General features: G+C 45.9%; 1 long non-coding RNA gene across 1 annotated transcript; it reads left to right on the plus strand.

Moving 5' to 3' along the window:
* The first annotated feature begins 599 nt into the window (after window positions 1-599).
* LOC119390390 (uncharacterized) lies at window positions 600-32,003 on the plus strand. The gene is made up of 6 exons (XR_005183299.1): window positions 600-697; window positions 763-868; window positions 12,889-12,998; window positions 14,932-15,081; window positions 28,713-28,762; window positions 31,685-32,003. It is a non-coding gene; the product is annotated as an uncharacterized LOC119390390 (long non-coding RNA).
* The last annotated feature ends 40,086 nt before the right edge of the window (window positions 32,004-72,089 follow it).

Below are 72,089 nucleotides of genomic sequence, written 5' to 3' on the forward strand. Positions count from 1 at the left end.
AATAGGCCAGCGGAGAGGCACGAACACGCCGCGCCTTTCACGAAGCAGTGCAAAAACAGCCTGGAACGAAGTGACGCGGTTTTCGGTGTGGATTCGGCAGGTGTGCTTAGTGGTCGGCGGCCCCCGTTCGCGTAGCTCCACCTACGCGGAAATACGTCAACCCGCACAAAATTTCGCCACGCTCGCTCGCCGCGTTGAGTCACCTCTCCATCCTACACCACGCCCTGCAGTTCGAGCCTGAATGCAATGCTCAAAATCGATTTAGTCGTTTGCTCTGTATCGAGGATCAAACAGCCATGTAATGATCTGTTTTTGAACACACAAAATGTTTCCAAGAAACCTCGAACTGTTTGATAGTTAGCCCTTTAGTTTTAATTATCGTATCAGCAGCTCACTTGAACTTTGTATTGTACAGTCTGCTAAAATGCGGACTCTGAAGAGGCCTCCGGGTCATTGCCTCTCGTGACAAGTTGAAGTGGTGGACAATGAACGTCTCCTTTCTTTCAATAACTGAATACACTAATAAAAACTAAATTATTAAATAGGAAGGTACCTGGCTACAGCTAGCACGCACGTTGTCGGCAAAATTATTATTTCGTTACTAGAAGCCAGGCATCCAAGCGCGCAAAAACGGCGCTGATTACATGATTACTCAACTATATTAGTCCTGCGAGGAAATTCACGTAGCTCTACTGAGGTCGGTAAGATACATTGTGTTGTGTCCGCAATTCCTCCGTATACACTGAACTTTTCACTTTTCAGAATGAAAGCAGTATTTTTAAACTTATGATAATTGTGAAGATACAAGTGTCTGACGCAAGCGGCTTTTCTCAAGAGGTTGACGTAGCTGATCAACGTCTGATTGCATGTAGTATGAGGGGCTTTGATTTTGCTTTATTTTATTCCCAAGGGCTGCAAGGCGTGCAGACGCGCCAAAGCGGTGCTAGAGACTTAATCACTAAAATATATTAGCCATAACAATCAATTCCAGGAAAAAATCATTATCTCTTGCAACTAAGCCACTGAGCTTTGCGTGTGCAACGATCTGCAGCAAAGGCCCCTCAAAGGCTACTTTGTACACAAGAATTTTTAATGCCTCATTTGTTTTGATCTTTGTAGTTGACCTCCTATCTTTCACATAAAGACTTGCTGCTTTATGAGGTTTCATGTCCCAAAGCTATTCAGGGTATGAGAGCGCCGTAGTTCATGGCTCAGGGTAATTTCGAACACCTGGGGTTCTATAGCGTGGTACATGGACATCTAGCATTTTGCCGCACTCAAAATTCTGACGCCGTGACCGGGATCGAAACCGCGTCGTTCGGGCGAGTAGCCAAGCAGCCTAACTTCAGGGCCGCCGCAGCGGCTTGTCCTAATGATAATCGAGTTTCAGGGAAAGAGAGCAGGCAAATAAACACAATCGAGGTTAATCCCTGCATGGAGGCTATTTCAAGCAATCAGACGGCAGGCTTGAAAACTCTAAGCATAAACGCTTCTTGAAGTCACGTAAATTATGCGTAGGCACTGCACTCGGTATAAAATGAGATACAAAACCGCGAAGGGATTGTTAAGCGGAGAAGCGCCGTTGCAGCACGGAAATATTCACTGAGGCTACCATGAGACGATGAATTGCGGCGTTCGTCGCCGATGCGACCACATCGGTGGCGTCTAGTATCACCGGCTAGTACTTCCAGCGCAGAGCAACGGTGAGTAAACGCCCCAACAAATAGCGCATCGAGCGAGCCCCAGAACGCGTATCGTACGAGTCGTGTTTGCCGTTACAGTTTTCCGAAATTGAGATTATTTCTGATCTAAAATTGCTCCAAATGGGCTTTTCAATTTGTTCTAGAGAGGGCTTTCAATACACCATCACAATATCTTTCAACAAAGCCTTCATAGAAAGCATTTCATTTTACATTTGTTTTGTGCCGCCAATGGAACATATTTATACGGTTTAGATTCGTTCAGATTCTGCAAACAGCGATGCTTAGAGGACAGGACACTCTTTTTGACCACGATACCGTAGGCACCCGGGACGTCTGCAATTTCGCTTGCGAATTCTTTTTGTTTAATTCATTTCATTTCTGCTTAGCAATTATACGGCATCAGAGGATGGTCACCCAGGTCTGCCTCATCGTGTTGGCAAATGAAAATTTTATGTAGGGAAAGATACGCTTACCAGACTACCTAAGTTAGAGTAGAGGCCCACGAAAAAATGTGAAGTGCACATAGTAAAAACCGGCCGCCATGCATCGCGTGCGCATTCCAGCGGCAAGCGCAACATTGCCTGCTTCCAGTTGCTCTTCTCTTGCGATCTAACACAGTTCTATCGAACTCGGGTAAAACGAATTATCCTTTAGATCGAAACTATTTTCCAACGCGACAATTGTTTTAACGTCAATGCTTAGAAAATCGCACGGCTACATGTAATAAATATACCAGAATACTTCGCACATCGAACAACGGGCCGCGCGAAACGCCGGCGCGAAATTGGCTTTCGCTCACAATTATTGGCTCTTTCTCGCGAAATAGGGTCTTTCACTGCTGTGTTTCGGAAAGGCCGCGGTGTGACTAGAAGGGTGCCGGCCGGAGCGAGTAGAAAACTCCAGCTGTCCGCCATGTGTTTTCTTCCATGATCGTCCGTCGCCCATCGTGCGTGTTCGGGAGCGGTCGCCGTTCGCTTTCTCCGCATTCCTACGCTGCCCTTGCTAACGCGATGGCTGGCAAAACGGCAGATTCTACGGTTCACTGAAAAAACATCCATAATGAACTCAATTGCACCTGGAGACAAGGTAGTCGGCACTGCGTACCGCATCTAGAGAGCACGCTGAGTATGATACTCAGGAACAAATAATGCTGACGTCAGGGCGAAGGCGGACAGGAGGCTTCGAGCGCCCGACAAGAGCGCGGCTGTGTATGTAGATGACGGGAAGCTGTTTACCTCAACACCGTTCTTTAGCATATAACCCGTACCTGTATATTACCCCCCGTCCCAAATTAATAACCGCAAAAAAAATTAAGTTGGAGTGTATTGTATTGCATTGTCGCGAAACAGTGCCGTGAAGCCAACTTGCATACAGAATTCTGAAGGAAAAAATTGTAGCGCAAAGCAACACACGGACAGAGAGAGAGGACGGGACTGGCGCTAACTTCCAACTGTGTTTATTCAAGAAACGTACGTACATATATAAGGAACACAAGAACAGCAAGGGCATGACACTCGCGATAATCAGGCACAAAGCTAAGGGGGGATCATATCTATAAGCATTGTCAGCAGGAAACCACTTTTTTGGCGAACATAGCATAACAAGAAAGCTCCATGACTTTGGCGGATGCGCGCATGTTCAACAGATTGCAATTCTGAAACCGCTAGATAAAGGAAAAAGGACCAAACCATAAGCAAGAAAACTTGGAGATTGTTCATAAGATTCGTTTTTTACATGGCGATAACAACGGTTCTACATGAACAGCAACTATGGAAGCAATGCGTCATACGTAAAAGCGATGCTTCAGTATACATCATAACGACGAATTGCGGGCGTAACCATTCAGAAAAAAACCAATGAACAAAAAACAAACAAGCAAAACATTTTTTTTCTCTAACGGAAGCGCGTGTGCTTCTGCAAGAAGAATTGTAATGAAAACGACAACAAAACTTAAAGCTCCAATAGGGTGCGTCAAAAAATCAACAAGAAATAACGGCAACAAGACTTAAACGTGCAAAAGGGCGTCAATAAAACAGCAAAAATGAAAGTGAGATAACCCAAATGAGGTGAAAGTTAAACATGCCCTTCCAAGAAGGTCACTTCATTACTCATGTGTGTTATTGAAGGCGTGCTAATGCAGTTGTCACCGGTCTTTAAAATAGAGTAGGCTTCAACTATCTCCCTTTCTGTCCTATCTAGTGCCCTCTTAGGAAACTTGTGCGCGCAAACTCAGGTGTGCACCCGCATCTTTTGCAATGCTCGGCCAAATGCCCTCCCGATTTGTTCTTAACAGACAGCGCGTGCTCTCTGGCCCTCTCATTGAAACATTGACCTGTTTGTCCTATGTATAACTTTATCGCAGCTGAGGGGGATCTTATATACGACATTGGTATCACTTCGGTGAAAATAGTGTCATGGTTCTTTTCACATTTTTGCTTTTTCTTTTTGACATCATGGAGCATACCTTCGAGAGCTTGCATGGAGCCGTGAACACGACATTGACACTGTACTTTGAGAGTGCTTTTTTCAAGTTGTGCGAGATACGGTGTACGTACGGTATAGCTATCGTGGGTTGTCGCTACGCTCATTAGAGTCATTGTTTCCAGGACCTTTAAGCTTCTTCAGAAGGGAATCGCAAACACTTCAGACTAGCAAAGCAGGGAACTTTGAAGCGTTAAGGCGGACAATTTGCAGTTGAAAACTAGCATACATTTAATGTTGGCAGGATTTTTTCTAGAGAAGCCTTCAGGCCAGTCATGGCGATACCTCTCTTAACAAGTTTTGAGTGGGCACTGTCAAAGGGCAACAGACTTTTCTTAGTTCTGGGATTATACATCGAGCAAATGTGCTTGTCCATGAAGGACAGCTTTAAATCAAGGAACTGAATGCTGTTGTCCTCTTCCATTTCCCTAGTGAACCGAAGCCCTTCACCTGCGTTGTCAAATGCCTGCTGTATGTCTGAAACAACTAGATCCCGAACAGCGCTACCTTCGCAATTTAAGATGACCAGTAGTCATCCACATATCTGTAGGCCTTAGTGACGTTAAATTTTTCTAGTTCTGGAGCCAAGCACGTGTCAACAGCTGATAAGAAGATGTCACATAACACAGGAGCCACGGACGAGCCTATGCAAATGCCCGATTTTTGTACATAGTATCTCTCATTAAAGCTAATGGCCGTTGAGTCTAGGTAGAACTCAAGTAAGGTGATAAAGTTATCACAGCTTACCCCCGTGGCATTCCGGAACATGACTTCGCCATTTTCGTTGATTAAATCCCGCACAGCACGACACAAGCCTCCGTGAGGAATGGAATAAAAATGCTCTTCGACGTCCATTGAAAACGCATGCGTGCCAGTCACTGTTCCATAAAGTAGGTCCTTGGCTATTTCTTGAGAGCTTCGCACTAGGAAAGGGTCTGTGATCTTGAGAGAATTTAGGTGCTTCTGTAGATAGCGTCCGATGAGGCCTTGCCAGGATCCTTTCTCTGTAACAATGGTTCCGAATGGGCAATCAACCTTGTGGGTTTTTCCGGCGAAGAATGCTTCTAAGGTGTTGGTAGCTGCTCTTTCGACTTTCTTCCGAAGGTATTCCAGGTTGAAGTCCTTGAGCATTCTGACAACCTTCCTTTTTTGAAGCTTTGGTTTAAAACTGCAAGGTTTGAAGTTTTTTTCCACGGCAGCTAAGGCTTTTTCATTGAACTTTCCATTGTCCATAACGACAAAACCTACCTCTTTGTCGGCTTGGAGTATGGCTAGGTTGCGCTGTCTCAGTGTGTCAACCACATACTTGTAGGGAGGTTTCTTCGGTGGCTGAGAGTCTGCTCTTGAGAGAACACAATTTACAGCATCGCTAGTAGCTCGGTCCCGTTTGACAGTGCCCATTCAAAACTTGTTAAGAGAGGTATCGCCATGACTTGCCTGAAGGCTTCTCTAGAAAAATCCTGCCAAGATCAAATGCATGCTAGTTTTCAACTGCAAATTGTCCGCCTTAACGCTTCAAAGTTCCCTGCTTTGCTAGTCTCAAGTGTTTGCGAGTCCCTTCTGAAGAAGCTTAAAGGTCCTGGAAACAATGACTAATGAGCGTGAGCGACAACCCACGATAGCTATACCTGTACGTACACCGTATCTCGCACAACTTGAAAAAAGCACTCTCAAAGTACAGTGTCAATGTCGTGTTCACGGCTCCATGCAAGCTCTCGAAGGTATGCTCCATGATGTCAAAAAGAAAAAGCAAGAAATGTGAAACGAACCATGACACTATTTTCACCGAATGTGATACCAATGTCGTATATAAGATCCCCCTCAGCTGCAATAAAGTTTACATAGGACAAACAGGTCGATGTTTCAATGAGAGGGCCAGAGAGCACGCGCTGTCTGTTAAGAACAACTCGGGAGGGCATTTGGCCGAGCATTGCAAAAGATGCGGGTGCACACCTGAGTTTGCGCGCACAAGTTTCCTAAAGAGGGCACTAGATAGCACAGAAAGGGAGATAGTTGAAGCCTACCATATTTTAAAGACCGGTGACAACTGCATTAGCACGCCTTCAATAACACTCATGAGTAATGAAGTGACCTTCTTGGAAGGGCATGTTTAACTTTCACCTCATTTGGGTTATCTCACTTTCATTTTTGCTGTTTTATTGACGCCCTTTTGCACGTTTAAGTCTTGTTGCCGTTATTTCTTGTTGATTTTTTGACGCACCCTATTGGACCTTTAAGTTTTGTTGTCGTTTTCATTACAATTCTGCTTGCAGAAGCACACGCGCTTCCGTTAGAGAAAAAAAAATGTTTTGCTTGTTTGTTTTTTGTTCATTGGTTTTTTTTCTGAATGGTTACGCCCGCAATTCGTCGTTTGTGATGTATACTGAAGCATCGCTTTTACGTATGACGCATTGCTTCATAGTTACTGTTCATGTAGAACCCTTGTTATCGCCATGTAAAAAACGAATCTTATGAACAATCTCCAAGTTTTCTTGCTTATGGTTTGGTCCTTTTTCCTTTATCTAGCGGTTTCAGAATTGCAATCTGTTGAACATGCGCGCATCCGCCAAAGTCATGGAGCTTTCTTGTTATGCTATGTTCGCCAAAAAAGTGGTTTCCTGCTGACAATGCTTATAAATATGATCCCCCCTTAGCTTTGTGCCTGATTATCGCGAGTGTCATGCCCTTGCTGTTCTTGTGTTCCTTATATATGTACGTACGCTTCTTGAATAAACACAGTTGGAAGTTAGCGCCAGTCCCGTCCTCTCTGTCTGTCCGTGTGTTGCTTAGCGCTACAATTTTTTCCTTCAGAAGTCATGAACCAACTAGCCCAACAAAACGTATTGCATACAGAAATTGGCACTGAAAATACAGCAAAATATTTTTAAAATGTAATATCAAGGTGTGCGATATATAGAACTAGTTCTCTTATTTGAGAGTTCAATATATGCGGCTTCGACTGAATAGGGTTCCCTGTTTTTCTTAAAGGGACATTAAAAGGAAATATTAAGTCGACGTTGATTGCTGAAATAGCGTTCCAGAAACCTCGTAGTGCTTGTTTCGTTCCAAGGAAATGCTTATTTTGAAAGAAAATAGCGTTTTAGTGGTCCGTACAGCGTTAGCGCACTTCAAATCACCCGCCTAAACGGTCCTTCTGACGTAGCAGTTGTCGTACCCACCGCTGCTCGCTTTTACTGCCCGGCCGCCGACGCTACGTCTTGCGCAACAGCAGTCATCAACCTTGCCAAGACGCAGCCACGGGACACTCCAAAACCGTATATAATTCACTGTAAAGGAGCATAGCTTGATCAGCAGTAGAAGTAGAGCATCAAGAGAGCGAAAATAGCGAGAGCCAAGCACACGCAGCAGTTGCGATACAGAAACTACGACCATAGGCGTGCGCAGGGTTCCCCATCCAGGGGGGGGGGGGGGGGCGAAGGTTCATCGCAGCGCCCCTCCCACTACTAAGTCAATGTACGAGGCAGATTTCGCGCCCCCCCTCCTATTAGGTGACTAGGGCGGTCAATGTATGGATCAGATTTTGCGCCCCCCTTAGGTGATTAGGGGGGGCGGCCGCCTCCCCTGCCCCCCTTGTGCGCACGTCTATGGCTACGACTGAGGCACGACCGCGTGAGCGAAGCGCAGCGCGGCGAAAACAGAACTTTTGAACCATTCGCGCCGTTTCCCATGGTAACGCCAAGAGGATTTTGCCATGAATCAAACAGAAACTAACAAGCAGCATTTCATTACGTCTTCTGATGCACGGAAGCTTCTTTTCTAATCGCAACTAGAATGTTTACTAGTGGTTAATTGTACTCGCAACTGTTGACGTCATCGGGATCACTTCCAATATTTCCCACTTGTGGCGCATATTGTGTCCTACATTTACCTTAATTTCTCGATTAGTTGAGTATTGATGTACATAATATTGACGTTTTAGACGTTCTCACACATTGAACTTTCACTCTGACATACATTTTTATTTGCGTTTAGTGTCCCTTTATTAAGCAGATCGCGAATACGTCAAAAGCTGCCAAGATATCTCAAAAATAAATCGTACCCCACTAGCGCGCCGTCTAACGTATTTCACACATACATTTTTTTTAACACGAAAGTGTTATATGGCAGGGTCCACCACGGCTCCACTGACGCATTTCCGTCCCGGATATGACGTTGTAAAATATAAAGGCTAACATATGGCGAAGAAAAAACTAGAAGAAAAAATCCCGCAGATCCTACGCACTGTGGGAATCATTGGTGCCATGGCATCTAGTTCACCATATATCGCATGTTTGCCATGCACGCGTGCATGCACAATATGTTATATACTATGCTAATGAAACGTATATTCTGGTATATGCACTGCATGACCGGTCATTTATGTTCATCACGCACTCCTGTCATGCCATACCAATTTTGGTATATCCGGTTATCTAAACGGATAGAAACCATGGCAGTGTCATAAACCATAGCAGTGTCATGTAAATCATATCGTAAATGACATGCATAATTCCCATGTTAGGACCTGTAATTTATTTTCGTCATACAGTCACATCGCACAATACCAATTTTGGTGTACATCAAACCAGCCAAATGGCCGCGAGTCCACCATGAGCGTGGCATGTAAATATTGCCATACATGACAGGCATATCATGGTTTTCATGTTACCAGCTGTCACTTATGTTCGTGATACATTCGTGTCAGGCAATACCAATTTTGGTGTATATCAAGCTAGCGATACTACCGCAATCGGAGAGCGAGCGTGGCATGTAAATCATGCCGTAAATGATATGCATATCATAATTTTCAAGTTACCACCTGTCATATATGTTTGTCATACAGTCACGTTGCGCAATACCAATCTTGGTGTATATCAAGCGAGCGAAACGGCCGCCAGCGCACCATGAGCGTGGCATGTAAATCACGTCGTACATGTCTTGCCTCACGATTTTCATGTTACCACCTCTCATTTACGTTCGTCATACAGGCGCGTCAAGCAATACCAATTTTGGCGTATATCAAGCTAGTGAAACGGCCGCTAATGCATCATAAGCGTGGCATGCAAATCATGACATGCATGTCATGGTTTTCATGTTACCACCTGTTATTCATGTTCTTGATAGTCACATCGCGCAATACCAATTTTGCTGCACATCAATCTAGCGAAACCACCGCGAGCGCACAATGAGCGTGCCATGTAAATCATGTCGTACATGACGCACATGTTATGATTTTCATGTTACCACCTCTAATTTACGTTCTTCATACAGTCGCGTCGCGCAATAATAATTTTGGTGTATATCAAGCCAGCGAAACGGCCGCGAATGCGTGGCATGTAAATCATGACATACATGACATGCATATCATGGTATTCATGTGACCATCTGTTATTCATGTTCTTCATACAGTCACATCGCGCAATACCAATTTTGGTGTATATCAACCTAGCAAAACGGCTGCGAATGCGTTTGAGCATGGCATTTAAATCATGTCGTGCATGACACGCGTGTCATGATTTTCATGTTACCACAAGTCAGTTATGTTCGTTATATCGAAATGTATCGTCATACCAGTTTTCGTATATATCCATTCATTTAAACGGCCGCGAGCGCCCCGAGATCATTTCAAATAAATCGTGCCGCACATGACATGCGTGTCATGATTTGCACGTCAGGACCTGTCCTTACTTTCGCCATGAACTCTTGTCACGTCATACCAGTTTTAGTATATATGAAATTAACTGAATGGCCGCAAGAGCCCCAAGGCCGTGGAATGTAAATCATGCTTTTCATGACATGCATGTCATGATTTTTATGTTATGACCTATCATTTATGTTCGTAATACGGTCATGTTATTCCATACCAATTTTGGTATACATCCGATTAACGAAACGGCCAGGAGCGCACAAAGTCGTAGGCGGCTAGATAGATAGAGATGGGTACGCTCAAAGTTCGCTGAGAACTTTGAGCGCAGAAGTTCGCTTATGGCGCGTTCACACTTGGCCTCGATGGGGGCGAAAGCGGCAAAACTCACCGGAAATTCACTCGCTTCGCCGCCTAAGCGGCCGGAAAACCACGCCGCGAGGCGGACGCGAAAAAATCGGTCCGAGACCGATTTTTCCGCCACGCGAAAGCGGATCGCCTTTCCGCTTCACGGGAAGCCGTACTTTGGCTGCGCTAGCTCAAATCACGTGACGTAAACAACAGACCGCAAATTCAACATGGCGGCCAAGGCGTCGGCGGTGGCTCACATCGGCGCATTTGCAAACTACCCGTCCAGCACGACAAGACTCACAGCCTCGACAAGGACGCGTTCCTCGAGAACCTGGTTTGGATTACGATTGACAAGAACACTGGAAGTAGAAAAAGGTGTAGCAGTAGCGAGTCGGCGTGCCCCAACGTGTCTCGCTTCTTGCAAAGCCGGGTGAATCCGCCGCCGCAGCCACTGCTGCCGTGTCCGCTTATGTAGTTTCTGCTGGTGTATCTCCCGAAACGGCGGTTTGAAAAGGTGAAAGCTATTTATTTTCCGTGTTTTGCATGCTCAATTTGAATTCGGTACGAAATTAAATGCTCAGGAAACGGGGAAAAGAGAATGAATTCTCGAAGTGGCGAAGGCGGCGGCGGCGGCGACAGCATGCTGGAGAGGCAGAACAAATGTGAACATTTCCGACGCGCGCGAAAACGGTTTTCCGGCCGCTCTGGCGCTTTCGCTTTCTCTTCGCTTCTCAAGTGTGAATGCGCCTTAAGAAATGCTTCGCATTTAAATGTTCCGTCACTGGGAGTCGAACTTACGACCCCTCGATCCCCAGCGCGAAACGACTCCGCCACAGACGGCACGTTCATCGTCATGCTAACGGCGTGCTATTTATATACACATTTTGCCTGTGGCGGTACTCAGAGATCGGGGTACATCGACGTGTTTTCGTTATCACTAGCGAGATAGCGCGAAGGGCACGAAAGGCGCGCTTTAAGGGTCGACCCCCCCCCCCCCCTCGCGTTGAGATGAGCGTGCGCCTCTACAGGGCGTGGTCGCTCGTGCGCGCGCGCTTACCTTGTACGTCTTTAGCTCTCAACGCAAGTTTGTGTTGAAGGTACAGAGAGCACGAAGGTCAGTTCGCTCGCGCAGCGGGCGCTTTTGCGAAAGCAGCGCGCTGCTCACAAACAAATAAGTTACAACTGTGACAGTTCGCGCTCATCCTTTGTATACTTGTGCGTTCATTTCGTACGTCCTCCTTTGAATTTGACCAGCGCGTTTTAACTGTCGAGCTGTGACAGTTCTCTGTTCGTGCTCATCCTGTGTATGTTCGTTCCGTGCGTCCTTTCTGCTTGAGCAGCGTGTTGCAAGTTTTGAGCTGTTTGTTGTTCTGCGCGTGACATTACAACTTGTTGCTATAGCATTCATTCCTTTGCCCTCGAGGCGAAACAATGCACAACAAACGCTCAACAACGTCTGGGAAAGCACGTTTTACTTTCGTGTTATACCGATTCCTATGACAGAGGAATCAGCCATGTTTGTTTCCAACGACCGTTCATATCCGCGGTTTTCATCGGCGAGTCGCGACGCTTGTTCAATTACCTTTATTTCTTTGTCACGAGCTAGCTGTGTTGATTTTGCTTATCTCGCTATTTACGCATTCCCCCGTCATCGTGTTCGTATGCACTTTATCTATGGGAAGGCGTCTCGCGATGATTAGAACGGTCCGTACGGGCAAACTGTTTCTTTATTACGAAGCTGGGCTACAAGCGGCTCGTCGACGCCACCTGCGGCGTGCAGGACTTCAGCACACCAGGCCACCGGACCTCCAGCGATGGATATACGGTCCGAACCATAGGTCCCTCCTGGACTTCATGGAGGAAACACAGCTGCACCATTTTGTGTAATGTGTATTGATGCCGCAGGGCAAACTAACGCGAATAAAAAAAAGCATTTTTTGCGAACCATAGGCACAGTGCTTGTTTCTATCTATCTATCTATCTATCTATCTATCTATCTATCTATCTATCTATCTATCTATCTATCTATCTATCTATCTATCTATCTATCTATCTATCTATCTATCTATCTACCTAGATCCGGGCGCTCTTGTCGTCGTCTCCTTGTGTATACGAAAAGAAGCGTAGCAAGGTATGCCTGTAGGACGAACATGATTAACAGGTCATCATGTAAACAACGTGGCATGTCTTTCCCGTACGTCAGGAAACCATTTCGCCCCAGAAAAGCCAACACTGGATGTCTGGCGTGCCCGCGACCAGGCCGGCGCGCTGGAGCTGCTGGTCTTGACTTGGGGCTAGCGGGTTGCGCGACGAATTCGTGTCCTCGCCGGGCCTCCAATAAAGTTATTTCGCTCACTGAATCACCCAGTGACGCGGGGCGCCTATTCGCATATCAAGACCTTAAGAACGCGGCTACGCGCTACAAGTGCTGCGCTTGTGCGTGTGTCTCACTTGTCCCTGTTTATTTCGCGCAGTTTTTCGTAGTAATGAAGTGATTCTCAGCGTATAATGATCCCAGGGACGGCAAAATTGGCTACAAGTCCAAAAGAAAAATCCTCTTAGAGCAGTGAATTCCAATTCCTGTTCAAGCCGGAATCGAACCTAGGTCTTCTGCGTGCCATTAAAGTATCCTACTACAAAGCCACCCCAGTGTTTCAAACTACTTCGGAAAAAGGCCATATACAGACGTTATTTCAATTGTACTTACAGTGCTGGCTATCCGCTGTTATAAAATGTAATAAACATTGCATGTGTACTGCTATAACCGGGCAAGCTGTTGTCGAGTGTTGCTTGACCTCGGAGGAATTTTGCAAACCCCGGTACGTATGATTCCTACATCAATTCCTACAAAGCGCGAGATTTTGCGCATGTTTTCTGCGTAGCGGCTACTTTGGCACAGAGGCACGCAAAATGCGCGGGAAATTTAACCACTCTAACATGTACAACTCCTATCAACGAATTGCGCGTAATCCTGTTAAGTTTGTAAGAGCGTTAAGCTCTTGTGCCTTCAGCTCTTAACAAAAAGGGACGTTCAATTTTGACAGCGAAGGAGGCGCCGTACCCTTCAGAGAAGCGTACAGATACTACATACGGCTGTCGTAAGGGTCCTTTTTTTGTTGAGGGATTTGAGATATCTGGTCAGTATCCGTCTATGTACCGACGCATTTTCACCAACGATACTTCTTTGCAGATTAGTTGGTTCATAGTTGCAAACTCAACTTGCTGCGCAACCAGCAGGAAAGAAGGAGGGAGACAGGAAAGAGTGCCAACTACCAACTGTTTATTGCCAGTTCACGAAGCCAATATATAGACATGACACATTGCACCATCACGATGCGCACAAGACCAAGATTCGTTTACAAACTGTACCGGGGACAGAGCTGTGAAAAAAGCACTTGATTTGTAGTAAGCGGCATAACCTTTTACCACTTAATCTGCTGGTGGCGCAGCAAGTACAGTTCACAAGCATTTCTCCTTCTTTCTATATGCGCTTTTATTTGGCAGCATCAAAATGCGCTAAAACAAAATAAGTGCCGGTCAACAAAATTGCTTCGAATATACAAAGTGCTCGAAGACAACGCTGTGAGCGATAAAGTAGTTCAGGGGAAAGTTGACGCTTGAAGTTACGTGAGGCGGTATAACGTAGGATCTCGCTGGAGCCTGAGTTCGAAAATGATCACTTGTCTTCTTCAGAACAAAGCGCCTGGCGAAGTTAGTCCTCTTGGCGAAACACTGGCTTCAACGACGTGCCCCGTTGAACACCTTCGCATTAGTGAAACAACGCATTGCTTATAATTGCTGAATCACAGTAGTTTTCTTGAGGTGACAAAGTGAGGAGCCTGACGTCAGGCAACAAGTGTATAGTTCGTAATAACTAACCGCACATTGGTGCTGTTGCTGAGCTCTACATTTGAAGATACAGTGAACTCTCAATTGAGTGAACTTCAAGGGACCCAAGGAAATAGTTCACTCAACTGAAAGTTCACTAAACTGAATATTCACTAGAGTATGGAACAGCATTGGCACTGCAGACATTAAAGTCAAAAGTGTGAAATGCAATTTATTTTGAAAAGAAATCTGTAGTTTTAATTTGAACTGGTGCCCTTAAAGCGCAAGAAGAGACAAAGCTTTCCAGAGAGTATGTTTCTGTGCACTGCCTCCGGCACATGAAGATGGCCGCATAATACCGATGATGCCGATCAGACAGACAAAAAAAGAAGGGGCGAACTGATGCGCACGTGGCTCGTTTTCTTCACCCGGACGGCCGCTTTGCCTCGGCGGCGCTGCATGCACAAGCGATGTCGCGCCGCCGCCGATGGATGGCTGATTTAGTGACGGCTCGCATCGGCTATGCCAGTGCTGCAGTGCACAAAACTTCGTTGAATTGATTTTAAAAATGAGCCTGGGTCCGCGGATCAAGTTCGTTCAACTGAAAAATTCACTATTCTGAAATTCGTTTAACTGATAGATTTTTGCATAGAATGCATAAGAAAAGCGCCGGAAACCGACGTTCGTACAAGTGAGAGTTTATATTGTACTGTCTAGTGAGTTCTTCAATCTCTAATTTTATTCTTGATAGGATTCAGAATTTTACTGCCTTGCAAAAATTGCGAAAATGTGTCATTTTTTTCCATATATAGCTTTCCTTGCCATTTATTGCTTGGCAATATTGCCGAATAATTGAGCTATTCCGCCGAGGCGTGAAACATTGTTTTCCAACAGCTTAATTTTCATTTGTTCATTCTTTTTTAGGTGACCGTACTTAATATTGGTGGGCAAACTCTTCAATAGCTAGGTCAAATCGGTTTGCCAGATAAAGATAACAGCCGATCAGGGGCATCATGGTCTCCTTCTTTATATTACTTCTGCTTCCTGCTATGTGTCATGCGGGTGCCTCAAAAGGTAAGTTTCTGTTTCAAATTAACGGAACTTCTCCTACCTTTGTCGTAGCTGTGGTTGTTTCCAATGAGGTCATGTCGCTGCGTGTACGGGGAGTGCAAGAGTATTCGTTTACCCCATGATCGAGTATGTAATTCCGTATTTTCGCTTAACACAAATATTGGTGATTCGGGATTTTTAAAACAAAAGGAAAGAAGAAGTACGTGGGTTACCTTAGCGTGTTGCGTTTTTAAAACAGGAAAAGAAAAAAAATGCCTCAAGTGCGTTTGAACTCCTACTTGACGAGCAAACAGGTCAACGCGTTGGATTCGAATGTTTTTTTAGGCTGTTATAGGCGCGACATGAACACGCACGGTGATATTTCCCTGCAATATGCCTTCCAATATGCACTGGAAGCTATCAGTTACTCCGACAGAGACTATTGTTAAACACGTCGCAAATCATGTGGGAAATACTTAGGCGAACACTATCTACTGGTAATGGGATAAAACAATTATCGTACACTAGAGTTTATACTGTTTTGGACTGGATAAAAGTTACTCATGTATGAGGTGATATTACATTAATGATATAGCATGCATGAATACATGAATGCTATAAATGGCTTGAAACAATTCCGGTGCTTTATCTCACCGTTTAAAGAAAAGATACGATTTGAGCTCGTCTTGAGCGCTTTGAACGCTTATACTTGTAGTAAAAAGGACGGACTATGGGCACCGCGCATACGTTAGGAGCCGCCACAGTCGCGCGCTGCCTCCAGCGCCAAAGCGGCCACGGCAGCAGATCTGGCGGGATAAGGGAGCAGACAACGCAGGCCGTGGCAAGCCACTGCGCCGTGTTTTGGTGCTTCGCTTGAGGCGTTTCCTTTCCCGTTTGCTTCCAAAAGACGTCAAATTGTTAGCAGCTGTCCGAGAACGTAGCGTTAGCGCGGGTGCTTCTTTTCGCCAGACCTCGTGTATCCTCAGGCGAACGCGGCAACATTAAATGCATGAGCTGGCGGAAGACAACGGAGGTGACGAGCCCGTTGAGCGAAACTGCGCGCGTATAACGCGGGCCGCCTCGCTCACTAAACAATCACAGCTTATCACCCTCGCGCTAACGCGGCAGCGAACTCAGCTTGAAACTGGCGATACCAGCAATTGCACTGTCAAGGCCACTGCATGAAAAAACGCTTTCCATCGAACGGCCATGGCGCTGCATTCACTGCGCCGACTTAACCAGTGCAGCCGAGTTCGTCGTCGTGGCTCGTGTTTTGTTGCCATGGCACTGCAAAGAGTGCAAATTATTATTACGTTTGGATTCAGAGAGCTACGTGATATAGTTTCCTCCGAGGAGCTAACCTGAAGAAGGGCAGGGACCTCCTCGAAGCGGGGCACGTTCACGGCGTCGTGGAAGAGGTGTTGCTCAGCAGATCAACAATCACGGGCAAATGCAATCCCAGAAAAAAAAAAAAAACATCTATTTACAAAACTCACTTTTGTCGTCGAACGAGTGCGATCCACCGTTCACGCCGAGTCCGTTCATATTCTCTAAATGGAAACCGGTAAAAACGCGTGCCCAGAGAATTCCTGTAGGGGTTATTGCACCCAACAACGCAGCAATTATTCCTGGATTTCGGCATTCCTACGAACAGCGGAACTGGCACAAAACGAACTGCCCGCGAAAATACCTCGCGCCGTCACAGCGGGAGCGTGGAGCGAGCAGGGGTGCAATCACGGAGCGATGTTGAATGCTATCCCCCGTATTCTTAAACGCACCTTCACTCGAGCCTTCGCCTCGACTTGACCAAGTCAAGGCGAAGCGCCCTCCTCCACCCAAGGAGCCGCTGGGTTTCAAGAACGCTCCTCGGCCTTTCCTTCGCCAAGGGACACTTTGCCAACGATCCCTTGACTCGAGTGACGTCTGATAACGAGAATATTCCTAATGTGGTTAGGAAATAGCTGTTTCTGCTCAATATTTATGTGCTTTTCTTAGTTAATCTTCTTTATCAGTCGACGTTACGGCAAAATACACGCCTTTATATCTGTAGTGTAGCTTCCGTAAGCTTGAGCCGATAGAGTAAGCGAAACCCCCGCTTGAAATCTGGCAACAGTCGCATCCCGGCTGCTGAAAGAACAGCTGATTCCGATGTGTCTGCTGCTGATCGTTTCCACGCGCTTAACTTCTTTTATGCCGCATGCGTCTGTTAATCGCTGTATATGATTACGGCAGTGTCTACTTGTGTATTGTTCGTGACCCAGCTTTCGCCATGGTGACTGACGAACTACTTGAGTGATAGCGAAAAGCAGGGCCCATCGCACGGACGATTTGTCGTTTTGTTTAGCTTCCTACTGCTGAGAGCCTTCTGTTCATTGATGCAGCTGCAGAACGGATAATGCGGGTGAGTCATTTTTACATACGATCACATTATACTGATGTGCTTGGTGAATTCGCCACCCCACTGTGTGCAGGAATTACTTATCGTAGGTAAATTTGCTCTCGATGCGGAGTGCTAGCATAGTTCATAATTACAGGAGCCTGTGCAATTGCTATTTTCTCATTTCATTTCTTGAGACATTTAACGCGACACTGGTAGTGGTTCCGCTTCGTTTATTTTACAAATGCGGTAGAGACTGCTCGCAGCTGCTACTCATAGTTATCACAGTGTCGCGTTAAGGAGTGCGTATGCTATGCATGTGGTAGAGCGTTCAAATTAGACTGTAACGCAGGTTGAGGAAAGCATTCGCTTGTGTTTTCTCCACTATCGACGGAAGCAGTGTTTTAAAGTCGTTTTTTTTTAATTGGCAGCGTATGTTGTCGGTTAACTTGGACTGATGTGTGTTTGGTTTCTTCTTAACAGCGCTTCTTGACATCAGGTATACTTTATGCAAAGTTTTAATATTCGGATGATGCATAAGTTAGCAGTTCATTACTTCCATAAACGTTTTTCTATTCGCCGTGCATTTGTCGATAAAGTGGTTGCTTGGGCGAGTTGGTACGACATACTTCACATCTGTGTCTGTGTTCTGTCTTCACATCTTCACCGTCTGTGTCCTTCTTTCTCTTGTCCGCCGTTTTTAGCGCTGTTTTTTATGTGAAGCATTTGTCGATGTACCTAACGTGACTAATTCTAATGGACGCAACGGCCATATTTTAAAATGTTTGTCCTGTCTTTTTATTTTGGAAGTGCAGGCAGCCTGTAATTAGTGCACGAGTGCCCTGTGTACTGATGTTTTGGCAATCATTTGCAGTTTGTGACCCCTGGGAATACCTGCTGAGGAGGGCGTCGGCGTCTGTGCTGTATAGGGACGCTTTGGCATTCCAGAGCATATTTTGTTATTCTGCACATCACGAGACTGAAGCCGTTTCTGCCTTTTACTGCTGTTCTGCCTTAACGACGACCGTGTGGACGCACTGAACCTGGGCGGATGTGTTGCAAAGAAGCAGAGTAAACTACTCTACTGATTCAACGAAGACGACAGCACCGAAATGGTGAAAGATTCTCAAGGGTCTTGCAGTCATCGCAGCTACTTCTGGTCACAAGAACCGTGTAAATATTTGTAAATATACGCTATCAAGTAAAATCAGCTTGCCTACCTGTTGGAACCGCGCCACCTCCCTTCCATGGAAGAGAAACAGTGCTGCATTCTATAGAACGTGTTTGATTGTTGTAGAACTGCTTTTTCTATATAATCAGAGCATATGAGGTTTTTGCGATCCTGTCTGAACACGATAGCACAGAGAAAACTCTAAATCAATTGCAAATGGTAAATGAATTTTTATTATATGTGCTTGATGAAGAATAACGTAGGTGACAAAATACAAGTGTGTAAAGCTGCAAGGTGTCCATCAATAAAGCATATGCAGCCTACATACTGTCATGAAATTCGAGCTTGTAGGACATCATAAAGAAGATACAGGTGGTAGCCACACTAGTGTGACTAATCCATGCAGTGCAGCTATTAACTGCAGCTTTTCTTCCTTTGTATACAGTCATGCAAACGCTGCAAATACTGCACATTTGTAAAGAGCGTTGGCGTATCTTCTAGTCTCAGCAGCCAGGTTCCTGCACAAAAGAAAGGGGTTATAAATAATGAACATAGTGGTACATCAAAGCTGCATTTTTCTTTACTTCTCGTTCTACACACATTCTTCAGTACTTCTCGCCTTGAAGAACAGGCATGTCTTTTGTTGACTTAATGAGCTTTCACTATTTTGATACATGTTTGGGCCAGGCACTTGTGCATCCGAACAGACGTATGGCTATCCAACGCCCATTAGCTTCATTATGGCTCAAACGTCTACAATTACACTGCGTGTGCTATTGTTTTGTGAAAATTTGCCGTCATTGCTTAATTAAAAGCAGTGTTATTAAGCTTGAAAATAAAACATTCATTCATTTCTCTGCTGTATCTTTTGTGTTTTGATACGTTTCACGCATTTTTGCATACATGCGAGTTTCATACTGCACCACCACCTGGTTAGTTTCATATAGCTAGGCTTGGACGTCCATAGATATTGTGGGCTACATAAGTACTGTATAACGAAGCTACGAATTACGTAGTTATAACTTTCAATACTAGCAACTGCACTCTCGTTGTACCCCATTATATTGTCTTTTGTTTTCCATAAACCATCCCAAATATGGATCTGATCAAACACAGGGAAAATGTGAAAAACAAAATAGAAGAACGCACCTTCACGTTGATACAGAAGATCTCCTTGCAGAGGTATGCTTCTTCGTATTTCGGTTAGGGTAGTGAAGATTTACATGAGCGAAAGCCGCTCAGGTGTGCGGTGAATGCCGGCGCATGAATAGTCAGGTACGCACCCATGAAACTAGCATGAATAATTCACCCATTAATTGGAGAAAAGTTCGCTCTTTCACTTTCCTTTCGCTATCGCGCAGTCTTTCGCACCGGGCTTGAACTGATGCGGCGTAAGGTCTTCAACGAAATACACATGAAAGCACTGGCGACCATAGTATAAGACTTGGAACACTCGCACGATGACTATCCGAAAGCATGCAGGTAATCCATTGGCTCATGCACGGAATGCAACACATCACGGCACAAGAGCGCGGTCCTCTTGACATCATGCCGGCCTCTCTCGGAGCCACAGCAGCCACAGTATACCTGAGCCGTTGCCGAACCACTCGAAGACAGCGCCATAGTAAATGCTCACCTTCACTGTCGAAAGCAAAAAGGCAGCGGCAGGGCGGCAGCTTGATCCATCGGGAAATGCAGAACAAGTGAGCGACGCACCGCATGGATGCCACGCTGACCGTGGCCTCCGAAATGACGAGCGCGCGGCCCGCTAGTCGGAGGCCACGCGCTGACGCCGAAACTTCACTCAAGGAACGATTCAAGGTAGCTCCCGCGCTACCTTGACATTCTCAAGTGAAACACTCGAGATTTCCTCAAGTCGAGGTGCGTTTCGAGTGAAGGGCGATTTGTGAATGGGAAAACGGCCCTCAAGGAGCGTCAAGTGAAGGGTCAAGTCGAGGAGCGTTTGTGAATACGGGGGCATATTCTTATCGTCCACCACCTGCGGCTGACTGATCGCGTTGATAACGCGGACGTACCGTCGCTCTCGTCCCTAGCCAAGCGCGAGAAGCACGAAAAGTGTAGTCATCGTAAAAGGTATAGTTCCTCGACTTCACCCCATTGCGAGCGCGTCAGAGCATCCCGCCAAATCTGTGCTTCTTGCCGCTAGGGACGCCGAGCGGAGTTACGTCTGCACGGAGCCTATACGAGACCGCCATGACCCGCACTTTTTTATCTTTAGTGTAGGCCTGAAGATACTTCGGGCTGCAATGATTTTCAACACTTTTTCTTGATGATACGCACGACTGTTCTTACTGGTATCTGAATCTCAGACGTCGCAAAGGTCTGCGGAAGAGATAACTACAGAGCACTTATTTGTTTTACTGCTGGCGGTCTCTTTGACAATGGCGTCCCTTCTGGTGTGAGTGGGCACATCGTGTTGTGCTTTCAAATATCGTTACTTTAATAGTTCAACATGGCACCGTTTTTCACTTTGGGCCCTCACTTCGTCCCCGTCCCTTTTTTGCGCCATATTTGTTTTTTCTTCACAAGACAATACTCGTGCATTGAACAAGAGGAGGAAACACCATTTGTTACAGTTGTCAATTTTAATGTAGCATACAAATGCTTACACATGTACTTCAATGACTCAACAAGCTATAGTTTAGTTTCGCTCGTCCCTGCAGGAATACGCAAACGAGCACTGCGTACGCTTTCTTTCGATGAAAGGGATGTCTGTGCTGTAACGTGAGTGTCGCCGTTGTGTTAGAGAATGAGTTACCCATTATACGCCAGTGTAGACAACGTGTGAGGTAAGCCTACAATATGTACACTAATAAATTACACTAGGACAATTTTGTTAGAATGCCAGGCATACAGAGAAGAAAATACTTGTTTCCAAAGTAATATATCTTTGACTACCTAAGCACCACTATATCTAGGAAAAATAATTGTGCTTACGTCTTCTCAGCCATGTCGGATTTTAACATTTATGTTCAGGTTCCTGGAGGACAAAGCTTAGGGATAAAATGTAATGTAACTTACGTTACAACCATTAGGTTGTGACATGCACATACGAAGGTCATAGATTTTCCTTTTTGTTTCTTTTTCTTTTCCTGCCCTCCTCCTTCTAGGGCCTGTCTGTCCACTATCTCCTTCCTCTATAGAGTAGCATGAAGGCGCCTTTACATACGCCAGCAGAATTTTTTAATTTTTCCTTAAAGAGCTTTTTCTCTCTCTGTACAGAAGTTCGTCGATCCGCCATGAAAAACTAGGTTCGAATCGCAGCAAATGCGTCTACTCACAGACTGCTTCGCGTGGGATTCATTCCCATTATTCGTGGCATCTTGTTACACTCAATGTAGTTGCGCAATCCTGGTATGACATAGCCGCGCCGTCTTTCAACTTTCTACGTTCCTGTAATTTAAAGCAAAAATTAACACTTCTTTCCTTCAAATCAAAAAGAAGTATTTCATGAGGTGCGTTGTCAAAACCTTTGGTCGACTTCGGGCATTGCCACCTTTGTTCCTATTGCATCGCCGCACCCTAGTATACAGCCTACCTTACGCATGCCCATGAAACTTGTCCGGTCTTTAATGTGCATGCTCAGTGCAACGATACATATTTTCTAACTGCAGTTTGCATACGTTTCTCAAGTATTCTCAGTGATGTTTCGTGATGCGTTAAACAACTGTGGTGGCGTGCCGCTACTCTACGGTGTACTATCGAGTCTTCTGATGTTGTAATCAGAATATTGTGTGACGGCGAAACAATGGTGGAAAAAAAATTAGGTAGAATGTTTCATTGTACAATTCAACTTTCAAGAAAATACAGGCACTCTTGTCCTCAAACCATGCCTCGTGGAAAATGACATATTTCTGCCATGGGGAGCTGACTCCATAATACGTAGAAAACACGAAACGATAGAGCACAAGTTTCTTGAATGATGTGATACCATGTTTCTACGGAACGTCCTGCAGCGCACCATCAAAATATACTTACCTGAGACGCCCATGCGCATTGGGTAGCTCTCTGTAGGAAGTGGTGATGAGACACCGTCTGTTCTGGTGAACTTGATTGCGCTGCATATCATGTGGACGTGCAGGACAACCATTCAACAACCAGATATGGACAACCGTGTGGCTCGCCAATATTTCAAAAGTAATTTAGATATGAAGATGCGACGGAAGGTGGCTGCGACACGTTTCGCTGAAAAAAAAAAGGTGGTAAAGGACTTCCACATTCGTTAGCTGCTTTGGCGCTTGTTTTACTCACTGAAAATTTTTGCATGTACACATCGGTCCCAATTAGGCTGTTTTTTTAATGCGATCAACGATAATATGGTAAATAGCATTTGACATTTTGTTGCTGACATGTCAAGAAGCAGGTTTATGAAGGCAACTTTATAACGGTCAAGCAAACACTGTAGCTCAGGGGAGTTTCAGCGCTGAGCGATTGCCATAGCAGAACTGTTTCAGTCCGCGGACTTGCTTGTAGACGACGCCCATTCGCTGAAGCCACTTGCGCCCAAACGATGCTGGACCCCTTTGAGGAAGCACGTACAGCGGTAATTTGTGGCACTGATTGCCGCGCTGAACATGCAGAAAAGAAACATCACATGGCTTCACAGGTTCCCCAGTATAGGTCCTGAGCGTCACGTTAGTCTTGACGGAACTGACTCAGCCATGGTAGATCCGAACCAGCTTATGAACGAGGCCTGTCCCCCCGGCGTGCCCATAGAGTTAATATACTGACTCTAGAGGAAAAGCTCCCCATAGGGCCCATGCATTGAAACCTATAACCGCATGGGTTCCGCCATGATGGAACAAAACGATCGTTGCCAGCGTTGCCAGACCCTGAGACGCTCGCTATATTTGACGGTAGTAATCAGTTTTAATCTACCAACCTAAGCCAGCCACGCCATGAGCCACGCGCTGTTCGGAGAACATCAGCTGTGTTTTGATGCGTGAAGCCGTGTGTTAGTGTACGGTTGTCTGTGCAGCTGGTCCCGTTGATAACCGTTAAAATTTCCACCTGTTTGTGCATGGTTTTTACTAGGCACTCCCTACCAAAGTTTCTCCATTCGCTGGCACGAAGGTCACTCGGCAGATTCGCAGCTCGAAGCAAAGTCCGTAGGCCGTGGTCGCGCGCTCATTCGACTTGCAATGGCGAGACACCTGTATCCACGTTCTTTTTCAGCTCATTGCTGCCGTACTTCAGCGCAGAGAGCCGCAAAGCAGAAAAATGTCGATTGACATGCAGCGGCGAATGTGAGACATCTCCCGAAAGCTTCAATCGAAACTAAAGTTACACGGCCCACAAAGCTTTATCGCCGTTAAAAAGTATTAAAAAAATCGGTTGCGACTAGTTCGTACATAACCTTCAGGGCTTGTCTCACCTCTTCTTTGCCGTCCGTCCTGGTTTGCACTGATACAGTGAAGTTTCCAGCTCGAAAGGAAAAAGGGCTGTCACATCAAGTCGAGTGGTATGCGGCGACAGCAAACGCACACAGCGGGACACTATGACAACTACAAGATACACGACGCGAACGAAGTTTCGGGGGCTTTAACATGACGCGCAAACCGGCGCAATCGGCCGCAAGCACACACTCGCGTACTCGCGAGTGTTGATATGGTGGTGCCATCTAGTTAACCAGCCTGCAAACGCTCCTTTCCGCGCGCAGTAAATTGCATAAATAGCCGTCGTATCATTTCGTAGAAGTATTCAAAATAAACACAAAACAACATCCGCAAGTTTTTAATTGTGCACATGCTTCTTTAGGATTGATATGTGATGGCAAGAATGACAGCGTTCCAAGATGTCAGCGTTCTTGTGGTTATAGGTCTCGCGGCCCAGCTTTTCGTCTAGAGTCAGTATATTAACTCTATGGGCGTGCCGTCGGCGTAACCAGTGCCCCGCGTGCCAAAAAAAAAGAAAAGAACGAAGTGTGGGCACGAGAGGAGAGCTCGCACATGGTGTGCAGAAAGGAAGGTTTGCCTGACATATGGACGTGCGGTGCAGCGCTCGCTCCACTGCGGCGCGCGCCCTAGTTTGAGTGGACACCGCTAGCGGCTCTGTAGTTCAAGACATAAAACCGTTCGGTCTCCTCTCCGGCGGCGCGCTCTCTTCTACAGCAGCTGTCATAAAGTGCGCTTCGACGGACGAAGATCGCATCGCGGCGGCGCGGGCTCGCAAAGAGGCCGCAGCGCGGCAGCGTCGTCAAGCCGATCCGGAGCGGCGGGCTCGCGAAGCCGAAGCGAAACGGGCGCGTCGTCAAGCCGACCCGGAGTTGAGAGATCGAGAAGCTGCAGCGGCATGGGCGCGTGAACAAGCCGATCTTGGCTTGTCGTACATTGGCATCGCATTCTCAAACTTCAATTTACAACCTTTGCAGCAAGAGCCATTAACTTTATAATTTACGGACCACAGGGCCGTTATACTCAAGGGGAAACGTTCCTCTGAGCTTAAAGTCATATATGACGAGTAACAACATCAGGGGGACCTCGAATGGAAGGACCATGAACAGTGATCAAAAAAATAAAAGGTTTACAGAATTTTATGTCGAGTCATGTTCCCCTGAGCCTAAAGTCATATATGACAAGCAACAACATCAAGGGAACCTCGAATGGAAGGACCATGAACAGTGATGAAGAAAATAAAAGATTTACAGAACTTCGCATACTATTCAGGGTTCCCTTTACGGGGAGATGGTGAGATTTTTACCAAGACGGTGGCTCTCGTGTCGAGCTCTATGTGGAAATGAACACCTTCTACCCTTATGCTGAGAATAATGGGCTCACTCTCTCTGCCTCTTTGTCTACGACACTTCACAGGGTAATTCTGGCGGCTGCAACACCCAAACGTGCAGCGCTGTTCGCTTTCCCTTAGGTTGCTGTTTTCCACGCCACCTGCAGGCTTTCTGGGCGTTGAACCTGAAACCGAATACCGGACTTCGAATGAGTAGCTGTAGTGTTAACGAGTGCAGCCTTCAATGTAGTAGCGCTATCAACAGCTCGTTGTAACGTGAGATGCTTGCGCTCTGATAATGTATTATTCAATGTGGACTCTCACTGAACTGGACACAAACCTGTCTTCTCGCCGAGAAACGCACCAAGCTCGGGTGTTCGCGCCAGCGCCGTAATTCTTCCACGTACTACGGTTGTGTTTCGTGTTCCTTCTGTACTCGTCGAGAAAATTTCCTCATTCGCCTATGAATGACCGTTCACGGGCTAAATGCTTGCCAAACAGCTCGCACAATTCTAAAAAGACAGGGCGTGCAAACAAGGACACAAGAAGGAAGTCAGGACACCACAAACGCCGACTAACAACTCATTTGTGGTGTCCTGACTTCCTTCTTGTGTTCTTGTTTGCACGCCCTGTCTTTTTAGAATGAATACTTACCAACTAGCTCAGCTCTCTGTTATTCTAAGCTCGCACAAGCTTTCCAGTGAAACTGAGGACGGCTTTTCCGGTTTGGTAAGACACTTGAAATGTGGATAACTCTGTCGGCCCAACATGCTTATGAACGAATCTACCTTCTTTTCATCTGGGACATTGTTGTTTTGAAAGTAAGCCTGCACGCACCCCTCGTATCTAGAGCTACCACTTTCAAGATTCAGTACCGAAGATTAAACTCTGACACATGTTAGCAGCAAGAAATCAATGTAACATGAACAGTAGTTTTTTTTTTTTTTTGTCCGCTACTCTGGGTTGGAGTCCCGTTCTCCTTCCCCTCCAAAATTTAACTTGGCTCTGCCCTGTTCAATTTTTTTCTCATTGGCATTGCCTGCTATATTATTATGGTGCAGGCCGAGGTTTTATTTTTATTTTATTTTATTTTATTTTTTTATTTTTTTTTCATACCTCACAATAAAGAAAGTCAAATCGCTTGTCGAATTCTCAAATGTTTCTGCATGTCCCAACTGAAGACTCGTGGTCGCCTTCGCCTTGGCCATGTTGTCCCCAAGGGCTGCTTCGTGGCTACGAAATCCGTCAGAGTGTAACGGTTGTTGCTATCAAGCCGGAGCTTGTTATATGCTGGCGGCATCCCATCTCCGTCGCCAGTCTATATCGTGCCTGACGAAATAACAGCTCAACGGGCGAGCGAATGCAGATGGCTTTATTTTTCCATCAACTAAACAGCGACGCGCGACCTGCCCAAGACAATATTACAGCGAAGAACTGGCGCGACAGCTTCAGTGCCAGCGCTTTTTAAGCACGACAAAAAAGAACGTGATAGCAGGAGAGCCGTGGCAGCGGCGCTGGACAAGCGGGGAGACCTTATCGCGTAGCTGCACTACATGTCAGTTACGCATTAAAAATTTACAGTCTTTACTCCTTTATTTTGCGTTGATTAGCATCTGTAAGCAGCTGGAATAACTTATCTGTCTTTCACTGTGACTTCTGGCTCAAGCGGCTCGATGATAGCTCTCGACGTTTCGAGAACAAATCATGCGAAAGTTACGATGTGGCCTTTTTCTCCTATAACGTTGGATACTACCTGATTCGCCTCGTGGACCGCTTCTCCCTACAACAGCAGTCGCAAAGTGATGACTACTTGATCCTGAAATCCAAAGTTAAGAAGCATATTAAAAGACAGGGCGTGGATTATGCACATATCTTAGCACGAAATAATGAATGCAGTGGATTAAGGAATAGAATTGAGCACCAGGATATAACCCACATAGAATAACAATAAACATACAGCGGGAGAAAACATGAAAAGTAATGATAACAAAACATCGAATATATAGAAAAAAAACTAGAAAAAAGATATTCGTGAAGGCACATAACTTGCTATGGTCGGCGAAGTCCCTGTAATATTAACGAAATCATTTTAGAACGTATTTGAAGACGTCCATGCAACAACCGTTGCTGGTGTTCAGGTAAGCACTCAAATGCTGCGGCAGCGCGATCGTTCAATGCTGCTTCATACTGTTACGATGTATACTGTTATGCAGCCTTTCCACACTAAGAAAACATGCCACATATTCTGCTCTCAAATGTTGCCGACACTTCGCGCGAGAGACGGGTTTGGCGATTTAGGCATTTATTTTACTGTCTTGTGAATCCCGAGGCTATTCATTTTATTCCTAATGCAATCGTAAAATAACATCTTGTGTTTTACTTACCAAAGCCACGTTATTGTTATGAGGCACGCCTTAGTGGAGGGCTCCGCAAATATCGACCATCTGGCTTTCTTTATCCTACACTTACGTCATGGAGTACACGGACCTCTACCATTTCGCCACCACCGAAACGCGACAGCCGCGGCGGCGAACAAACTCACCGCCTCTGCGTCAGCAGCCGAGTACCCTAACCACTGATCCACCGCGGTGGACAATTTCTCTTACCTAATAAACCAATATTGTGACGATAAGGCCACGTTTCATTAGTCTGCCTTAATACCGAATAAGACGAGCTTTCGGAACACCCTGCAATATTTCCTTGGTCTTATACGTTTCCCGTCGTTATGAGAGTGCTCCTTATAGCGCTAAGTAAATATAGGTTGGTGAATACGGCCCTAGAGGGCCGGAGTCCAATTCTTGAGGTGCATGTCTGTAGATGTCTCAAATTAAACGCGTTTGTGTAGTGCAGATGTGTGATGTGCTGTGTGTATGACCTCATTCGCGGATATACACTTTCAAATCCCACTCGGTCCTGTAGGAGCCGCTGCGAGACCGGTCGGTCGGTCCAAATCACCGAAAGCTGCAGACGAAACGCTTCGTAAATAAAAAAAGACGAGCCTAACGGTTTGCTTCAGTAGTTCTGTATGATTGCTTCAGATTGCTTCAGTAGTTCTGTATGAAGTTATCTTTTTGCCAACCAAAAGATCTACAGTGCGTCTCGTTAGAAGCTGTGCATTTGACTGGTCAGGCATCGCTCATCGCCTAGCGGCCTCTATCGAACGTTTTGCATTGTCTGATTTTGTACTGCGTCATACAATGGGCAGAATACTGCGAATACCTGCCTTACAGCATCCAACTGGTATCTAGCCATTTGTTTTAAATATGTGTGAGCTCTTTGTAGGCACCGATAATGCAAGTTTCTGAAATATTTCCATCATTGGCGGATTTGAATATTACTGATGTTCATCAAAATACTACCCAGGTTGCAAGGATGTGAAAGGTGCGTGGCACCCTGATGGGGCACCTTGTTTGGTACGTCATTATAATTTTGCTTTTTTCACAAGCTAATAATCGGCAATTCCTTTTGTCTGTATCGGGCGCGTGTGTTTTGCGCTATCATTATTACCCGTCTATTGAAAGTTACTAAGATGGTTAACATGGCGAGTTGTGGTCCTCATATTTATTTCAGGAATCACGAAGAAGGATTGATTGTTGGGCGAGTTGGTAATTCACGATGAATGCAAATAGAGCGAAAAAACGTAAGACTAGACGAAGAAGGCTACAGCACAACCGCATAAATCGAAGGTGAATCACGAAGGTGAATCACAGTGGCGCAAACTGTGAACTGCACTGACCGACTAGGTGAGCGCAAATGAGCCCCGCAGGCTCAGAGGTAATGGCGCTTAGGAGATTTCGCCGGACCCGCCAGTGACCCGTTGACTCATCAAAGCTTGTACGTTGGCGCCAGCGGCCTACTGGTGTTCTCACTTTTCAGAAGTTTTGTTAGCCCGCAGGTTTTTTGTGGCCTCCTTATTAGACATCAAAATGGTGCTCCATTTGTGCGAGAGCTCAATCTGACATTAACGACATTTTCTGAACCTGTCCCTGCACAATACTGCTACACTCGCTTGTTTTATTTAGATGTATTCGGGTTTGACCAGCAAGGACGGTTAGCAACGCTCGACACAGATCGCGCCGCAGTATTTGAGACGCTTCTCGATTGTAGCAGATCATTTTCTTAGGATTGCGCGCAGGACGCGAACAGTGCAGATTATTTCATAGCTTGCGGGACCACCAGTGATAAGGCTGGAAAGCTCGATGCGTGATGTATAAAACACGGCGCTTCCCGGCGATGATCAATTTTATCGACGGCGGACGCTCTGTTCGCCGCTATCACTGTAGAGTGTATGTTGCTGTAGTTTGACGTTCCGTCTCCCGGCCACAAGTTCGGTCAAATAGAGAGTTTCATCTGGGTCACGTCGTCTGCTGCCTTCGTCGACGTCACAACCCCATGACAATATGATGCCCTCTGCAGGACATAATATGAAGCTCACATGGTGAATTGTACACATCAAGAAGATTGCTCCTTTGGGAAAATTTTATGCAACACATCTGTTGCATCTGTGCAAAATTTTATGCAACACAGCAACCTACAAAAAAACTTTACGCTTACCCATTTCATAGACAACTCGCAAGGAAGATTTTCCGCCAATCAGCCCCTCTGTTCGCCCACCATCACAGAGTGCAATGACAATGAGTTTCTCTTTTAAATGGCAGACACTGATGAAAACGGTTACGCCCCAAGGGGAGGTGTTGGTCCGCCCCAGTCTATTGTGTGCAAGCAAGGTGGTGGTACCAAGATGGTACAAGAATTACTGTATATGTCACTCTTCGACAACAGAGTTAAGCGTTTGGTGGAACTCCATGCTCAAGAAGCACACTATTCAGATGAAGCCGTTGTTGTGCGGCACGCGAGGGCGGCTGGGATTCAGCAGACAGAAGCGATTAGCGCGTCCTTGAAGAGCAAGCAACAACTAACTTTGTGTCCGTGATCGTACAGCTCTACGGCTCGGTTGCGCACTCTCGCACCACTTCCCTTTCGCGCACACAAGGCGATACGATTTTACCGACACTCAAAGATGGGAAAGGGGGTCTGGCTGCTGCTGTGCGACCGCCACATCACTTCCTCTCCTAGTGAGTTAGCGAACGCTCACACCACGATTTAAATTGTTCACAAGTCCATACGACGGGGCGCCCTGGAGACTTGTCTACTGCGTGTCCTTGCTACATGACGTGCTTGAATATGTAGAGCCTTGGAGGGTGGTGTGGCAAATGATGGTGCATGTGAAATGGAGTCTCCATATTCAGTAAGCACTGGCTTCAGCCGATCGAGTGATACCACTTCGTGGCGACCGCACACGTCGATAAGTGAACGTCTTCTGTTGCGGCGAGCGCAGATTTGAGCTGACGATGGAAACATTCCACCATGCCGTAGCAAAAAACGTTTAATTCTGGAGAAAAGTGATGATTCGAACTGCCTTCTCCGGTCCGTTGTTATTATGGATGGTGCACGGGAACGAGCAACCCAGTAGTGCAAAAAAGAGCGGGCAACCATGTCAGCAGTGATATCCACTATAGGTAGGGCCTTCGCCCAGCGCACGTGAATCTGGCAATGCATGTCAATGAATACGCATGGTCTTGGCAAAGTGGCAGAGGTACGACAAAGTCGAGGTGTACGTGGTCGAAGCGCGCGTCTTGAGGCGCGAACTTTGCCAACAGGGTCACAGTATGTCAACTAGTTTTAGCACGCTGACCCGGTATGCATCCTCTTGCCCAGAAACGCACGTCTCGCTTCATACTTTTCCAGATGAACCTTGCTGTGAGCAACTTTTGCGTAGCTTTGATTCCAGGATGCAATAGCTTGTGAACAGAAAGAAGAAAAATACACTCCCACTAAAGGGAACAATGTGGGGATGCGAAGCAGCGTATGGGTCGACTTTACACGAACTGAATCTGCCTTTTCTTCCTCTCATAGCAGCTGTGTCGGAGCAGTATGTTCATGTTGGTAACGATACTGTACGCCATTATTAGGCGACCAGCCAACAGTGCCAACAATTGTGGAGTACTACTTCTACTCCAGCGTCCTGGTGCATGAGCAATGAGAGAACTGAGCAGCGCTCCACACTTGACGGGGCGTGGTTTTCTACTAGCTATATTCTGAAAAGGAAGCGCATCCTCTATATATGTATATATATATATATATATATATATATATATATATATAGAGAGAGAGAGAGAGAGAGAGAGAGAGAGAACTCTTTAGGGTAAAAAATTACACCTGCGAAATCACTCCCTCTTTCTCTTTTCAGATTGACATATTTAGTAACTGTCTACATTTCTTATTAAGATGTTTCTGAACTGGCGTGACATATCCACCAACTGATTTTTTTTCAGGCAGGGATACTAGAAAATCCAGTTGGCGAATATAAATGTGCCGTTGGGCAATGCTATGATGGTGGCTGTAAAATAGTGAAAATTGATGTGTGCGCAACCAGCTAACCAGCTAAGTGTTTATTCAATAAATCTATCTTGCCGAAACACTGAAAAACTGAGCCCATAGCACGCCTCTGCATGTTTATTCTTCTTACTCGCACAATTTTAGCATTTTAAATGCGTACGAACTTCGATGCCGACTCAGCAAAAAAACTGTCTGTCCCTCCATTCCGAAGTTTTTGACGAGAAATCTCTAAAAGTGAATAAATGAGTAACAGAAAAACAATTTTGTTCAGAATATTGGGTATATAACCTACGGCCACACGGCCAAAAGCCTAGTCTCTCACCAAGTAAGCTGTAAACACCTCTTACAACAGAGCTGTTATGCTTGAGGTTTGCCGTGTGTCGTAGATAGAAAGTTATCATCATGAACCGGCGTTATTAAGTTGCTAAGTTGACGCACGCTGTAAATCACGTGTGGCGCATACCCTCTTTCCACGGGCCGTGGTATGCAGGTAGGCACTACACGTAATTTAGGGAAAGTACGTACCTCTATACAGAATTATTCCACCTTGTGACCAGTGTTCCCTCCGTGGTGCTTGAGCCGCCCACGAGTCCACTTAACGGTTCCGGGAGTGCGGAAGAAGTCAGACCTACCGACACATGCTCTGAAACAATTGAGCCTACTCCTTCTGTACAAAAACTACAGTAACAACGTCCACATCTATACGGATGGCTCGACTACGCCATCCAGTTCAGGTGGTGCGGTGGTGATACCATTCCAAGGGATAACTCTGCGTCTTAAAACCTCACATGCGACGACGTCTACGGCGGCAGAACTCACGGCTCTGCGCAGCGCACTAGAATTTATTGATACTGAAAGACCAAGTAAATGGGCTGTGTTTTCTGACTCAAAACCAGCGTTACAGTGCCTGCGGTCAATTCTCCGACGAGGATGCAACGAACAGTTGACATACGAAACCGTGAAACTTCACCACCACGTAGTTCAAAAAGGCCACGATATTGACTTCCAGTGGTTACCTGGCCACTGTGGCATCAGTGGAAATGATTCCACAGATCACGCTGCTCGCGCATCACATCAGGAAGCAAACATCGTCCGAATGCCGCTTTCAAGGACAGACGCTGCAAGGCAAATTCGACAACTGGCCCGCAGTCTCACACTGATGGAGTGGAACGCACCAAGCAAAAGACATACCAGACTACATCAACTGAACCCTTCACTGCAACTCCATGCAACCTCCATCCGGCCTTCATCGACGCGAATCTTCGCTTCTCTATCGCTTTTGGTTGGGAGTTGCTTTTACGAAGGCATATACATCGTTAATCGGAACGACTGACAGCGCGGCATGCGATGTTTGCGGCACCGAAGAAAACATCGAACACTTGCTGTGCTACTGCCCTCGTTTTGCCTCGGAAAGACAAGTACTGTCCAACGCACTGCGGCGACTGGATGTTCGGCCAATTTCCCTGCAGGTGCTACTACAGCACCGTCCACATCTCTCGACGGCCCACAAGGCAGTGAAAGCACTCTTGTGTTATTTGAGAACGACGGGCTTGTGCGAACGCCTCTGACTTGTGGTGCAATCCCGCACGCTGTAGTGAATGCAGTGCATCTCTTCTCTCTCTTCCCTCCTCTCTATTTCTCGTCTTTCTATTCCCCTTCCCCTATCCCCCAGTGTAGGGCAGCCAACCGAAAGTGTTTCTGGTTAACCTCCCTGCCTTCTCCTTTTTCTGTTTCCTTCCTTCCTGTGACTTCTACATTCCTTGGTACCTTAACAGACAATATCAAACAAGCCTACACCGCATCAGACTAAATATCGTCTATACTAACTACTTCAAGAGCAAGATTGCACTGTCTGACTCGCCAATATGCATTGAATGCAGCACCCCAAAAGACCTGCAATATGGTCTGTGGGAACGCAGGCGATAGATTCAGAGAGACACTCTCTGAAGGCGGCATTGCATCTTCAACGGAACTCGAGTTCAGAACTGCGGCATATTCTCGGCCCATGGGAAAGCACCAGCTGTGCCTAACGCGGCACGAAAGCGTTGTTGGCGCTCTTGCGAGCAACGAGCCTTAAAGGGTTGGCGCCACCAAATTTGTGGCTTGCGCGTTGTTTGCTGTAAGCGTTTCCTTTTGCTCCAGAAAGCATGATACACGACCCAAGATTCATATATTCTCGCTAAATAACTTAATATCGCCTTTTTATGGGGACGACTTTCGGTTTCGGTTTCTGGGCGCCGAGCTTGGGCAGTGACGGAGCAGTGTAGGGGGCTTGGTCACATACCACACAAGGCCGTGACGCACGTAGCCAGAAAGCGATCGAAACTCGGCGAGTGAAGCAGCAACCGATGCTTTGCCCGTACGTACATTTCAGAGGTAGGGGAGGTCCGGAGGTCACTCACGTCACTACATTCGATCTGGTGTGACAGCGCTACAAGTTTCGTTGCCCCTCCTATAGAGCTACATCCATGTTGGCGCGCAGCGATGGGTCTCGATCGAGAGAATGCACACTTAAGAACACTTTGGAAGTGAATAAAAATATATTCTTAACGTGTGCTATGTCCGCCCTTCGTGTGAAGTGTCCTTGCATACAGAGGAAACCCACAACAGGCTTGTTATAGCTTCGAAATTTGATGGCACCACCCTTTTAAAGGAATTTTGTATATAGTGTAATCCATGTGTGCGTGTGTGTGGCTGTTATTAGTGCATATATCATCATCGCGTCCAACATCCTGAGTAGCATGTCAGGCGAACAATCAGGCTAACACTTCCAGCATTTTATTTTTTCCTTTCTCTCTCCGTCACTGCTCTTTCTGAGGGAAATGGTTTCATGACGAACGCGACAGGCATATCATGTTTTTCATGTCATGACCTGCTAATTGTCGAGTGCTATTATACCAATGTTTGTATATATCAAGTTAAGGAGACCACCACGAGAGCACCCAGACGTAGGCGGCTAGATAGATAGATAGATAGATAGATAGATAGATAGATAGATAGATAGATAGATAGATAGATAGATAGATAGATAGATAGATAGATAGATAGATAGATAGATAGATAGATAGATAGATAGATAGATAGATAGATAGATAGATAGATAGATAGATAGATAGATAGATAGATAGATAGAATCGAAGTGCCCTTGCTAATGAATTCTTCGCATTTAAATGTATACTCGAGCAGGCCTTGCATATGGCTCGGAATAAAACCCCGCCTTGGAGACATGCCGGAAGCAACGGTGGCTAATTAGGAAAATGAAGTCATGCGTTGATCTCTCCATTATTTTGTACCAATCATCTAATGATATAAATATCTAACAAAAATTCTTATTACGCCGTTTCAGTAACATAAAAGAAGTTTACTTTTAACAATAATTTCTGAGATGTTACGTGGCGAAACCAATATAGAATGGTCGGGAGCCCCGCCGTAGCGGGGTTCTCCGAATAATTACGGAGCACGTGGGGTTAAATAACGTCCAACTAAATCTGATTACACGGGGCTCTTGCGTGTCGCGCAAAAGTCAGTGCAGCTGTCGTGTACATTTCTGACGGATTGAAACGCAACAGTTTCTATAGTGAATCGGTCTTCGCGGACCTTGTGCCGGTGTCGTTGGCGTTCGCCATCTATGGCGTTCGTTGAAACTCACGCGTACAACCGTGGGGAGGACGTGCGACTGGAAGGCGATTGAATATAGAAAAAACTCACAGCGTACCTAAGGCATTTGCCATGGTGAAGCTCGAAGGCAAAACCGATCTTTTTCTTCTCAGTCGATGTATCGATCCTCCCTCTCCCCCTTCCGAAAGCGCTCTGTGCATAACTTGATTTTGCACTGCCTCCGTGATCGGCCGCTTTTGACCTAGCGACGATGTCCTGTGATGATGTCCTCATGTGACGCCACGTTATGTGGCGCCATGATGACGACCCAAATTATGGCAATTTGTTAATTCATGGTGATGCCATATGGTGACTTCATCCCATGAAAATATTTTCTTTTTTACCCGACGGCGGCTGTCAATGTTTGCATGTCGTGACATCGAAGGTTTTGCAGCGAAAGCTGTTGAGATCACAACAAGAGCCGTTTTTGGCGCCGTAGTTGTCCGCCGCCACCACAGCCGGTGTCCGTAACCACTATCGCTAGAAATAAGAACAAAAACGAAGAAAAAATTTCCAGGATGGAACGAGGTTCGAACCTGGGCCCTCTGCGTGGGAGCCCAGTATTCTGCCTCAGAGCCATGCCGGCGCTTGAAACTGCTTTGCAAAAAACCCTATACAGGCTTCATGTCGGCAAGGAACCACATTAACATATGTATTGCAGCGTGGTAGAAGAGTAAAATAACAACCAAGTGTCACATAACGCGAATTCTGTAACCAGGCGTCACACAACGCGAATTGCGCAACAAGTAGGTTGTTGAATGCTTACAACCCATTACAAAGGGCTCTGCCATAATTCGTCATCGTTATTAGCTACAGCATAAACAAAGTGCGCGTAAGGCCTTACAGGTGTTGAGCAGGTACCACGGTTCTGCGCAGAATGACGAAAAATTGCATAGTGGCTGCTTCGCTACTTCACAAAAATTATGATTTATAGCGTAGTGGGTTCCTCGCAAGTGCACTTCTATTGGTTGCCAAGGAAGCCAATAAGGCTCCCATGATCCATTTCCTCAGGGTCTCAATAAAGTTAATTCCCTCTCTCTATCTCTTTCTCACGTTAGCGTATGTTATAAAGAGTGGTGGGAGAGTGAAATAACGACCGGCCGTCACACAATGCGACTTACGTAACTAGGGGGTAATTTAAAGCTTCCAACTCATTACAAGGTCGTCATCAGCCGTCGCATCAAGAAACTGGAAATAATGCCTTACAGATTGTACCTCGCTTCTCCGGAGAATGACTAGTAATGTCCCGATGGGTGCTTCCCAACTTCACAAAAAATGTGGTTTGTGTCGTAGTGGGTACGTTGCTAGTGTAGTTGTATTAGTAGCCACAAGAGAGTTAATAACGGGCTCCAGAAATGCTACCATTTGAGCTTTCGGTGTGACTGTGCTGCGCTTTCCGCGCAGGCATGGCGTTTTTTCGTCTTTATTAAATTAAACAAAATAAACTTGTTTGGGGAGGCGAGTTTGCGACCCGTGTTCTCACGGTTTGAATACAAGTGTCATAACCACTGGAGTAAACACCCACGCTCGCACAGTGTGAATATATAGGAAACAAATGAATTCAAGAGGGGAGCGGCCACATGAGCCACTCACCCCTCTCCTCTGGCACCGAATCACGCGTGCGTCTGCGCATGCCATTTTTTCTCCACCGTTATCATGTTCGTTCAGCCATGGCCGCTCAATCAAAACACAGCGTATTCACCAGCCTCTTACACAGGCCTGAACGCGCTATCGCGTGCCAGTGCGTTCACACTAGGGCACAACGCGTTGGTTCATCGCGCGTCTGCAGAATCTCGTTCCCCGACGCCACCACTTGATTGCTGTAAGTGCGTAAGGGGGAGATGCCACAGCGTCTTACCTAGCCCGTTACACAGTCCCGAACGCGCTAGCGCGTGCAACCACACATGGTTCTATGGGGGAGTGGCCCCAGCGTCTTACCCATCTCCTTACACAGGCCCGAACGCGTTAGCGCGTGCCAGCACACGTGATTCCCGAGCGGATGGTCGCCAATGGAAGGACGGACACAGCCCCAAGCAAAAGCTGCTTCGCATCTAAAAACCGCTTTTTTATTCAGTGGCCGTGGTTGAGCGGCCCAGGACGCAAAGCGTTAACGACGAGACGGCGGCGACCACGCTGATGGACGTGTTGCCTGTGCCGATACGAAGTCACAAGGAGGGACATTGAGAGCAGCGAGAAAGAACTCGCCCGAAACGCCCAGCGCTAGCGACGATATGACAGCCAGGACGCCGCCGATCGTTTCGTCGGTGCCAACTCATGCTTACGAGAGACGCTTATCACACACCAGTTAGGTGGTACATAAAATACTTAATAAAAACGTTGCCGCACCTAAGGACGGAGGGGAACTGTTGGGCTCAATGAGGTATGCCGACGTGTGCACATTGGCTCCTGCATTTCAATGTTTTCACAGCAAAATAGACCAAGGATCCACGCGATGCTCGGTCTCCCTGCTACGTCGACGCTGATCGAACGCCAATCGACAATGGAATATCGGAATGCCGGCGAGAAAATGGCACTGGAAGAAATCGCCGAGGAAATTGGTTGGAGAACAGCAAGCAAACGCCTCTACGTGGCATCGCTGGATGGGTTTATGCAGGAACGGGCTGACTCGAGCAGACATGGGGCTACTCCTAAGACGTAAGAAGTCTAGAATTGGAGAGCCAATACAGTGTGTCATCAAGCTGCGTTGGGTAGGGTTCTCTTGCGCGCAAAGGAAGGCAGAAAACAAGAGAAGGCTACCTCACCCTTGGGCAATGGGACTATAAAGATCAGAGAGAGGGAAGGAAAGATCGAAAAGATCAGCAAATGCCCTGAGGCGTATGTGGCGATAGTAGTCAAAGGCGTTCACAGGCCCGTAGTCTTCAAGAACACAAAAGTGCTTTACCTTCTTTGTGAGCCGACGAGCGATGAGGACGGTGCTCCAGCAGCGTCTGCACAGACAGCAGCCAATCGTGCAATAGTCGCAACGCGTCAGAAACTATTCGTCTCTCAAAGGAAAATCGATGGCGCCGGCATAGCAGATGATCGATGTCTTCTTTTGTGCCGCAGACCTCGCATGCCGCACTGTCTGTCACTCCTATTAGCGTTGTGTTTGCCTTCATGAAGGCAACCTCAGCCAAAGACGACAAAGAAGCGAAGCTTCACGTCGACGAAGTGCGGGTCGACGTCGGAGTTCCAGAGTCGGGTTTATTTGGTGGAGTCTCATATGTCTTATGCTTGGCGTGTTCCACTCGACCAGACAAATAATATGTGCCAGGCAACGAAGCTGCCTGGCAGCGCGTCTGTCGTTGAGAGTGGAATGGGAACGTTCTGTTCTTGATGGGATGTGCGAGCCGCGTTGCCTGCGGAATCACTGCCATTGATCCCACATTGACCAGGTAGCCACTGAAAATTGACGTGGCGATGAAGCATGACAATTTCGTATGTGAGCTGTTCATGGTCCAAGAACTGACTGCATGTACTGTAAGGCCGGTTACGAGTCGGAAGACAGCCTATTTGCTCGGTCTCTGAGAAGCGATGTACTCTAGGGCACTACGCATAGCCGTAAGTTCTGCTGCTGTATGCGTAGTGACATGCGAGAGCTTGTTATTCCTCAAGCTGGTATCGCAATCGCACCACCAGAACTGGACACTGTGGTCGAGCCATCGGTGTACTTGTGCACATGTTTACTGCAGATTTCGTGCAAGAAAAGTAGGCTCAATTGTTTTGGAGCCGGGGTAGGCAAATCTGATTTCTTCTGCAGTCCTGGAAGTGTAAGACGTACCTGTGCAAGGGCCAGCCACCACGGAGTACACACGGGCTTGCTGGCGTAAACGATGCACGGTTTGCACAGACAATTGCACTAAATATCGTACGGGGCCTTTCAGCAACGAGGCTCGCCAGGTGGTAGGAAGGGTTCCTGGCACATTGCCTGAGGTAGGTACGCATCTCTTCAATGGTGATGTTTGTAGAGATCAAGCAGTCCTGAGCAGTGGAAATAGTTTCAGCCGTCGACGCGGAGTGTGGTAAACCAAGGCATATCCTGAGAGCCTGGCATTGAATGATTTGAAGCGTACGCCCGTTAGTTTTGCATGTATTCGATATGTCACAGACAACTAGGTAGTAGGCTGTACTAAATAGTGGGCTGTACTGCAGGAATCCAATAAACAATACTCTGTACAGCTGTAACATAAACTGTACAGACACTCCCCAATGTCACCTGTTCAGGTTCCTACAAGGAACCCAAACAAGTGACATCTAGCAGTTGCTGGTTTTTCACGTAGCTTACGTGTGGGGTTCAAGAGAGGTCTCTGTAGATTATGACTCCTAAGAACCTGTTGTTCGAAGGAGCAGCACAGTGAGAGTAGGGCCGAAGGCAGGCGGTGTAGGGTCAAACGCACGGGGTGCCGCACGTGGAAAGAGAGAGAGAGAGAGAAATAACTTTATTTATAAAATCCAGCGAACTTGACTTCGCTGGATTTTATAAGGCCGATGCCTAGGCCCCAACCCCGGCCTAGGCATCGGCCGCGAGCCCTTGGGCTCAGGCGGCTTCCTCGGCTCGCTGGACGGCCCAAAGTTGTTCTTCGATTGCGGAGCTGAGCAGAGCCTTCTCCCAGCGCACCCTTCGGTTCGATACTGCCTCCTCGTGGTTTCCGTGTGCTTTGTCGCCTAAGCTCGAGCACTCCCATAGTATGTGGCCCAGTGTTGCCCTTGCATCGCCCATCTTACATTTGTCTGTCAAATAGAGATCAGGGTAACAGAGACGAAAGATAACTGGGTTTGGGTAAGTGTGTGTTTGCAGCTGCCGCCACGCAACTGCCTGCTTTTTAATTAATTTGTTGTGTGGCGGTGTGTATTTGCGTCTTCCTAGCTTATAGTGCTGCGTTATTTCATTGTAGCTAGTCATACGTTCCTCCCACTCCCACTCTTCCCCGCGTGGGACCTCGGTCGAAGCGGCGTCGCCGTTCGCAACGGCTCGGTTCGTCAGCTCTCGAGCCGCCGCGTGTGCCGCCTCGTTGCCGGCCAGCGGGGTTTCTGTGTGTGCGGGCGTCCATATAACGAAAATGTCATTTTTGTTTCGGATTTTTTGCTCGTTCTTCGTTAGACTAAAATTATTCGAGGCGCGGGACATACTGCGTCGTGGCCCGCGATGCGTCTGCGTCGTCTCGCTGGCGACCCTAGACGCCTCGCAAAAATGACAGTTTTAGAATTGGGGACCCAACAATTTGGGTACCCAAAAATTTGCGAGCCGCCAGGATACATGCGCAGAACATAGCCTTTCTTGGCCTCTGGCACTACCGCTGTCTCAAGACCCAAAAATCAAAAACGAGCGTGCGTCCCTAAGGCGTCCACGGTTGCCGGTAAGACGACGCAGACGCAGAGCGGGCCGCGACGCAGTATGACCCGCGTCTCGCATTTTATTTTGCCACGTGTCGCGCCCCTTGCGTTTGACCCTACACCGCCTTCGTTTGGCGCTACTCTACAGAAATTCTACAGCCCGCTGCAAATATTTTTAACATTCGTGCTCCTTATCTGATCGAAATCATTCGGAAAATTTAGGGCAGCTTCGCACTAGCGGTGCCAAGCCTGAAGGAAGTGCGTTGCTGGGCAGTCTTTTTTGTTTCTCTTCGGTTTTCTCGTTCTTCCCTCCTCTCTTTCGTTTGGGATTGTCTTTTTTTTTCTCTATTTCTATTTATTTCTTCCTCTCTTTCTATCTATTTTTTCTATTTCTTGCTCTTTCTATTTTTCGTCCCATTTTTTCATTCTCTCTTTCTCATTCCCACTTGCTTCCTCTTTGGGTCCACAAATCCTTAGGTCCCCAATTCTAAAAGTCTCTATCTGCGAGGCGTCTAGGGTCACTAGCGAGACGACGCAGACGCAGTGCTGTCCACGACGCAGCGTGACCCGCGCCTTGAATATTTTAATTTTGCCACGCCTGGCACCCTTTGAGTTTGACCCTACACTGCCTGCGTTTGGCCCTGCTCTCACACGTTTTAGTTTACTTCAATACATGAGCGTTTGCTCAGAAATGACCACAGGTCTGAGCAATCGTCTTGCAGTGTGTCTGCAAAAATTCGAAAAACAGCTGTGGTTCCATATTTGCGTACTCTATCTCACAATCTGAAAAAAGAAATTGCTCAGCAACTTAATGTTTGTGTTGCACTTTCTGAACCTGATAACTTGTATAAGATTCTTAGGATAATAGACCCGAACCGTAAAAACGTTGCGGCATGTACAAAATTGCCTTTGTCCAGCGCACTGGGAACCGTTATCGTGCACCAAAATGTGCATAGGCCAGATGGTCAGGCGCCTCAATTCCTGATTATTTGTGCACAAGTACAATTTAGAAAAATATAAGCTAGGTAACCTAGCTCATCATTGTTCTCGCTGCAAGTGCTTTCCGTTGCACGGCAAGTATAGTGTCGTTTCTCAAAACCGGAAACAGATAACATATGAAATTATAGAGGCTGATTACATTGATAAGGTTGGTGATCAGTGCGTTTGCACACCTCTCGTAGCTCTTCATAAAGAAAAGGATTTGCTGCACCTGTTATGATTATCGGTGTCTTGTGATATGTCAGGGCTATATATTTTGCGCTTCTGCATAAATAAACCAGTTGGAAGTCAGTGCTCGTTTGTCTCTGTGTGTTGGTCCGTCTTTTTTTTTTCGCTGTTACTTTACGACCATGCAGGGGCACAAATGAACCTATGCAGTCGCTAAGTCGCAGCATACCTTGGTTGGTAAATAAATTGGAAGGGATAAGACTTACTCAAAATATATTGCCTCACAAATAAAACCCAGAGAACGAAACCGTTCTTACATTTTCATTGTTTTTTGTAATATCTCTTTCGCGCTCAGTGTTTCGCTATACAGTATATTATCCCATTGTGCGTCACAGCCACGTTTATTGTGCTTTTCTTAGTGTTGTACCACTTTTGAGATGTATAACAACGTGTTTTGACATCTACGAAACAAAACGATTTTTAACTCAACGTACTACCGTCGCCACGCATTAGAAACGTGCGAAGTATTTACCTTGGTTTCCTCAAGGTCTGTAATTGATGGCAGCGGATATACATTGCACTAATTGCAAGGGGCAGTGGCGGAGGAAGCTCTATCGAAAAAAAAATCGGGACGCGTAAGTCCCATTTAACCAATAAGGGATAATCAAGTGCCTGAACTCACTGACTCCTGATTCCTCTCTACGCTTCTTCGTGCTACACGATGGTACCTCGCTTCTTCGCAGTTTGCTACCTGCCGGCCCAGACATCGCACTTATGTTTCCAGCACACCTTCGTTCGACTGTTCTGGATCAGCTTCAGAATGTGCCAACAGCTGGACATCACGGAGTTTCGCGCACTGCCATCGTGCAGGCCATCAGTTCTACTGGCCACGCATGTAGAGGTGAAGGCATCGTTACACGGCCTCGTGCGACCTTCGTCAGCGCCGAAAATAAGCGAACCCTCCAGCCTGCTGTCCATCTGAGGCCGTTTAGATTGCTTGTTGAGAAGATAGGTGCCTAAGCAAACCATCATTGCCAATATATCAAGAAGAGATGCAATCCCCCTCCCCCCTATTTTGTTTTTGTTGCGGTGGCTATTTCTTTGTATCGATCTTGCCGTGGACACGTCTCCGGTTCATCGAGGTGCGCGACGTCATGTTCATTATTTCCTCTATTACTGCAGCTCTCTCTATACATACGTATAGGATAGTGTCCAAATAAAGTGTCAATTGAAATCAGCGCTGTGTATGTGCTTTTTTGTATACGTGAAGTAAAGATTACTTACTCTATCAGGAATTCTAACCAACTAGCCCGCCAGGGGGTTTAAGAACTACCACAGTAATACATTTTCCTGTGTTTTACATTTCTCCTATTCCCCACCACGCAATATCCCTCATACAGCGCGCACGCGGAGTGGCGCCAACCAATACGATCCCGAACAAACCACTCCGCACAACGGCGAAGATCACTGATCTTTTTTAAAACAAAAAAAAGATGGTTCATCCCTCCGTCATAGGAATCGGAATAACACGAATGTAAAGCGTGCCCTTACAGAAGTAATTGAATGTTTACTCTACACCGATATGAGTGTTTGTACAATGTATATTGATGTCTGGCAGCTATATATAGCACCATTTAACGTGGATGCACCCACTTTGATGATTGGTGGTACATCTCCATCCCGACGACTAACGTCCATATTAAATGATTAAACAAACCATTGTGGTAGCTTTAGTAGTTAACGGTGAAAGCGTAATCAGAGAACGAGGTGTGATAGCCAGAAGAGCGTCGCATATTGAACGCAGACCTTGGTCGCCATCCCGCGGCATGTTAAATTGTGATTGAACACCACGGCCGGGCTAAAGGGAAACGCAATGCGCGTCGTGCCCCCCCCCCCCCCCCCCGGTAGCCCGACCGCGATTTTTCTCGTGGCGAGCGCTCACGCGCTCGCCACGAGAAATTGGATTAGAGTGATGCTATGAGCGAGGCCGACGCTTTTACGACAAAACGCGCTTGATGCGCGTTTTGTCGAGGCACACTACGACGCTTACGACGCTTGGGCTAAGATCGCCACCTCGCGGTGTGTTAAGGCACTGACAAAATTGAAGTTCTATTGAAAACGCGCCGAATGGGACGGACGGGTAACGCGTTGCAGGTGTTAATCGCGGAGGCCGCAGTAATGACGAATTACTTTATTTTTGCGCTCCCATAGGGCAACAACAACCCGCGGACCGGGAGAGTGGTAGATATAAAAGGCGCGTTTGTAAAGGCGCCGGAGTCTGTGACCGTGGCGCAGTGGATAGCGTGCCCGGCATCTGCTGTTGCGGACCGAGCGGTCATGGGTTCGATGCCCGTTGACGGAACTTTTTTTCTTTGTCATCTGATCGTGTAACGTTCTTCTACGTCATTTCCGTGACGGAAATACGTCACTGAAGTCTTCGTGGACCTCGGCATGAAACACTTTCGTGTTAAAAATATTTTTCGTCTCTCCCGCTAACTCTTACAGCCGTCCATTGTGTGGAACAATCGGAACACTCGCTAGCTAATGAGGAAAACACGGTCGCCATCACGCTAGTTTAACGTCACCTTAAAGCGCCCCTCGCCAGGCGACATACCGGATTTTAGTTAGACACTGGCAGTTGTTGCGCGTCTAAAAAAGAGCATTATGCCGCAAGAATGTTTCCAATTGGTCCACTAGAAGCTGAGAAACGAATGTTTTGTGGCGGTGCGAATCTTTGATGCGAGTAGGCAAGTCTGGAACACTTGCCGCTCGCCCCGTGTAGCCTTCGCAAGGCAAATTCCTTTCTTGCCCTCCTGGGGACGCGGGCGGGAAAATCACATGACGCATACGCATGAACACGTCATGCGCACACGATGTCAAGAGCGCATGACGTACCCGAACCAGCCCGAGCCAATGCCTCGAGCCTCCGAGACGCGAGCGGTGTTGTGGTGGCGTTCTTTGCGCTTCGTCTCTAAAGACGGAGGCACGGAGGCGCGCACATGAAGGCTACCTATTTCTCTCCAAGTTATGCCGAATGCATCCTCGCCGATCACTTGGCTCTCAACCTATTACTGAGCACCAAAGCTGCGACATTTGTACGGACGCGAGACTATCGGTGTGCCGCATGGACATCTGGTTAAACGCAGGAGGATAAATGAGCCTAAAGAGCGCTCGAACGCGGCATAAAATTAGTTTTGTTGTAAAGGGTGGCGTCTGCACGATACGCAAAGCGCGAGAACACGTACGCATGCGAAACGGAGGTAGATTGGTCTCGAATATCGCTGCGATTCACAATGGAAATTAAAAAAGAAAATGCACACATTCCACTTGTGTGTTTTATTTCTTTCATGTTTTATTAATTTATTCAAGCAACAAATCACACAAACTACACGCAGTGTCAAATAATTATCGCACTGTCACGTGCCACTGTTGGCGACGTCAGAGCACAGTCGTCTACGTAGAGAACAGACGTCACAGCACTACCGTCTTCGTAGGGTCATTCCATCGTGTACGTCATGGAGGAAAAAATACTGTACGTCATCCCCTCATTCTCTGGGCGCGCGCCCGCGAGAAGAAGGGCAGGCAGCGTTCAGCTTGAAAGTTGACCCATTTCCGCGGCGCGTAGCGTTGAAAATTTGGCAGACGTGATCGTGAACGCCCAGTGTATGCATTGCGCTCGTCAGCTCAAAATTTTCAAACCTGGTGAGGGGCACTTTAAGAAATTTCACAAAATTGATTGACATTCTGCGACTGTCATGGCAACACGAAATCCACTACCACGCTGTCTTCTTCTGTTGACTTTATCAGTCCAGTCCCACTTACGCCTAACTCCACATGTGGATATCTACCAGACGTATGCTACAAAACAGTCCGTCATCTTTATTTTATTCTTTCTTTTGTCACCCACAGCACCTTAAAGGCATAAACCATGCAACTGCTATGCTATTTACATCATTTGGCGCCTGCTGCGATTCTACGATTCTGCCACGCTGCATAACATGCGGTAAGGAGACACGTTGCAATACATGACTGCGTCTTTTTTTTTCGTGGTACGCATATGATCTGGGTTCGATTCCTACTCAACACAAAAAATGTTACATTTATTTTATATATGTTCATCTCAAATGTCCGCTGACGCACAACGTCGATTTTTCGCACACAACCAATGACACCGACGTCGACACCACAGTTTCTGCGAAAACAGCTGTTTAACGCTATCGCAGTTAAAAATACGCTCTTCTGTCGCGGAGATCTTGCTTTGGGCGGGCGTCAATGAGCCCTAGCCCCGTACCTTACACTTTGACCATAGTCCCTCAATTGCTTTGACTGATGAGAAATGCTAGTGGAAGCTTTCCGCGTGCTTTTTCCCGACAATGCCGTGCCGCTTGACATTTAGGTTCGGCGACTAGGAATCTAAAGATATTGGTGATGGCAGAAAGTCAGCATATTTCACAGGAAGCCTTTTAGAACAAAGGATTTTGTATAAACTGAAGGTTGCCGTCACATTTTAATAAACGTGGTCGCCAATGGGGTCGTAGATATCATCCAACTTCTTTACTAAGCGTTCGAAATACGCTTAGTAAAGGCTACGCTTTGCACTAGTGATGCTCATCGAAGACGAGCGGCATTGACTGTGCTTGATAGCGAGACCATTCTTTGGTGGCTTTGTGACGTGGATGTCAAATTACTGAACTAGACAGGAGGAGAACGACAGTTCCTGAACCTGTCGCTCCATTTTCTCTCGGCTCGCATATGCACACCAGCTTGGCTTACGAGCGAAAGCTTCTGTCGCGAAGAGGACACGGAAAACTAGAAACACATGCGAAATAACAAGATGCGGAAGTTTTTAGGTATTTTTATTTCAATACAATAATAGGAAAATGACGAACACAGCCGAAGCTCTCGGAAATAAACATCACTTTTATGTGCCCAATCATGGCTCAAGAGAAATATATGTAAGCTGCGACATTCCTTTTAGCATCGCAGGCCACCCGCAACGTGTGGATGGCATTTCACACCCACAATTTTAATTGTAATTAATCCATGTTGCAATCTGCATGGACTGTCGCTATGTTGCACACAGGCAAGAGACCGCTAGGACTAAGCGGTAAATTGGAGCAGCGAGCACGTCATGCCAATAATGCCACAGACGTCTTTCCAGAAATAACAATATATTTGTCATTTTTCTCAGTGATACCAATGTAGGATTCCACTATTCAGAGCTATTTGTTAGCAAAATACATATGTTTTCCATCTTTATTTATTTATTTTTGTAATATTGACGGTGAAATAGCGAGGCAAAATGTTAGTAAAGAAATTTATTTACGGTTGGCAGCACGTCTACATTCCAAGAAAAAAAAAGTCATTTGACTCCTTTTTGAGAGTTTTGGCTTGCCACGTATATGACTCTCTTTAAAACGACACGTCCACGCTCTTTGGAGATCATTTTACTCTCTTTGGAGCGTCATGTGACCAAGACGAGAGTTAACGAGTCTCTTTAAAGAGAGTCACACACGTGGTGAGCCAGGACTCTCCGACAGGAATCACACATACTATTTATTTAGAGTGCACCCAAGCAAATAAGCAACTCTGTAAGAGCGAATATACAGTGGCGAGTAGGGCCCGCAGTTGAAGTTAGATTTCCATGTGAAATGTGTCAGCACTTCCTTGGGAGTTCACGTACATTCCAACTGCGCGAATGCATACTCCGAGTCAGTGACGGTATTCGACGAGCTTGCGTCGAAGACCGTCACTATTCGAAATATAAATGTATTGCTCGAGCCCGCAAAAGCTTAATTACTTTCACGACATTTCTAAGCCGCTGCGAAAACAACCACAAAGAGCCTTATCAAGTGCGCGTGTGAACGCATTCACTTAGTGATGTTGCCGAAAAAACTTGGTATTAATCAGGCAAGCTGCCCCGAAAAACAACAAAACCTCTGCAACGTTTGCGCAATACACTTCTTAGTATTCTAAATTTAACGTCTGTGTTTCAAGGAAGCAGAGCGAGGACAGGGGAAGGGTGTTTAAGAAATTAATACGGCGACCTAAACTGCGTATAGGAAAAAGAAATGTGACAACGGCTCCAACAAAAAAATTAAGGCAGTCTAGCATTAGTGGTGCCTAACCGCTTGTGCGAACTGCAGAGCTGAGCTGCCTTCTTTGCTTCTCTTCATTTTCTCATTTTTTCTTCCTCTCTTTCTTTTTTTGTCATCTCCGTTTTTTTATAGCTTTCTGATCTGTCTTTATTTCCATTCCTTCTTTCTATTTTTATGTATTTATTTCTCTTTCTCGTTCTCTCCGTCTTTCTTTCTCTTTCTTGTCTTTCTGTCTGTTTATTCCTCGCTTCCTCCTATCTCTTTCACTCTCTCTATTTATTTCTTTCTCTGTCTTGCTTTGATTCTTTTTTTGTTTCCTTCTATCTTTCTTTCTTTCTTTCCTCCTTTCTTTCTTTCTTTCTTTCTTTCTGTTTATGTGTTTCTTATCTTTCTTTTCCTCTGTTTCTCGCTTTGTCTTTCTTTCTATGATGTGCTTTACTCTCTCCCCTCTTTCTTTCTCACCTCGTCACTCTCACATCTATCAACCTAACCCTCCCTTTTCTTTCCTACGCCCTCGCTATACTATATTATATAAGGATATGCTATGCTCTGCTAGCGTCCCTCGATAACCGAACGGCTGCGACACTCGCCTTCGGTTAGCGGTACGCGGCTTCGAATCCTACCTCGCCGAGATTTTTTTTGTCGCCAAGAATTTTTCTCTTTCTCTTTTTTCTCTTGCTCTTTTCCTTTCCATCTCTCTGTATTCGCTATTTCGCCAATCAGAGTTACTGCATCCCACGCCGGACAAATCGGCGCACGTGTTTTGAGAGCGAAGCATAGCATGAACCACACAATGAAAAGGAAGAAGTGGATGAAAGGAGCGCGTGCCGGGTCATGGTGATGATAGTTTTCTGTCTGCAACCGATGGCATAATGAAAAGCTTAGAAGCTCCAGCGTAAATAGTGAAGCGCTTTGATTGGTTCTGACATGTTTTACATGTATAGGTGTCGTTGGCGGCCACCGTCCAAGGCCCAGGCGATAGTGAACGAGTGGTGGTTCACAATTAGTCCTCGTTGGATCTCTTTACGAACACATCTGCGAACAGCTGGCAAGCAGCTACAAAGGCAGCGAAGAATTTTTCGGTCAATTTACTATTGCAAAATAAAAAGTAGCGAGTACAAATCAATGTTTCACAGTGGAACCGTGTTGCTGTAGCAGGTAGTAGAACGCGAAGGTATTTCGCTGAAAATATGCAACACGTACGTGATTGCCGCAGATCTCTATCTCGCGAAACGCAGAATGGATCACTCACACGTAAACATCGGGTTATTTACCTTGACTGATTATATATACACGCCACAGTGGTCTAGTAGTTAAAGAAGCTTAGGTGGTTAAATTTTCTGAAGCCCTCTGTTACGTCTTATCTCGTAATGATATCGTGGTTTTGGGACGTACAACCCCAAAAATAATTATTCCCTCTTGGGCGGCTTGACCTGGCCTGTCACGGCTTCGTTTGTTCCTCATAAATTCTGTTAAGCATCCGAGTGACATACTTGACATTGGATGGTTGTTAGGGGAAGCGATGTTTTTTGGCTGCATGCCCGCATGGCCCCCACGACCCGACAGTGCAAGCACTTGGAGTTTAACCTATGCGCAGTACCGCCACCCAATGTCTCTCGTACGCAAGCAGCTTGGGTACTCGGCAATAAAACTTTCGAATATAAGGAATTGGACGAGCCTTCGATGCTGAAGTTTTGTGTATTTTGCTAACCGGCCCGTGTCTTTCTTCGCTGGAACAATGTTTGATATTTTCATGGATGGAGCCTAATCAACCTAGTAATTAAAGTGTGTTGATAAGTTCAGGTTTCGGAATGACGGAAGGTAGAACATGTCATATAGCTCAAAAAATTCCACTTTTAACAGCTAAGCTGTTTTAGGCTTATAGGTAGTCTGCGTAGTGTACGCGAAAACTAGGACGTGTGTGCGCCACAGGAATTGGGGAAGCCCCACTACCGGGTACAGCAGGTGCGAGGGAAAGCGAATACGTCAGAAGGGAGAAAGCGGAGCCAAGAACAGTGATAGAGAGCGATTGGGAAGGAGGTTGCAGCCTTGGGTGATAGAAAGTAAAGGCTAATAAAAACGAGGAGTACTCAGGCAAGGAGCCGGGGAGGAGGAGAGAGGCGAGCGTTAGGCGAGAAGGATTGAATAAAACGCAATCAAATTTCGGAGGCGGGATTCGAACCCGGGTACCCACGGTCAGAATGCGAGCGTCGTAACCACTCGGGTAACCAGGCGTGGTAGCGGAACAAGCATTTATGGAAACCGTATGATTGAGTTGCTATGGGCGAGAGAACGAAAAGAAAATAGCGAGAACGAGAAAGAAAGAAAGAAAGAAAGAAAGAAAGAAAGAGAATCAGAGAGAGACAGAACGAAATAGAGATCGAGAGGGAAAAAGATAGAAAGAAACCAGATCATATGCATGTATAGTATAGTATACGAGAGGGTTGTGGTGGCTGGGCTAGCTGACTGCGAGAGTAAGCTGGCTTTCGGCCGAAAGTGCGACAAAACTCCGTCCCGCAAGCAGGTCGGCAGGACAGCGGGACACCAGCCGCAAAACCAGGACGTGTTCCTCCTAAATGGCGGCAGATGTCCCGGTCGCTTTAGATCATTTGTTCACTTAAGACTAACTGGCACTAACTTCTTTCTTATCACACAAACAATTATTCTTGTTTGGTCTATAGACGATTTTCCGCAGCTGGTTTATTAAATCAAACTAGATGGCGCCACTGGCGCCACCGCACCGTGGCCGTCCCCCTACCGTGGTCGTCTCCATGGCCATCCCCCTGCCGTGGCCTTTGGCAGCGCTGCTCAATATGTCTCCATCCGCGTCGCGTCGTCTGCTCGGCGCTCCCATAGCATCTGCGCGCACACGAGTAAAAGCGAGCAGACGGCGTAGACGGCAGCGCCGGAAAAGTAAACATGGCGGCACCTGTGGATGTAGTTCCCTTCCGCCTCGAATTTATCACGTCGTTGTCCTGCGCTGTGTGGCCCGTAAGTTCAAAACCTACGCATGTATTTGCTTTATATTCGCGTCCTGATGCTTCGAGAGCGATGTACTCGTCGGTATTTTGCAGTATTTCCAAGATTCATTCTCATATTGTCCGAGACGAGGCTTAGCAGGCATGGCTAAATAAACACAGCTGATCGCAATAATAAAGACAAAGCACACCTGACGTTTCTTCTCCAGCGTGAGCTGACACAAAGCGATGGCCGATTTTGCCATTTATTTATTGCTGTGAGGACAGTGGGCGAGTAGCAAGCGCGAGTTCGGATCGAAGCGGGGTGTCGCGTCTGCATGGGTGCTGCCATGTTGGCTTGTAACCCCAGCTACTGGCGGTTGCTAATACAACAATTAAAGACATACACCATAAATACGACGCAGATTAAACATATCCCTTATCATTGTGGCGTGGTACGTACCAAACAAACGCAAATGTCTCAACGTTTTCAACTCTGAGGCGATTACATGTAGAACTATGTTTTGCTGCGCAAGCATGTGACTTGCTTACACCCTGCAGCAACCAGCTTGTGTAGTACGGCCACGGCCGCTTCGCTGGCCCAATGCGTTGGCCGGGGCAAATGGCTGGGGGAAGGCCAGTTACGATCACGTGATCAAACATGGCAGCGCCCGTGCGCCGCTGCGGAAAATCGTCTATACCGTATATGCCCACTGGCTCTTTACACAGATATAAAAACAAATAGATCTGGTGAAGTTAGTGTCGTCACCAACGCTTCGATTGACACTGGGCTCATTCTAGATTAGGACAATAATATATGTCCACTTCGTGTAATACTGACTTATGATATAGAAAAAATCATTACGTATAGGGACAAATAAAAGTTCAAGAGCCAGATTCAAGTTAATTCAGTTAATTCAAGAGCCATATCATTGTCTTTATCGTTGCACTGCGGCAACGATGACTGCAGCCATCGCCTAGATCACCAGTTTCCGCAGGTCCTCCACCACTCCGCCAAACGAACGGTGTCTCACAATTATTTCGGGTCCGGTTCTTTCCCGTCCCCCTGCGTGTCTGAGCCTTTTTGTCCGGGACGGCGCATTACCTTCTGGCGAAAACCACTCGGTTTCTCGCACTCACTGTATGCGCGCGCGAATCGTGTGCTGTATGTTCTATTCAATCTTACACCGTCAACGTAAACGCTAGCCTGGAGACGTCTGAATAATAATCTCCTCTCATGGGCTTTGGATGCACTAGAATATATTTCTCCGTTCAAGATTGGTGGTGGTCACGTATTGCTCCCTCCTTTCATCGGTGGAAGTTTTTTCTCCCCCTTATCAGTACAACTTGACGTTTGCAAAGTACGTGTAGTGGATAAAACGTGGTTGCTTACTTTCTGGGCACGATGGCTGCCCACCTCACACCTATCGTCTCGTTCTGCTGTCTTGTATACCCCACTTATCCACAGTAAATATGCTGCTGGAATTCGCTCCGCACAATCTAACTTCTTTAACAATCACTGCGTGTTGCTTGTGACTCCGGCTCTCGGTTCAACAGGCTCGTATGTCACACCAAGGCTTTTGTTTACGCTAGCCTAAATCGGTTTCGAATGGCGCTGCGTAAAGACGCAAACAATTGCTTCTAGCTCCTACAGTGGCTCCAAGCTGGATACCTAAATATGATAATTTATTGAGGTTGATGGATTGGAAAATCGAAGAACCGAGCCTGTGAGGACACGTACACAAGAAGAGAAGTTTTGACGACACGCACGCTGGGTGTGTGTCGTCAAAACTTCTCTTCTTGTCTACGTGTCTTCAAAGGCTGGTTTCTTCAGTTGTCCAAGCTATGTATCAACAGGCCCGACACCAGACTCTTTTACGATAGGTTGACGAAGACGTTTGGTATAAAAAATCAAGCAGCTTCTGCCGTTTAAAGCGATTGATCTGAGACTTCATTATTTTATGTAGCGGTGAAAAACTATATCGTCCTATTAAAGTTAAACACAAGATCCAGCGAACTGGCAGTTGAATAAATAGCATAGGCAAGAATGGCGGCCTACTAAGTACAAAGATCATTTTCCTAGAAATCAGATGCTATAGTGAAGCGTCAACATGTACTATAGATATCTGAAGTGAGATGAGGAGCACGCTACCTATAGCTTTAATATCACTCCACTTTGTTTATTATTAATTTTGATTGCTTTGAAAGCAGCTGTGTGGGATTCATTTGTGTTCGCACGTAGCAGGCTCACTAATCACTTTCAAATGAAGATTTGATCCCGGGTTATTTCCTCAAGTAGTGTTAAGGGAAGGCAAAAAGGAATGGCTACTGAGTTCTTGAACTTATACGACTGTAGATATGTGTGTGTGTATATATATATATATATATATATATATATTATTTATTCTGTTATCTTAACAACTATGTGGAAAGGGGTAGCCGTCACCAAGCAATGGTGACAACTCCTTCTTTTATTTTCTATTTCAATAAAAAAAAGAAAAACAATAGTGAAATGAAAGGAAACTGAATAATTTGGTCTCGTGGTACGTGCGACACTCAAAAGCATACTTCGTCTTAATATAATGTCACTAATAAACGTTACCGGACACAACTTGTAATAATTCATTCCTGCAATCAGGTTATTTCGACGGCATAATTTGCAGGTAGTCTACTACAATTTCTGATGTGGTTGTATGCGGATAGGATGCGGTAATTTTGAATATTTTCTTTTCGGCATCCTCACGAGCATCACGGTAGTACGTCAGCTTAACAGAATGGATGGTAATAAAAATATATCTCAACATATCAGTCGTGATTCCAGGTGGTTCAGGTAACGAAGACGTGAGATGTTGCTTTAGAACAACATATACTATAACGAACATATTCGTAATATAGTTCGCTAGTTACAGTGATCTTCTGCCTGAGACAAACGATGGGTAGCCGCACATTGAATCGATATGTGCCCAGGTTAAAGTGGAACACGCTTCATAACGATTCATGCAAAATTTTTGTGACGGAGCATATGTCGTTCTAGCTTTGGACGCATGGGCAAGCTTCTAAGTGCCAGGACGGAGGGAGTGGGAGTGATTACGCGTATGCGCTTTTTTGTGTACGAGTGTTTGTAGGTGTACCCGCTTCCCGCCGCGTCTTCTCTGTGGTCGTAAACGTGTTTTGTATAATAGCGAGATTTAGTAGGTGCGTACGTAGTAAGAACGCTGCATTTCGCATGCTGCGCAAGAGCAAAAGTTGTGCGCTTCCTCGTGTACTGCCGTGAAGTAGGACATATTATTGAAGGCGTAATCTGAAGATTTTTTTCTGTGCTCGAACCCACGCAGCCACACATGGACGCGTGAATGAATAAACTTTATTTAGGATTAGTCCAGCAGTTTGCTTCATGCGAGATGAAGGCAAGAGCGTATTAACGCATGTGCCGTTCTAACCTCCGTCGATGCTCAAAATGACCTTATGTACTCGCAAGTACATGCATATGCACAATGTTCGAAGCTAACATATGCAGACGTATACTTACAATGCACGCAGATGTGCACGGTGCTTCCCATCATGTACTCCCTTGTGATTCTACAAAAGAGAGACATTGTACACTTTTTTCAATGTGCTTCCACAAAGAGAACGCCGTGGGCTGCAGCTACATCAAGAACACAAAACGGGCTCAAGCGCAATATCTTCCTTTCCCTCCTCCTGCACCTTAAGAGCTTGAATTTCACACATGTGGCCTTAAACATTGTATGGCACCTTGTCCATCTTTATTTCAATCTACAAAACACAAGGATCGATTTCAGCTCTTAAGAGAGGTTTAAATATTTAGGATTGACGACTAGTATCTCTTGCTAAATCGACCCTCCGCGGCGGTCTAGTGGCTATGGTGCTCGACTGCTTACGCGAAGGTCACGGGATCGAATCCCAGCCGCGGCAGCCGCATTTCGATGTAAACGAAATGCGAGAGGCCGGTGCCCTTAGATTTAGGTGCACGGTAAAGACCACCATGTGGTTGAATTTCCGGAACCATTCACTATAGCTTTCTTCATAATCACCTCGCGGTCTTGGGGCGTGAAACAGCAACATTTATCATAAGATCGTCTGATTGGAAATTTTCCCAATGAAGCGTGTGCAGGGCACAGTTTTTGCATATGCACATTTAATGCTTCACATTGTTAACCATGCGCCAGAGTTTCTCAAGGGAACAGCCCTTAGATTGTGCTGTTTTGAAGGAAGCAAGTGCTAAATTCTATACTGGGCAAAGATTGATACTGCGAACACGTTTTCTTTAGCTTCTTTTTAGAGCGCATCGTTGTGTTTTAAATCCACGACAGGACGATATTCAGCCAAGAATGAGATCATCATTGTGAACGTCTACAAAGCATTCTACGGAGCTTCTGCGGAGAACACATGAAACTTTTGTTTTCGGCGGTACATGAGTAAATCAACAATGTGACAGATTAGCCGCGCTGCCTGGAGCCTATATTTCGACGGTGATTGTGCAAGATAAATTAGGTACTATTGTTTAAGTAGCACTTTACTTTAACCTACTGTTAAGTAGCACTTATGTTTAAGTAGCACCTTATTTTATCGTAAAACGATATTCATCACATCTAATATTTAGACAATGATCATGCGCCAATTTCGGATTCCTAATATAACCAGGTGATGACAGATTTACTATATCATACGTCACGAATCAGGACACTACGCTCAGCTTCCATAATCAGATGTGTCCTCTGTCGCACAAAATTCAGTTGTCTCTCGACTAGCGAAGCCAAGAGTAAGTTCTTCAAACGGACTTCGTTTCCTCTTCTCTTTCTATTTTCAATCTCGCGCTTATAAAGCGGCAAAGACAACATGAATACCTCTTCAGGGCGCTGTTTTCTGAAGCTTTTGTAAATCTGTCAATATTTCTGAGGCAATACAGGAACGTCTTCAGTAGGGCGTTTGACATAGCTGCTCAGTTTGCATATTAGTACCGATGCCTTTGATCTTTCCTTCTTTTATTCCTACAAGCTACCTCACACCCGGACGCTCAACCATGGCGTCGGTGACTAAACCACTGAGATGAATGAGTCTTGTCACTTGAATTGTAAAAAAAACACACTGCCTTTGTTCTATCTCAACCGCTGAGCTTCGCTTCTAGAACGCGCTATAGCGAAAGTCTCTAAAAATGTTACCTTTTACAATCTAATTTTGTATGCCTAATTTTAGCAAAATTTTTCAATTATCTTTTCTGCCTTTAGCAATAACCTCACGCCAAGGTATAAAGAGAAGAAAATGCATGCAAAACCTCCTTTGGTAGTTGTCTAAATGATGCCTAAGCGTGGAAGACTCGTAAGTGTAAAAAATATATTGTCTGCGCCGTGGCTATTGCCTATGGAGTTGTCCAAGTGATGCACAAGCGTAGAAAACTCGTAAGCCTATGAAACCACTGTACAGCCTTCCCTAGAATATCGCTTTCGGTGGCAGTGGCACGGCATCTTTCTTTTTGTTTCCAGCGCTCGTCAGCGTCTGGCATGGTTGAACAAAAGGCACATCCCGCGATCGTCGAAACGCAAGCTCGGCACTAAGTTTTCGCAAAGCCGGAACTTACCTTACATACATAATACTCAACGTCGTCTTTTCGTCTTGTCCTAAATGGGGCTTTTTGTGCACCATCATTAAAAAAGTTTGCTACATCACTTCATGAACTGTTCTGTTTTTCCGTTTTTTTTGCGTCGCCGGTAGAATGCCTTCATATTGTTCGGACCTATTCACACTCAGTAACAGTGGATGTGCAGCCAGACAGGTGAGATACTTGCATATGAGTATGGGACTATAGGTGCGAAATCTAGTGACGCCAAAAATTTTATTTTGTTTCATACATTTGTTCTCAAATAACGATTCGTGTTGCATGATAAAGTAAATCATGGACGGATTGACACGCAGTTTTATGTCGAGTAGGCATTGAAATGCTTCAGGATCCAAACATAAGCGCACTCGCGGCTGGTAGCGGCACGGATGCAATTCTTTTGAAAAACTAGATAGCACGCTTTCAAAATTCAGCGCATAAGTGCTTTCGGAGCTATCTAAATTATGCGTGATAAGACAGCGTGATAAATCTATGAAACAGAGAAACCAGGCTGCAGTATGGATGTAAGTGTGACCATTGTGAAACGACGAAGAAGACGCAAATATTGCGGCCTTTTGTTTCCGATTGAATTGAGCATTTCACGCTCGGCGGCGTGAGCACGCGTATATCAGCGATGGTGCTCTTTGATATTACTATGTCCCGCTTACATTGAAACTAAGGAAATGACGATGTGGTTTCTCGTTCACCACCTTTGTTGTTGTGGCCGCGGCCACTTTTGTGTTGTAAATACGCCTCCCCGTAAGAACGTCTTTGGTGAAGGTGCGGGGCATATCCGATGCACGCTTCGAAATTTTGCAGCGGACCTCTTGCTGTCCATTGGATCACGTCGACGCACAGGCCACCAGATTCAGCCTCGGCTACGCCAACTCAACTCAGCAAAGTTGTAGCGACCCATATCCGAAACTCTGGTAGTGACTGCGGAAAAGATAACGTGGACGTCGAAGATTGGCTGCCTGACTACAAGCACAACAAGCAAGGGCAATCGGAAGCATCCAAATTTTATGCTAGCGAACACTACTGACTACCTCAGTGGAACGACCCGTGCGTGCTGTCATACACATAAGGAATGCAAAAAGGCAATTCTTAAAGCTCATTTCATTGTTTGACATAACCTCAGTAAAAATCAGCTGCTGGCTTTCATTAAGGTTGTGTCATGCACATGAGGAGGAATTAATATCTGGGACACCAGAAAACACAAAATTGCTGTACAAGCGTTATGTACAGAGCCTGTACATAACGTTATGTACAAGAGCCTGTACAAGCGTCATGTCAGGACAACGCGAAATGCGGTTGCAGAGTTGGCCACACATAGTATATGATGCACAGCGTTCGATCTTAATGCTCAGTTAGCAATTTCATTCTCGATATAATTGACGCTATTCAATATATTACACTGTGGTAAAAATGTGCTCTTCATCTTAAGAAAATAGCTTTGGTTGGCATTTTTTCATACAAAAATTTCTCAATTCATGAAATATGGGGTCAAAGAATACTGATTTCTGACGGCGTTATTTTCACTTCATCATTCTGTTCTGGGTGACAGTACGGTATATCGTAAGCAGCAACTCCTTAATAGTTAGGCAAATCTTCTAAGGCATATCAGCTTGTTGAGATTATGTTGTCAGTGCTGATACTAATCATGCTTCCTGCCGTGTGTCTTGCGGGTGCCCCGTCACGTAAGTGGATTTTCAAATTACTGGAATCTGTCATATTTGTGCTGTAACTGTCGTTCCTTCAAATATTGTCATATTGGTGCGTGTACAGGAGCTGGAAGCTTTTTGTTTGGCTCATAATTGCACACGCATTTCAGTGTTTTCGTGCCAACTGCATACCCACTTCTTTCAGCTTAACTGAAGCATGCGTGAAGCTTGTACTGTAAATATGCCGTCAACTATAGAGGGTTTCACTGTTTACTGACACAGGCCCTGGACCGCTTCCGGTTTCCTGCGCTGGCGTAGGCTAGCAGGATTGGCGGGGAACAAAATCCTTGGCGAGTTGCCCGTAGAGTTTCAACACTTTTCTCCCTGTGTCTAGCAAAATATTTGAATTAAATATTCTTCTAAGCTACACACAACACTAAAAGAGTTAGTATTTAACTATGAGCGCCATTTTTTTATGTGAAACTGGAAAAACAGTATTCCCTTACTCTGACAAATCTTAAAAAACGCTTTACGCTTCGGTGTTGCAGAATAATAAATGAGGTGACCGGAAGTTTCTTGGGGTACACCACGTGCTCCTGCTATCGCAATCTTGAAACCGTCTATAGAAAGAAGCTCTTCAACAGCTTTGCCATGGCAGATCAAATCCTATGATCAAACTTTTATTACGATAGCAATTATATTGACACTCTCGCCATGTTTCTGCCGTAGCCGTTACCGTCGCCGCCATGGCCCGGATATGTATATGTATGTATATATGAATAAAAGCCGCAAAGAAAAATGAATCAGAAAAAAAAAGTTCCCAAAGCGTTCCGCCAGGGTTCGAACCTTCCACCCCTCACTCCTCAGCGCGCTGCTTTAAACAACTTGGCCACGTGCCACCACCTGCTTAGCATAACAAAGGCGAGCTATTTATAGACACCATTTTATACTAACGGCACGCCGAGCTCGGAGTTGCTTCAGTGTGTGTAGTATCACCTGTGAGATTGCCCGAAGGGCGCGCTTTAAAGCAACGCTCCTACATTTTCTTTGAGCTTGAAAGCTGCCCCTGAGACGCGCACTAAAAGGTGGCCCATTTCTGTATCCACTGACGATGTGATACGCAGAGTAAAGAATGCGTCGAACGCCACCTCTCGGCACGACACGCGTAGGCGTCACTCCAGCCGCCGCAGTTTTAAAGAAAAAGAAGTCGAAGAGCGTTGGGTTGTATCGCGCTGCTCAAAAACAAGAAGCAACAACCGTAAGAGTTAGTTCGCGCTCGTCCTGTGTGAACTTGTCTGTTATATTCGAATGTCCTCCCTTGTGTTTGAGCAGCGCCTTGCAAGTGTCGAGCTGTGAGCGTTGTTAGTTCGCGGTCGTCCTGCGTGTGTTCTTTTTGTCAGTACTTTTGCGCTCGAGCGGCGCGTTGCATGTGTCGAGCTTCTTGCCTTTCTTCGTGTGACATTCTAATTTGTTGCTATCGCCTTCATTGCTTCAACGTTAAGGTGAAACAGTGATTTTCCTTGATAAAAAATTTGCATCACGTTCTGCTTGTATAGGTAAAATATAAATGCAAGAGGCAAATAGAAGACTTCCTGACAACATGATACTAATAATACACAAGGATTCCTAGGTGGGCTAGTCGGTTCACGGACAGCGTAAACGGGAGAGGGAAACTTGCTGTGTCCTGTGTGCTCACTGTCCTGATTTTTGCGCTGGTCTGGCACAATATTAGTGATAATTTGGCTTTTACATCTGAAAATCACGATATGATTATGAGACGCCATAGTGGAGGGCTCCAGAAATTTCAACCACGTGGGGGGGGGGGGGTCTTTAACGCCCACCCAAATTGAAGGACACGGGCCCCTAGCATCTCGCCTTCAACGAAATGCAGCAGCCGCTGCGGGATTTTCTCCCCCGACCTTCGGCTTACCAGTGAGCACCCACGAGACCACTGCGAGAAGGTAATTTTTGACAACATAGCCAGTTACCTATTCTAGTAGTCTGCAGTCACTGTGTTTTTTGACACAGTTGTCATAATACCACAGTTTTCTGCCTTTCCGACACAGGTTCTAGATGCAACCCGATGAAACCAACAAATGTGTATCCAAGGAAGGTATAGGGGGCATTATTTGTGATCTTTAAGTGTACATTATTATTTGTGGCATAAGTCCAAAGGAAATAAAGTGGACAAAAGAACCTTATCGCTGGTAGGAGCCGAACCTATGGCCTTCGGATAACGCGACTGGTGCTATCCCAATTGAGCTACGGCTGCGATTGTTCCCCCGTCTACTATACTCGGCATTCCTGTGCACATTTTCGTGAGAGTGGTAGCTTGAGAGTGTTAGCCCGCGCCACACGTGGCCATGGCGGCAAGCTTGAAACGTTCTTTTTTGTCATCTGGTTTCACGTAGCACTTGATCTTTCCTTTTTTTACGACGTAGGAGCTGACCAAAGCTCCCTGGGTTCCTTATGCGTTTGCCTATGATGACTCGAAGGCCAAAGCCATCTTCTTCTTTCCAGTCGATGTATTGACCTCTTCCGCCCAATTACGAATGCTCTTGCACGACACGGTGTTTAGCACTGCCTCCAGGATCGCAGGTACTGCTAGCTTTCTGCACGTCACCTGGTTTTGCACTGCCTCTTTGATCGGCCCACCTTTAAACAAGGGACGGTGTAATGTGATGACGTCGCAGTGTTACGTCACGGTATGTGACGCCATGATGGCGCCAGACATTTTGGCGATCTGTGACGTTAAATATTAGGCCATATGGTGACGCAATCTTGCGGTGATGATTTTTAACATCAAAGTGTTTTAAGCCGGGGTCCACCAAGACTTCAGTGACGTATTTCCATCACGGAAATGACGTCGAAAACGTTTACACAATCAGATGACAACGAAAAAAAGTTCCGTCAACGGGCATCGAACCCACGACCGCTCGGTCCGGAACAACAGATGCCGGGCACGCTATCCACTGCGCTACGGTCACAGAATCTAGAGGCTTTACAAACGCGCCTTTTATATCTACCACTCTCCCGGTCGGCGGCGTGGTGTTGCCCTCTGAGAGCGTAAAGCAAAGTAATTCATCATTATTGTGGCCTCCGCGTTTAGCACCTGCAAGGCGTTACACGTCCGTCCCATTCGGCGCGTTTTTAATAGAAGTTAAATTTTGTCAATGCCTTAAAACACCGCGAGGTGGTGATCCTAGAGCAAGCGTCGTAAAAGCGTCGGCCTCGCTCATAGCATCACGCTAATCCAAAGCGAAAATAGCCCAGCAACACGCGCCTGCCTCACCTGGCTATACCACCGCATTCCCCGCTCACGCGCTCGTCCCAAGAAAAATCGCGGCCCTGCTACCGGGGCGGCACGATGCGCTTTGCATTTCCCTCTAGTCCGGCCGTTGTGTTCAATCATATTTAACATGCCGTAGGATGGCGAACAAGTTCTGCGTTCAATATGCGACACTCTTCTGGCTATTACACCCCGTTCGCTGATTACGCTTTCACCGTTAACTACTACAGCTACCACAAGGGTTTGTTTATTTATTTAACATGGACGTTAGTCGTTGGGATGGAGATGTACCACCAATCATCAAAGTGAGTGCATCCACGTTAAATGGTGCTAGAGCTGCCAGACATCAATATACATGTAGAAACTCTCTTATATCAATGTACAGTAAACATTCAGTTACTTCTGTAAGGGGACGCTTTACTTTCGTGTTGTTCCGATTCCTACGACGGAAGGATGAACCATCTTTTTTTGCATCACTCGTATTGGCGCCTACGCCGCGGGACGCCGATGGTCGATTTTCGCGTTTGATGAGACATCTGAGGCATTCGCCCTAATGAACCCTCGAGTGCCACTTAAATGCACCGCGTCTACCGGGACGGGACCCTCACTACGGAAGAAGGAAACAAAAAGCATGGATCAAGGGCCAGTTTTATTTGTTAGACTCCACCTAATGAAACCACACATTCGGCACTCTCTAATTTACCACCACATAATCAGTCATCAAATCATTTTGTTAGGCTGTCAGTCGTTCCTGTCCCAACATCAAATGGCTGTAAGTGTGTGGTTAGGAAGTCTACTAATAGGTTCCCATTTAGTGGAGGTCTTGCCATACTGTAGGACGCGAAACTATTATAAATAAGAAGTGCTCAGAGGAAGGATGGCCATCGGAAGAATGTTTGCCTTCTGACGAAAACATACTTAAACAGTGAAGCTGTTTAGCAAATCATGCCTTGCGAGTCGATCGCAGAAAACTATCATCATCTTAACAGGTATTTGGCACTGTCCGGCTACCTGAGAAAGAGTACAGAGAGAGAGAGAAAGAGAGATAGAAAAAAGAGAGACATTTTTGCTGAGAAAATTATTCTTTGCGAAGCGGTATTCGAACCCGCGCACTCTCGATTCGAAGGCGAGCGTCCTAACCACTGGGCTATCCAAACACGCTACAGAGCATAGCATAGCCTTGTATAGTATAGTGTAGCAAGGCGGTGTGAAAGGGAAGTGCGCGTGAGGAGATGTGTGGCAAGGAGGATGGAAACTAGGAGGAAGGGAGCAACGCATAGCATAGAAATGATAAGAAAGATGGAAATATAGAGAAAGAAATGCAGGAAGAAACAGAGACAGAGAGAACATCAACGAAAGAGAGAGTGATAAGTAGAGAGAAAACAAAGATAGAAAGAAAGAGGAAGCAAGCATCGCGTCATCTAGCGACCAGATCAGAAATAAAATGAAAGTTCCCACCAGGGTCACCTCGACTGGGTACTATGCACGTTATTTACTGCATGAAACCTGCGACAATAAAAAAAGAAATTTTGGAAGTGAGAGCAGTTCAGTAAGCAAAATATCCACGGAGTGAATGATGATGAGTGGGCGAAGCTGCAGAGGTTCATCGGTAAACCGTGAATCTTCCGTGAATTCTGCCCAGTACATCATCACCGACGTGAGATCGGGCGCGTTTATACTAAAGGTTCGATGAGTTATGACGACTTGCAGCTCACTTTAATTTTACATGTACGCTGTGTATTTTCATTATTTAGAAAACCATTGCTTTAGAAAACATCTGGCGTCTTTCGTTAACCAGCTGCCGTCTTTTCGTTTTGCTTTAGAAACATCTGGCGTTCTTTCGTTTTGCTTTTACAAAACATCTGGCGTCTTTCGTTAGTTTATTTCATCAATCAACGGCGTTTTGAACAAAATTTTTATTGTTTAATCACGCACAGGAGAAATCTCACCAGGCACTACCTTGGAGGTAAACAATGGCTGCTAATGGGAATGAGAGACAGAAGAAGTCGGCTTTTAGCTAACACTTACACTTCTACTTCTACTAACGTTTCCTACTGGAACAATCCAATGGCTGCTAATGGGGAATGAGAGACAGAAGAATTCGGCTTTTAGTTAACGCGCACGCTGCGATTTTTTTATTGTTCAACAACGCACAGAAAAAATCTCCCACCGGTACCACCTTTGAGGTCAAAGCGTAAGACTTGTTACGCACTACGACTACGACTACGAGGGACGAACGGGTGCCGCCTTAAGGAGCTTCGCCCCTAAAAAATCACAGCATATCCACGGAGTGAATGATGATGAGTGGGCGAAGCTGCGGAGGTTCATCGGTAAACCGTGAATCTTCCGTGAATTCTGCCCAGTACATCATCACCGACGTGAGATCGGGCGCGTTTATACTAAAGGTTCGATGAGTTATGACGACTTGCAGCTCACTTTAATTTTACATGTACGCTGTGAATTTTCATTGTTTAGAAAACCATTGCTTTAGAAAACATCTGGCGTCTTTCGTTAAGCAGCTGGCGTCTGTTCGTTTTGCTTTAGAAACATCTGGCGTTCTTTCGTTTTGCATTTTACAAAACATCTGGCGTCTTTCGTTGGTTTATTTCATCAATCAACGGCGTTTTGAACAAAATTTTTATTGTTTAATCACGCACAGGAGAAATCTCACCAGGCACTACCTTGGAGGTAAACAATGGCTGCTAATGGGAATGAGAGACAGAAGAAGTCGGCTTTTAGCTAACACTTACACTTCTACTAACGTTCCCTACTGGAACATGCCAATGGCTGCTAATGGGGAATGAGAGACAGAAGAATTCGGCTTTTAGTTAACGCGCACGCTGCGAATTTTTTATTGTTCAACAACGCACAGGAGAAATCTCCCACCGGCACCACCTTGGAGGTCAAAGCGTAAGACTGGTTACGCACTACGACCACTACGACTACGAGGGACGAACGGGTGCCGCTTTAAGGAGCTTCGCCCCTAATATGATCAACTCCATATCTGGGCACCCATATTGCCAGTTTTGATGCTAAAGAGCATGCACAGACTCCGCTTGCTGTGGGCATTGTCGCTGATTCAGCAGCGAACAATGGGGCCGGACCTCTCGGCCAAGAGTGTGGCCTCCACAATAATTTCAGACAAAACACGGGCTTTGAAATTGCCCTTGGCACAAGAACTCCAAGGGCGCTGTCTGCTTTCCTACAAAAAGAGGAAATTCTCATTAGCAGCACGTCACTTGGAAGAGAAGTTCTCTTATGCAGCTAAGTTGAAAACCGACATAAAAATATGCGCACTGTGTAAAAGAAAAAAAGTCCCAGTTTCGCCGCAACGGCGAAGCAATGAATGCGATAGCAATAAATTGGAATGTAACGCGAAGAACGGAAAGCAGCTCGAAATTGCCAGCGCGTCGCTCGAGCCCAAGGGACGCGCGAAAAGAACGCACACAGGACGAGCGCAAACTATCATGCATCACAGCTCGACACTTGAAGCGCTCTGCTCAAACATAAAGCAGGACGCACGAAACGAACGAACAGGTACACACAGGATGAGCGCGAACTAACTGTCACAGTATGGCTATCGCAATAAAAAAAACACCACTTATGCGTTAAACTGACCCACTTGCCCTGAAAGGGCTGCTGTATTAAAACGAGCCCTGACCACTCATTCTCGAATCATTGCCCAGACTAAATAGATCGAGATCCATGGTGCGTCCAGCTCGCCTGAGATTCTCACACGAATTCATCTGAGAGCTTTAACTTGTCGAAGGGCAGGCCGCCGTGGCAACGAACCGCACTTCTTTGTTGTTGTTTTTTTCGTTGATTCAAAAACAGTAGTATTGAATCCAAAGGAACTCTCGAAACCAGTAATGCGTTTGTCCAGGCAGAAACTGCTGGGGAGACCAAGTATCTTATACCTCCTAGGATGTGCATACAGCTTGGCATTTTTCATGCACTTGAGTATGACCTCCAGAGCACTTGTTTGTTGTACAACGTTCTCCTCGCTGACTTTCGAGAAGTCTTCTCAAAGCCGGCTTTTATGGCGAGGCTTGCTTAAGCTGTTTGAGCATTTCGTCCGAACTTGCAAAAAAAATTGGTTGATCGAACTATAGTCTACATGCCTTTGTGAGTTTGCTAGTCTTTCCATGTCATGGCGCAATGCAAGCAATTTCCTTCCCATGCGGCGTTTGAAATTTGTCCATGCTTACATTTTCTTCAATGTGCACATTCGGTTGTTAACAAGTTTCCTTGCATACTTGAAGTTCAAACATGCTTTTTCATAGGGGCCTATCAGGGTTGCCAGATCCTCCAAGTGAAAAATAGCCACGAAATTAGGCAAGGTAGCCAGAAGAGTAGCCGACTAGCAACGTCACTTTATTTTGGAGCCAGAAAACTAGCCAAACGCGATTTCAGTTTAGCTGAATTATCACTACGTTCTGATACTTAAATATGCAAAAATACACATCACCAAAATGTTTATCACAACACGAAAAGTAAAAAAAAAAAAACCAAGTGACTTCCTGGAGGAGGCATTAGGACTAGAAAATGGGCAATTATGCTGCACCGACAGTAACAGGTATACATATTCGAGTTCACTTTAGCCAGCATGGTCCGCGGCAATGTAAATGTAGAGCTTCTAACACCTTTAAGGGGTAGTCCAAATTTGATCCTGCAGATCGCGAGGAGAAGTTCGTGGGACATTCTATTCCTTAAGTCGCTTTTTGTGAGAGCCACAGCAGAAAACACTCATTCTCCTTTTGGGTTAGATATAGGGAGAACAAGGAGTTTCAATGCGCTGTCTGCAATGTCTTGCATTGGATTAGCGCCTCATGCATCTCGGTAGGTGTATATTTCGATCCACAATTCTATTGCTGGCATTTCGACATTCACATCCTCAACTTGACGAAGGTGCCGTACTCGCTCCGCAATGCCATGCTTCGGAACCAAATACGTATTTTGGCAAGGTTCTCAAAGTATCGATCGCATTCTGCCCTAGAACAGATGACAGACTAATGGCTCTCAGCTTCCGTACCAAAGACGAAGCATTTGGAAGACGTTCCTGAAGATCAGATGCACAAGCCTTAAGAAAAGCAAAACAACGTCGTTTGAGTGAGTGTTGCTCTTCACTTGTGAGTCGTATATTGCTCACGTGGTCAGTGAAGCTGCCATCAGAATCCACGTCGTCTAGGCCGAGGATGATTGACTCAAGGTTTATTAGATAAAGGTTCATTGACAAATGAATGAAAAAAAATAGCAAGTAGCGGTCGCTTTGCTCAAGGCTTCTATAGCCGCGCGCACCTACTTTTCGTCAACGATCGCCGTAATTCGCGCCACCTGTACTTCTCAAATCAGCAGCACTCGAGGCAGACAGCGGCTAGAAATCTTCAACGAGTCCATCGCTAGCTACGTTAGCGTGCCTAATCTAGATGAATTCTAGGTGAATATGAAAATGATGGCGGCCGTGACGCGTTTCCGGCACACGCAACTGCTTCCTTTATACCGAGTGCACAAAAATCATTACACCGAGGGAGCCGCAGCCGGTATTGTAAATGCACACTTATTTTTTTTATAGTTGCGCTAGGTATTAGCGTATATTAGCTGTTGATGCCAGTGCGAGAACAATAGCCAGTAAGTAGCTGAGTAGCCAACGTCATTTTTTGTCGCCACGGCCTCTTAAAAGTAGCCAATTTGGCGTAAAGAAGCCACATTTGGCAATCCTGGGGCCTACCACAGGGTAGTTCTTTGCGAACTGCGCTGACAAAACTGTACGGAGTGATATCTTGTGACAGGCTCAATTCCACACCTTGGAATAAGTCGCACTACATCAACCTTCTTCAATGTCTGGGCAGTATCGAACTCGATCTTTATGCAGAACGTTCAGTCTTCATGCGACAGCAATACCTATTGTTTTAAAGCGCGGGTATCGGAGGTCTAGTGCGCGATTGCCTCCGTGATACCGCAGCATTGTGCTTCGTGCGGAGCATTGTGCTTCGTGCTTTACAGAAAGCAGTGGTACCAGAATCTTTGTAGCAAAACTACCGCTCATGGTGGTTGGCACGCAATTGACGACGCGGCAGCTGTGAAAAGCGATGCGGCAGTCGTTCACTTTGCTTTGCTTAGGGAAGGCTCGTCGTCGACTGCGATTCTAGCCACCATAATCGGCTTTTCGTAGAATCGTAGCATATCCAGGTGACACCCGATGAAGTCACCCGGTCCACAAGTGCACTGCTGAGCATCTACTAGAGCAGTGCTTCAGTGCATCACGGAGAATAGTCATTACCCCCCCACGGCCCGAAAAAAAGAACCTGCTCTTTGGTGCGCCGCAGCCACGCCTGAACAAGGGCCCGCGTGGTACCTGAAACGTCAGATTTTTCCTTGCTTTTAGAGTAAAAAGCTGTTTCAACCATCAGTTCCCTCCCAAGCAGACAGGTTTCTTTGTAATAAAGTTGTTCTCTGTCTCTCCCGAATGCTCACCTTTAAAATCATTGGGGATCCTTTGGTACGAGCAGTAGAAAACGTCCCTTCGCAAACAGCCCTGTTGCTCGTCGGAGAAAAATTGTTTGAGCCAATTTTGTTCCGACGTATCACGCAAGCCTTGAAGTTTTGTTTGTGGTATTATGAAAACGGCATAACAGTCTTAAATCTTATTGATACAACTATATGCTCGACAGCATGACATCGATCTTCCATGCAACACAGAGAACACACTACTCAACATTCGCTATACTGCGCAAGACGTGCAGATTGGCGAGTTCGTAGGGTTTTCATTAAAAAAAAGTTATAAAACAGCGCTTAACATACCGGACAAAGGAAGAAATTACACACACGGTGTGGCACTTCTAGTGCGTTTATATTTATCATGGCCCACTATACGCCTCCCTGGCTGAATAGGGCGAAAATGGCCCTAACGAAGCCACTGAAGATTTCACGGTGTAACCATGATTGCTTCAGGAGCTTCGCCCAAGCTCTTCATCATTCACCCGCGGATATGCTGTGAATTTTTTTTTATTCAATTGGTCGTGCTTTAAAAGAAGCCTAGGGAATGAGCGGTTCAACAACGAAGACAGCATGGGAGCGCTTTACTGATTAAAAACATGTGATGAGTAGCGCACAGAACATTAGGACAGTGGTTTTAAGCACTTATCGCATAAGACTCTCTTACCTTGTACATTTTACGCTGAATTAGGATCCTATGCAAAAAATGTAATTGAAAATTATATTATAAATTTGAAATCACTGGCTTTCTATCCTTTCAGGTTGGCATCTTTAATTCTGTAATTTTGTAAATACAGTGAAACCTCGGTGATACGATCACAGCTCATACGAATTTCGGGGTGGTACGAATTTTTCGTTGGTCCTGGCGAAGGCCCATTGGCCTGAAATGTAATGGAGTACGGTTGTTGCGAACCGATTTTCACCCAGCGACGTTTGATACGAACGTACGCTACCGCCCAGGTACGAAAAAGTGCTGTCCGCGCCGTCGCCGAAGACGCGCCAAGCAAGTGCGAGCTCGGGAACGCAAGCGTGGGCATGCGCGCCGCCCCACCCAAATCATCAGAATCACGGTATAAGAAAAACACTTTTCTTACGGTCGGAATAAACCTTCAGAGACGCGTTACGGCCTCGGAGAGTGTGTGCGCGAATCTCTGAGGCTCTTATGCGCCTCCGTGTGCCTTCGCGTTTAGATTACAGAGAACATTAGCACCAGGTTTTTTTTTCTAACGCGTCGACGCGGACTGCTGTCGTTGTACCGTGTTTACACGTGCCTTCCTCGTGCATCAGGCATCCTATGAAAGGTAGACGAGGACCGAAAGAAGGCGAGGACGGTCTTGGCGGAGGAGTCAAGCCTCACAGCGTCAACATGCGCGACCGTTGAGGTCGCATATGTGCGGGCACGGCTGTAAATCTTCCAAAACACATCCTCAACAACTCCACGATAACAAAATCATAACACAGAATCGTGGTTCTGTAATTTTGGCGCCTTGATCCATCGCGTCAAAGCGATTCTTTCGTCACTTTCGCTGCAGTACTACGGTGTCATGCTAAAGAGCATACTAAAATTTGGAAGGGGCTACTGCTGTCGCGTGTCACAACGCATCTGGTTCATTAATTAAATACGCGCGTACGGGCCGTATATTTACGAGTGCTGGTATGATTGCCGACATCTAAAAACTTAACTGATAATCATTGAGGGTTCTTCCTGACGTTGCTGCGGCCCTGAAAAACAATAAATGAAAATGAAAATGTACGCCAGCTTTCTTTTGTCGCATACTAATTTTCCATGCTTTCTGGTGATACGAATTTCGGATGATACGAAAATTTTTGGAGGTCCAGTGAGATTCGTATCACCGAGGTTTCACTGTACAATCTTAATATACCTAATAATTTTTGCACGCATGTTAATGCCCTGAAATGTGCTGATGTTTTCAACTGTGACTTCACATTTCGTTTTCTCCATTCTAATTTATTTCTGGTTGATATAACGATATTTTTTGTGTAATGGCCATTGGTGTGATTGTACTCAGCGTAAGTAGGATTGTAACTTTAATCGCACATTGTGCCCAAATTTTGCATATATGTGTTGTTGCTGCATGCCAGTTAACACTGCTGATCACTGCTGTATTATGTTTTAAGATGATAATGCTCCACACCCTTTTGTCGTGCGCATAATCTGTTCGCTGCAGTCAAATCTGTGAACGTAGCAGAAGCCTTTGTCAGGCCTTGGCTCCTTTTGCTCTTGCCATCTTTCTGTAATGTTGCAGAACAAATAAAGCCTTTATTCTTCTTTTTCTAATAATGATGGTAGCAAATCGCCGTAAAATAGCAACAAATGTTTTTTTTCAGGCATCTAAACTTCGGGACGAAGACACATACTTTTACTGTGGAGTTGAAAAATGCCGACACGGTCGGTGTGTATTAGAGGCCGTTGGGAAGTGCGCAACCAGCTAAGCGTCACATAAATAAAAAAATATCTTGCGGGCACCCATTAAAAAGAACGGCCAGAAGCATTCCAATGCATGTTATCCCTCCCGTCTCATTACGCTTAACGTTTTTGATCTACATTTTGCTTGCTGTACTTTTTCTACACATCGTTACGTCGATCGACATTACGTGTGGACCAATCTTCTGTTGAAAATGAACAATCAAGGTCTTGTACTACAAATTCTGGTTCTCCAAAGAACCCGCTAAAATTAAGGTACACGGGGGAAAAATTAAGAGCAAGCGATGAACAATACGGCTGAAGCCGAAAACGGGTACGCAGTCCCAGAACTTAATCCAAAGTCAACCGTGCCTTCAGAGGAAAAGTAGCATCGCGCAGCGTTTGCTCGTAAATCCCGGCGCATGATGTAATACTCTGTTTTAGTTTACTTCTTTGATGAAAGAGAACTTAATTTTAAAAAATTGAAGCAGATGCCACGCATTGTGGGTATCGTCTTCATGCGAAGCAGTCAGCGAGTAACTGCCTAGACCGCATTTTTTTTTTCTTTGAGCTAAACGTTACGAGCTGCATCGACGTCTCTGTGTAACCTGAGTAGTGAGTATATCCAAAGCTTACCAGACACGTCAAGTTCACTGACGCCTAAATGGTAGCCCATGATCCGGTGCAAAATCACTACATTGGTTAAAGCACACACGTTAGTTCTATCGAAACAAAGAGCACGTTACGGTGCGATGAGGTGGGCATAAGTAGTGGTCGTTGTCGTAACCTCCTCGGGTCGAGCAAAGCTTGAGTATAGGATGGTGGGGTCATAGTAGCGCATATGTTTACGGCATTGTTATCAAAGCGGTTAGCCAACACCGCAACGGCAATTGACGTTTCCCCGACATGACAACTGTATAGGGTCTTTTTGAAGCAGTTTCAAGCACTCGTGTAGCTCTGCTGTAGGATACCTGAGTGCCCCAAAGAATGGCTGGGTTCAATTTCGGATGGACCCGTAATTTTGCTTCTTTTTGTCCATAGGGATTTTCTTCGTCACGGGCTCCTTAACGGGATCGTCTGAAAATCTCCAAAGTCTATTCTCGCTCTTGCTGGAATGGAATGTGTGCCCACATTCCATGGGCCGTCGTAGTCGGGTGTTTGCCTTATGTGATTTGAGGAAAGGGTTTCATGACGCACGCGAGAAGCATGCAAGTTATTCATGTCATGACCTGTTAATCGCGTTCGTCACACACGAAGATCCTTCAGGCCAATGCTAATTTTGGTTTACACGAAGCTGCGAAGACCACCATGACACCGCCTAGACGTAGTCTGCTGGATAGATAGATAGATAGATAGATAGATAGATAGATAGATAGATAGATAGATAGATAGATAGATAGATAGATAGATAGATAGATAGATAGATAGATAGATAGATAGATAGATAGATAGATAGATAGATAGATAGATAGATAGATAGATAGATAGATAGATAGATAGATAGATAGATAGATAGATAGATAGATAGATAGATAGATGGATAAAGATGGTCAAAGTGCTTTCGGTCGGCATATAAATGCTTCGCATTTATTAACGTCATGGAGTTTTGCACATTCACCGACAGGCATCCTGCAATGACCAAAT

Source organism: Rhipicephalus sanguineus, chromosome 4, assembly GCF_013339695.2.
Source record: "Rhipicephalus sanguineus isolate Rsan-2018 chromosome 4, BIME_Rsan_1.4, whole genome shotgun sequence".
Lineage (NCBI taxonomy): Eukaryota > Metazoa > Arthropoda > Arachnida > Ixodida > Ixodidae > Rhipicephalus > Rhipicephalus sanguineus.